Source organism: Bactrocera latifrons, unplaced genomic scaffold (assembly GCF_001853355.1).
Source record: "Bactrocera latifrons isolate USDA-ARS-PBARC rearing strain unplaced genomic scaffold, ASM185335v1 scaffold_52, whole genome shotgun sequence".
NCBI classification, from domain to species: domain Eukaryota; kingdom Metazoa; phylum Arthropoda; class Insecta; order Diptera; family Tephritidae; genus Bactrocera; species Bactrocera latifrons.
In genome coordinates this window covers 1,010,635-1,072,359 of record NW_017537179.1, presented here as the reverse complement: position 1 = coordinate 1,072,359, position 61,725 = coordinate 1,010,635, and the positions used below count along the sequence as shown (strand labels likewise).

Here is a 61,725-nt window from a genome sequence, read left to right as displayed (position 1 = left end):
TTATCACTTATCAATGTATTACATGTGCGCGCATTGATCTACATGTTCATATCCATTCATTTATACTTACATATATGTACATATATTTGTATGCATTGCCAAACAAATAATGCACAAGCATACAAACATACATATGCGTACACATGTGAATATGTCACCACCAAAAAATTTAAGCGTTGTTCTACAAAAAAAACACTTGCCTAAATAGCAGAAACATCAAAAGTCGATATGGCAGCCGAATTGGAGAAGCACAAATGTAGTAAATTTTACAACAAAAACAATTTCATTCATAAACGCAGGCGCATATTCCACAAGCGACCTCGCTTCATTCATAAAAACAGACGCCGTAACATCTCCCCGAGCATGCCTTTGCCAACAAGCGTCTTTTCGGGACGATGGCAAAGGCTAAAAATCATAAATTAAACATCTTTCTGGTGTTTGTTCTAAGTGAGAAAAGTTGCAACATAGCTGTTGTCGATTTACAATATTTGTCAATTCTGAAATATTTTTCCATGGCTCGCAAAAATCAGCGTCGATATGTACGCAAGCTCATACATTTACGCTACTTTGTAGGCGAAGCTGTTACTGCGGCAAGGGAAGCGGTAACAACAGGCGATCGTTTATTAGTTTCTTTCGGCACAGCTCGGAATTTCTACCAACAACACAACGTTGTGATGACTCTTTGACAATACGAGAGCTTCGGCCATTGGTTGACCGTGACAAAGGAGATGCGAAAGATGCGTGCGRCACTTGTTATTATGAATGTATGTACATATGTATGTRGCTCGCATTTGCTTTCGTAAACATACAGACAAATGTGCCAAAGAAATAATATATGTATAAATACGTATGCCATAGAAATTCTATTGCTACAAACATGGAAATGATAATGAAATAATGCGAATATGCATATTTTAGTATTAAATATTTAGCTCATTGCAACCACTAAAAAAGGAAGATAAAAACTACAAATGTGAAACAAACAAAATTTTATTCTTAAAATGGAGTACAGATAAATCTTTATTTAAAAATTTTGTCAGAAAATAAATTCTAATTCTAATAAATAGGGCAATAACCACCTTTGGGTCACAGTCTTCACAACACAAGAAGGGCCTAATATCTTTTAATTTAGAAAAAAGAATTTCTCCTACACCTATTTTATAACAATTTCTGTCAAATTCCTCGACAAAGTTTATTTCTAAATTATTAATAAATGCAACAAACTCTTCAGGCGGCTTCACTAAGTTGCATTTTTCGATCTGGTTTTGGTGTATGAAGATGAATTCATCCGAAGGAATTTCCTCTCCTAAATAAGGTAATGGCAGAAGACATGTGTGCATTTTCAAAATTTTCAAATAAAGGTAGCCGCAAAAATAATTAAAAGCATTTTCCTTTAAAAAGTTAATTTCTAAAGTACTATCTAAAGTAATGGATCTAACAATGGAGTGTTCGGGTCGTGGTAAACCCTGGAAATTCTGCCAAGAAAGGTCACTTAAAATGGAAACATTGCACACATTAAGAAGAACATTATTGCTATGTTCTGAAACAACTGTGGCTTCGGGTTCTAAAGGCAGCTCACAGTTACCTTTTGTTACGATATTTACGTAACGTAAACCCCACGACTTCCTAAATAAACTAGAGAACATGAAAGGCGGAACTCTATTACCTCCCCTACTTCTGATCTGACCAAAAAAATGCTCTAAGCTGTCCTGACATAGTCGTCTTGTCTTTAGGTAAGGAAATCCTGAGTGTGGCAGCAATCGCCACAATCGTCTTAAACTATTAATATTAATAACACACCCCATGATAAAATTAAAATTATGTGTTGTGTTGTTCCCTAACTCATCTACGACCCGAATTGTTTTTAGAACTTTTTCTGCCTCATCTAAAAACTGGTTTTGCTCTGGGAAACTTATAAAAACTTTTTTAGTGGGTACAATAGCCTCAGTGAAACTACTATTAAAGATATCGAATAATTTATTGAAAAAGAAACGAAATCCGCGGTATTAATAAAGCTCATACTATTTGAGCTTAAGGCTCCCGAGATGTAAAGAGAAAGCATACCTGAAGCGGCTGTATTACTTAACACTTGAGACGCGAATTTAACTTTCATTTTTTGAAAGGTATTGGGGTAAATATGAGCATCGGTTAATTTATGCGCACACCGATAACTCGACTTAGAGTCCYGTTTATAAAAATGGACTATATCTGACCAACATACGCGACTATTTTTAAAATAAACTTTATTTTTCATATTTTGTAAGCAGTTTCGACTACATTTTAATAAGTGGGGGCTATCGTAAAAAAAACATGTTTCCTTACCATTAACGTTGAAAAAAGGCCATGACATTGAAACACCTAACAAATTAGCTAAATTTTGAAAATTGGTACCCTGGTCACAAACAAAATGGCAAGGAACTAGCCCTATATTTTGAAGTTGGGTTATGGCTTCAAGAATATATTTCATATTTCATATCATAAATATTCAATGATAAATTGTTACTTTAAAATAATTTATTTAATTAATTAACGGCAATGGCAATAAATTGACAGCTACGCTTTGAACACGTAGAGCGCGACAGACTGCAAGCGACATTTGTCAAATATTAAAATACACACGTTCTTAAGGAGACAGTTATTAAGGCAGCTGCACGACTACATAACTGTGTCCTTAAGAACGTGTGTATTTTAATATTTGACAGATGTCGCTTGCAGTCTGTCGAGCTCTACTTGTTCAGCACATCACACTTAAAAACACACAGAAATTCAATTTCATTATCAAAATTTACTATTTCCATTGCACAATCGAAACACTTATTTCAACAAAATTTTCCACAAATTCACAAACACTTTTTGCACTATTTAATGTTTTTCACTCACCGTTCGAGGTCCGTTCCACTGTTTGGAAAACTAAAGGTTCTTCCTCCCTCGTTGCAGCCAACAATACATTTTCGCCAACTGCTGGTTGTTTTCGGCATTTTATCTGTAAAATAAAATAAAAAAGTATTAAATAAATGCAAATTTATTTAATAAAAGTTAAAATATACACACATCTTTTAACTTACGTGCTGTTTCGCTTTCGCTATTCTTCGAACTAATTTCCGTTACAAATGGAGAGAAAAAAATTAAAAATGTCTCCATTCGAATAATAATTCGGCGGGATATCAATCTTACCATCGCTCGTTTCCAATTGCTAAACGTCAAAACCTCCTGAACTCGATCAACTGTCATCTCTTTATCTCTGGTTTTACCGAAACAAAATAATAAATTTAGATGTAAAATATTTAATATCAAAATTCTATTATTCAACATTCGGATTAATTTCATCTGAACATTGTCACCCGAAATACTTACAAACATTGACGCCAATTTGTTAAGCTATTTTCTATTTTCAAACAGAATTTATTAATTTGACGCCGTTAACAACTTGCGGCGGACAACTCTTAACAGCTGTCAACACTCCAAATTTGACATTTCTACAAATGCCGCTTTTCTGTGGCTAAAATCGCAGCGTATTATGTTGATTTTGTGAAATTTGGTATTTGTTATTAGTTTTGTTAATATAAGTTGTAAGAAACAAACAATTAATTAGCCAAAAGTATTTTGCAAGCGAGCAAAATGATGTACGAAGATGATGGTAAGAGTTTGAGCTTTAATAATATCATAATATTTGTTAGCCACCTGGGTGCTCCGATCGTCATTGTTAAAACGAGTTTCGCTTATTTTTCGTAAATCGCAGAAATGTACGAAGAAGAAAATGCGGAGGAAATCTCCCACGAGTTGTGGCAGGAAGCTTGCTGGATTGTAATTAACGCCTATTTCGATGAAAAAGGTTTGGTCCGACAGCAATTGGACAGTTTTGATGAATTTATACAAATGTCTGTGCAACGTATTGTAGAAGACTCGCCGGCCATTGACTTGCAAGCTGAAGCCCAACACACATCTGGTGAAATTGAAACACCCGTGAGTTTATGATCAACTTTTGTTTAATAAACAAAATCAATTAATTTCAAATATTTATATTTTACAAATAGCCTCGCTTTCTACTCAAATTTGAGCAAATTTACCTATCTAAACCAACACATTGGGAAAAAGATGGTTCTCCAAGTCCTATGATGCCAAACGAAGCACGCTTACGCAATCTTACATATTCTGCTCCACTCTATGTGGACATAACGAAAACAAAAATTGTAGAAGGTGCTGATCCAGTAGAAACGCAGCACCAGAAGACATTTATTGGAAAGATCCCCATTATGTTGCGTTCCACCTACTGTCTCCTTTCTCAGCTGACCGATCGTGATTTAACAGAATTGAATGAATGCCCTCTCGATCCAGGCGGTTATTTCATTATTAATGGTTCAGAGAAAGTATTGATCGCCCAAGAAAAAATGGCAACAAATACTGTATACGTATTCAGCATGAAAGACGGCAAATATGCTTTCAAATCGGAAATCCGTTCATGTCTTGAACATAGCTCCAGACCGACTTCCACTTTGTGGGTAAACATGATGGCTCGTGGCTCACAGAATATCAAAAAATCTGCAATTGGCCAACGCATAATCGCTATCTTACCATATATTAAACAGGAAATTCCAATTATGATAGTTTTTCGAGCTTTGGGTTTTGTAGCCGATCGCGATATTTTGGAGCACATCATCTATGATTTTGATGATCCTGAAATGATGGAAATGGTAAAACCATCACTTGACGAAGCGTTCGTTGTACAAGAACAAAATGTAGCCCTAAATTTTATTGGTGCTCGTGGCGCACGACCGGGTGTAACAAAAGACAAACGTATAAAATACGCAAAAGAAATTTTACAAAAGGAAATGTTGCCTCATGTAGGCGTATCCGATTTTTGTGAAACAAAGAAAGCATACTTTTTGGGTTACATGGTACATCGTTTGCTGCTTGCGTCGCTCGGTCGTCGTGAGTTAGACGATCGTGATCACTACGGTAAGAAAAATATATATAATAGCATAATGCAACCTGCTAATTACAACGCATTTTTATTGTACAGGCAACAAACGTTTGGATCTTGCCGGACCCCTATTGGCCTTCCTTTTCCGTGGGCTATTCAAAAACCTTATGAAAGAAGTCCGCATGTATACACAAAAATTCATCGATCGTGGAAAGGATTTCAACTTAGAATTAGCCATCAAAACGAATATAATCACTGACGGACTGCGTTACTCTCTGGCCACTGGTAACTGGGGTGACCAAAAGAAGGCACATCAGGCCCGCGCTGGCGTGTCTCAGGTGTTGAATCGTCTAACTTTTGCATCTACATTATCACATTTACGACGTGTCAACTCACCCATTGGTCGTGATGGTAAATTGGCCAAACCACGTCAATTGCACAATACACTCTGGGGCATGTTGTGCCCCGCCGAGACACCAGAGGGAGCTGCTGTCGGTCTGGTAAAGAATTTGGCTCTTATGGCGTACATTTCCGTTGGTTCACAGCCTTCACCAATTTTGGAGTTCTTGGAAGAATGGTCTATGGAAAATCTTGAAGAAATCGCCCCCTCTGCCATCGCAGATGCAACCAAAATTTTCGTCAATGGCTGTTGGGTCGGCATACATCGTGATCCCGAGCAGTTGATGGCAACATTGCGTAAATTGCGTCGTCAGATGGATATCATTGTCTCGGAAGTGTCTATGATCCGCGATATTCGCGATCGTGAAATAAGAATTTACACAGACGCCGGTCGTATTTGTCGTCCGCTATTGATTGTCGAGAATGGCTCACTGCTGTTGAAGAAAACTCATGTGGACATGTTAAAGGAGCGTGATTATAATAACTATAGTTGGCAAGTTCTGGTCGCATCGGGTGTAGTGGAATACATTGACACTTTGGAAGAGGAGACTGTGATGATTGCGATGTCGCCATATGATTTGAAACAAGATAAGGACTATGCATATTGTACAACATACACACACTGCGAAATCCACCCGGCGATGATTTTAGGCGTATGCGCCTCCATTATTCCATTCCCCGATCACAATCAGAGTCCGCGTAACACATATCAAAGCGCTATGGGTACTATATCTTCGAAATATGTTTTAAGCAATGTCTAACAAAAAAATTTTTTTTATAGGTAAACAGGCAATGGGGGTCTACATTACCAATTTTCACGTACGGATGGACACACTGGCTCACGTACTCTACTATCCCATGAAACCGTTGGTCACTACACGATCTATGGAGTATCTGCGCTTCAGAGAGCTACCAGCTGGCATTAATTCAATTGTTGCCATTTTATGTTACACCGGATACAATCAGGAGGATTCTGTCATTTTGAACGCTTCGGCAGTGGAGCGTGGCTTTTTCCGTTCAGTTTTCTACCGCTCATATAAGGATTCTGAGAACAAGCGTATTGGCGACCAAGAAGAGAACTTCGAGAAGCCCAATCGCCAGACTTGTCAAGGCATGCGCAATGCTCACTACGACAAACTGGACGATGACGGCATTATTGCGCCTGGTATTCGTGTATCAGGTGATGATGTGGTTATTGGAAAAACAATTACTCTGCCTGAAAACGACGATGAGGTATAATATTAGTTTCCTTGCGATCTACAAAAAAATGTATTTATGCCTTTTTATAGCTCGATAGCACTACAAAGCGTTTCAGCAAGCGAGATGCTTCGACTTTCCTACGTAACTCCGAAACGGGTATTGTTGATCAAGTCATGTTGACTCTGAATAGCGAGGGTTATAAGTTCTGCAAAATTCGTGTGCGTTCAGTGCGTATACCGCAAATTGGCGATAAGTTTGCCTCACGTCACGGACAGAAGGGTACTTGTGGTATTCAGTATCGCCAAGAGGACATGGCATTTACATGTGAAGGGCTTGCTCCGGACATTATTATCAATCCTCACGCCATTCCATCTCGTATGACAATTGGTCATTTAATCGAGTGTTTGCAAGGTAAAAATTATGCGATGCTCTTTAAATTCTCTTTTACAATAAAATTTTGTTGATTTGTAGGAAAGTTGGGCTCCAACAAAGGTGAAATTGGTGATGCTACGCCCTTCAACGATGCGGTCAACGTACAAAAAATATCCACGTTCTTACAAGAGTATGGCTATCACTTGCGTGGTAATGAGGTGATGTATAACGGTCATACCGGTCGCAAAATCAATGCCCAAGTATTCTTGGGACCTACCTATTATCAACGTCTCAAGCACATGGTGGATGACAAAATTCACTCTCGGGCACGTGGTCCCGTACAGATTTTAGTGCGTCAACCTATGGAGGGTAGGGCACGTGATGGTGGTCTACGTTTCGGTGAGATGGAACGTGATTGTCAGATATCTCATGGAGCTGCACAATTTCTGCGCGAACGTCTTTTTGAAGTTTCCGATCCATATCGTATACATGTGTGCAATTTCTGTGGCCTCATTGCCATTGCTAATTTGCGTAATAACACTTTTGAGTGCAAGGGTTGCAAAAACAAAACTCAAATATCACAAGTTCGTTTACCGTATGCCGCAAAGTTGCTGTTCCAGGAGCTAATGTCGATGAACATTGCTCCCCGACTGATGGTTGTTCAGTAAACATGAAAATTAACCTAACAGCGCTGACATTTTATATTTCTATTCGAAAACATTGTAGTAGTATAATTAACAAATAAAATAAAAGTAAAAAAGTTTAAAACTGTAAACAGCATTCCTTGCGTTCTAGTATTCTTTGTATGCAGATCCTAGGAGTTCGGCTTGCAATGCATATTAAATCTAATTATAACCTAAACCAAGCTGATAGGATGCAGCAGATTTAACAACAAAGAAAAAAAATTTTAACATTTAAAGGACCTATTACGGTTTTTAAACCAACTGCACTTTGGTTTAAGTTTTGAAACTCGATATTATGGTTTTCAACTTCAAAACTTTTTTTTTTTTTTTTTGTATTACGGTTTTCAACTCTGTGCTATTGGGATTGACTAGAGTATAAAAACTTTCAACTGCTGTTGTTGTAGTTAAACATTGAATTTACTTAGGGAAAACATCAACAGAAAGTGGGAAATGGATAAAAACAACTATTTTATTTATAATTTCAAACTATTTTAATTAATTATTAAGTACAAATCCATAGAAAGGTGGAAAATTTGTCGAGCTCTTGGAGAAAAATCCCGCAACTGGACAAATAAACTACAATTTGGAAACCTTAAAATAAAATAAGGCACCGTGGGAAATGTTTCGAACATAAAGAGTATTTACTACTCCTAGAAACATACTTTTTGAGTGAAATGTAATTTTTAAAGTCCTTTGCGGGAGAGGTGTCAGATGGCAGGGTTAGCTTGGCAGACAAAGCGGTGGTTAGAGTCATTCGGGGACTCGTTGCATGCTGGACATATATTTGGTATATTGTAGTCGATTCTTCATAATTTGGTAATATGTTACAATATACAGAACGAAGCTGCACCAGATGGTGGTTTGACTCGAAGTACGCCATTCACTGAGAGGGAGTCAGTGAAGGTGTTTATGGCTCCACTTGGAATGGCGGTCAGTGCATGTCAACAATATGGCGATCAGTGTTTTGTGTCATAGTCGTAGTTAAGGGAAGATGTTTTGATGTTCTTTGGAGACGGTTCCGCTTCAAGTAAGCGACTGCAGAGACGGTTTCTACGATAACACCCTAGCAGAAACTGATGGGAGCATACGTGTCTCACTGTGCCGTTGTTCGATCGGAAACGTTAAGAGATGTCCCTTTATAGTCCAGAGCTCATATATGAAGCGTCTTCGTCTGCGTTTCAATGCATCCAGGCGACTATATTTGAACGGCGTGGTTAAGGACGGCCTCGATTGCCTTTTATGTTGCCAACAACGTTTCGTTGTCTTTTCCCCATATGCTGTCGGCTAGTGACTTGAGGATTTTGTTGAGGCTCTGTACATTGTCAATAATTGTGGTCGTTTGAGGAGTGAAGAAACACAGGCTGCCTAGTGTCACGCCTAAAATCTAACGGTTATTGACAGTCGAAACTTTAATATCATCCACTCCATTGATTGTACTCCTTCATCCGATTTTTGAATATGGTCGCTTTGAATTTTGGGGGGATACTTATGAGCACATTCTTCTGCCCGACGTCATTATCGCGTAACCATCAGCATACGAGGGAATAGAAATTCCCTCTAGTGCTTGAAATATAAATTGCTTGATGTCCTCAAGTAGCATTGTGGAGTTGACTGTACCAAAGGTCGGGTAACACATCGTTTGCCTTTGTCTACCGAAGGGTGTCGTGTAAATTGCCAGCAAAATTCTTCGGGTCTGAAGAGGTCATTGAATTGAATTGCAACTCTGGGATGTTGTTGTTGTTGTAGTGGCAGAATTCTGCCGAGTTGACAGTCCTTCGCTGGATAAAAATCCGGGTACGTTCTGGTTACGTAGGCCCGACTGTCGTGGGAACGGAATCACAAGGATGGCCGTGGCGGAATTTGTCGCCACATCTGCTTTCGGGGGGGTTCCGAGACTATTCCAGCCGAGATGAAGCTAGCGATAGCCGCTGCGATTACCTTGGGTAATTGACGTTCGCCAACGATTACGTCCATAGGATTGCGAATGGGTTGAAGGTGCTGTCGGTAAGTGCCAGCACGAGTCAAGAGGTTACGGAGAAACCCTACTGCAAAAAGTTACTCCAGTGATAGAACAATCTAAAACTCATCGATTCAAATGGAGATAATTCGCCGAAAAAATCAGCCCTTAGCCGGATAAAAATCGGGTCAATTCCGGTAACGTAGAACCGGCTGACGTGGGATTTAAAGTGGATTATAGTGATCGTCTGTTTTATTCATTTTTATGTTTAAATAGGAATTTAATGTTATGTTATAATTTTTTGATGACGGTTGAATATTTTCTGGAACGGAAGCGGGCGAACCAATGTTGTGCTACACGAATTGATACTGCATCGTCTCCGTAAACTTCACAAATTTTTGTACAAAAATTTCTTTTAATAAAGCGAATTTCTTCATTAATTTCACATTTCATTTTCATTTTTGAATAGCAGCAACTTTCCCGAATTTAATTTATTTTTTATTTTTTTAAATGAAGGTTAATCTCTCCTTGCCAACACTATATGGTATAACACAATATTATTGGTATCACTGGATACGACTGCAACGTCATCTATTGACAAAATACGAAACGACTTTTTCAACTATCCAATAGAAGCATATTATAGGATAAATTCGCATGATCATGTGAGCAGCTGTTTACAAAGTGAGATGTTCCTCCCAGGAAGAAAAAAAATCGTGTGGGATTGTGCCGGGGCACACGGCCGTTGGTTTTAACGTGAAACGTCTATTAACCCTGACAGACGAGCAAAATTAATGCGCCTTAAGCAACGCTAATACGCATTGAAATTTTATGGCAACAGACGGCAGACTTGTGCATTTAGACAGCTGATAGCGAAATTTGTTTACTTATTAAACAAAAAGTGAATAAAAATGAATAAGATAAATTATTAATATAAATTTTGGTATTTTTGGAAAATCAATATAAATTTAACGAAAAAATTCGTTTATTATTAACTACGTTAAAAGATAATGGAGTGAAATTAATAGCAATAATTGATTGTAATGCGGAAAAAGTGTCCGAAAAAGTTAAGAATATTGGAAAAATGGATAGCAAAATGTGCGTTGTTTAAGATACATACTTGCACATAATTTAATTAGCAATATAAAGCTGCTTACCTCTGATGCTATAAACGCAAAGGAGGCGGCAGACTTCAAGCGACATCTGTCAAAAACTAGCAAAAAATTTTAGCAAATGTGGTAAATTCAGCTAAATGCACGAAATTCTTGTGCATTGCAAATGCACATATAAATATAAATTAAGTTCGGAGAGAGTTCAGTATTATTTTTGTTAAGTTTGCTGAATATGACAGGAGTGATTGATAAAGACGTAGCTTAACAGCTTCAGTCGACGCCTTATAATGTATATATACGGCACTGAGGATAAACAGCGTATGATCTTCGACTTTAACGTCCACCAGGCATATGTCACCAACATTCAAGACTGAATTTCAGCATGGTTTGTACGCATTTACGATGATTTTGCTACAGTTCGTGGAGCTTTGTGGGTTACTGTAGATTGCAGAACCTCGCATCGACAATTCAGAGCGTTGGGATTTTATTAGCATCTATCGATTTGCTACAGGTACTGCATAAGCTAAATTCCGTCACATTTTCATCGAGTAATTTTGTTTGAAGGAAAGAAATATTGCGATGTTTCACTTTCTTTTAGTCTCTTTCGAACCCAAGGCGATTACAAACGCTGCAAGATAAACCAAACGAATTGGCTGCAAATACCGTTTTGTAGCGTTTGTCCACTGAAAGCCAATAATTTTGCATACTTCACTTCTACTGATATTGACACCTCTCAGTTCCGTGGCAGATCCAATAGAAACATCGATCGAATGTTCATTCGTTACATCCATAAGTATAGGTATTCCAGTGGTAGAGGTAATCGCGAGGTCGGAGGCAGCAGCTTTGCGACGTTCCCGAAACCGTCTCCCTCGCTCGGTGCCGGACATTGGGGTACCTATGCGTGGCCCATAGCCCCCTCTTTGTAACGTTATTTATATTTCTTGCTGGCTCTTGTATGAGCTGAGGCCGACAGCAAAAGTTTATATATTAATTATCACTTTCTGGTTATTTTAAATATAAATACTGTCCAAATTACACTTATTTTTGTATAAATCAATCGGTTTAAATAAACTTGACAAAAACACGAAAGAATCACCGTGCTATAAAGTCGGAGTTAGGAGCATGGTACAAGGGTTACGAGTTACACTGAATAGAAACAAGTGAGAGCGCCGGTTTCGCACAGTTAACGCAGTATGCCGCCCCCTCCGACCCGCTGGACCCCGACACGAACACAATGTCATAACAGCGAGCTGACTATATAAGCCAAATATTCACACCACATTTTTGTTTCTAAGACTAATAGTTTTTTAATTATTAAGGTACGATGATATAGACCTTTTCGTTACGGTCCACTTTTTAAACGTAAAAATGTTTCGGCGCGATTTTAAAGACGTTTTACGTCAAAATGTCAATTAGTTAAGAGCGAATTGTTCCGAACAAGAACACAAGCAAGGCACCTTCGCACCAGTGATTGGTCCCCTTCACAATTCCTTGTCACCCTATCGACAACAAACTACGAAAACTTACAAAAGTCTTGTTGTGTGAACGCATATTAAACTCATTTTCACTTAACATACCCAATACAGTTTAATGTCTGACATGGTTTGAACATGTCTTTTGGCATTTATCACAAAAGAAAACAGTCGTCAGCTGCAGCAAGTGAATTGCATTCTAAATTTTCTGCAAACTTTCTTGTCTTTCATAATTAAAGCGGCTTAAAGGGTGAAATGGACCTTCGAATAATCTTTTTGTTCATCTCACAAGTGATTAGCATCAACATTTTGCTTGGTAAGTTTTAAATGCATAATTAATTTTTTGCGGTGATATTTCAGTATCTAAATTGTTGCTTATACAAAAGGTCCATTATAAAGCCTACACTTTTATTTATCTGCTTGTAAAAAGTAGTGATAAAATTTATAGTCTTTACATCTATTAGAATTTTATAAATAGACGTACAGATTGTCAACAATGAGTCACTTTACATTGCATTTGTTTTCTTATCGATATTGTTACACGCTATAACTAGTGGCAGGCCAAAGTCAACGCATAAAAGATGGAATGTACACATCTATAAGTGGAGCCAGCTGCTTCAGGCGCCTCAATGGAACCCATCAAACGGGCTGCTCTTGTGAGTTTAAATTCTAATTTTTATAAAAGCATGCAAAGACATTGAGAGTCCGTCATTAAATACTTTGTCTCTACTTTGCAACAGCAAGCCAATTTGGTTCTGTAGGAGCACTTCATCTTATACAAGTTGTGGAAGACTTTGAATTTTTACTACGAAACCCACCTGCGCCTCCATATGCGCCCATGATACCACCGCATCTCTTCACTCGGCAAAATATGCTGCGCTTAAAAAAAGAAGCACGACAAAATATAAGCGTAGTATTGCTCATCAATGACAACGAAAAAATGACACAGTTTTCACATGAACTCACTTGTCCGAATCAATATAGCGGTTTATTGCTCCTAAACAGCAAAGAAACGGCAACTTGCGATACACAAAATGCTGAGAATGCTTGGAATCCTTGGGGAACTGGACTGTTACAAGAAGATTTTCCATTTCCAATTTATTATATAGCAGACGAGGAAGAAGTCTACAAGCTTAAATCGTGCTTTGAAAAGTTTAATAACTTTGATTACAATGGGCATACCACGCGTAGTCTTTGCGCTGTTGAAGTAACAACGTTTATGTCGGCGGCGGTCAATTCTGAAGTTTGCATTCGTCGTTCGAACTTCATTAACAACTTAGCACGAACTAGATACTGTGATCCTCTGGAAGGAAGCAATGTTTACGCCACAATGTACCCTCGTAATTTATCACGTTCCATAGCAGAAGAGACTTTAGAAATTCGTTCAGACCCGAACGAAAAATTTATTCTAATATCTTGTAGAATGGATACGTCGTCCATGTTTGATGGGTTAGGTGAGCAACCTCTTTTTTTCTGTATTTTGGGTTTATATATTTTTTTATCAATATTTTTCATTAATTCGCTTTCAAGGTTTGGGCGCTATGGATTCACTGACGGGCTATGTGACATTGATGAGCATTGCCAACACACTTAAGCAATATCTTCCTAAGAATTATTCGGAATTAACAAGAAAACTGAACATACTTTTTGTTGTATTTAATGGCGAATCGTATGATTATATCGGCTCACAACGGTTTGTATACGATCTAGAAAACTTGGATTTCCCCTTGCCATCAACACTAACAGCTCCAATTTCTTTTGAAAATATCGAGTTAATGATCGATATTGGTGTATTGGATGAAATCTCGACAATAAATGTACACACCGTAAATACATCTGCAAAGGCTGAATCTTTTGCAGCTGCATTAAATGCGCAAAGTCAAACCTTTGATATTAAGTTTGAATTAAAAGTGGGAACTAATATACCACCCACGTCAGCGCAATCTTTCCTGCGCAAAAATCTGTCATTTCCTGCCTTGATCTTAAACTCAAAGCCGCAGAACAGATACTATCACTCAATATATGACAACGCGGCAAACCTTAATTTCACTTACGGTAACCACACCGAACAAAATTACGCGAAACTCATGTCCACAGAAGAGGCACTGCAATATTTCTCAGCTGATTCAGTTCAAATGAAAATACGTAATGTGTCAACGAGTGTAGCCTTGGCCTTGTCAGAAATGCTTTTTAGCAAAGGACCACTCGAGAAAGTTTATGCAAGTCCTGTATTAGTAGATGAGCTGCTGCATTGCTTTCTACAGTCTGCTGATTGTAGACTATTTAGAGATGCATCACCAGTCAATAGCCTGCCAGGACTACCATTTCCACCATCACGGTATGTGTGAATTTAAATTTAAAACTAAATTGCAAGAATTAAACATAAAATATTTACAGCTATATCAGCGTTGCCGGTAGCCCACAGGACTCATCTGGTTGGACGTACCGCGTTTTAGGATTATTATTGTCAACCGAAGTAGCGGATTCAGGGGAAGAGAAGTGTGGACCTTTGCCATTGCAGTGGATTACTGGGCAAAAGGGTGCCGGCGAATGTCGCCTGACAACGCAGAATTATACTCACGCTCTAAGTCCGGCGTTTTTAATAGATGGTACGTTCACGAAATCAATTGAGAACTGCCATATTTAAGAAATTAATTTTATTTGATCGTGTTGGGCTCATCAAAATATCCGTATTTCTTAATAGATTACGACTGGAAATCAGGCCAATACTCAACGTGGACTGAATCAACCTGGGGCGGTCTCAAAGCACGTATGTTCCTACGTCCGTCCAGAGTACACGAGATCGTCACACTCTCCATTGGAATTGTTGTGTTGATCATATCATTTTGCTTAGTCTACATTATTAGCAGCCGCTCAGAAGTACTTTTCGAAGGCGCAACGACAAGTTCCGATGCGTAAGTAGTTCTACAAAGCATCTTGGGAATACTGGCTTATTTGGCATGTTTATAGTATTTCACAACTCATCAGTTAATAACCAAGTTTGTATCCTGAATTTGTACATAGAGTAGTTCCGATTTGTCTACTCGTTGCTATACTTCAGACTCCTCACACTCGAATGCTGATGCGAAAAAATTATACATTCCTCTATCTTAGTTATTATGTTTCATAATCAGGGTTGCAAATAATCAAAAAAATTTAACTGACATTTTAATTATTTGATTTTTTTATTTTATAGTCTCAAATACGGGATTAAAAATAAGAAATAAATAAAAAACGGATTAAAAGTTTAATTTTAATTCTTAATTTCAAAGACGGGATTGAAAAAAATTAATCCCAATCATATAATTGAAAAAAAAAAAAATGTTTTAGAACTGACTTTTTGCTTTCTTGGTGTTATACCATTTCGAAATAGAGTTCGCACAGTCATCGTCTTTAATACTCTAGAACACTGATTTGTAAACTTATTCATTCAAACTATTTCTAATTCTGATTAAAAACTAAATTTTCCATTTTTACTATTAAAACAAAAAATAATTAAATTTTTAACCCAAAGTCGGAATTACAAATTGAAAATTTAATTTTTAATACCAATCTAAAAATAAATGTTTTCATAAATTTTTAATGCGGATGATGTCTAAGCTAATATTTGTTCTAAAACGTTGGAATAAAAAATTCGCAACCCTGATCATAATATTATATGCGTATTTATGCTGAATTGTTTGCATGCATGTTTGGAGGATTTCAAAACGGTCGAAATGTACCGCAAAAGGCATGCCTACTAAACAATCATCATCTCAGCTGGAATGCATTGTGTGTATTCATTTGTATGAAATGCGCTATTCACCATGTTCTATTGTTAACAGATTTGTAATATTTGTTGCCTTTTTCTAGGTTAACGGCTCCGACTGCTTGTTAATAACCAAAGCTTATGCAAAAGCAATACGTTGTAAACATAAATGACAAGACCGTCTCTCTAATTGAAATTATTTATATATATGTGCTTAATTGGAAATGTCGAAACACATACATTCGGTTAAACAGCTAATTAATGTATCGTCCGCTCATAACCATCACGTGCATTATCATCACCATCACCAATCCTCTTCACTAATGTCCCGTCTATTATGATTAACCGCTAGAGCATTCATCATCAGCATACACTAGAGCACTCGTTAATTGGTAACCTAATATGTACAACTCGACACAAGCTGATGCATACTGAAACGCACACTACTGTTGCCGTACATACTACACTCAAAGACTGCTGCCAAGTTGTTACATTTTTACCAAAATAGAAACCATGATATCATAAAATATAGTTAAATTAACGTAAAGATTTAAAATCATAAATTTAAATTATAAGCTATGCTGTGTTTAGACATATGTATGTACGTAAAATCAGGGGTTCAAAAACATATTTTAGTAAATACAAAGTCTTTATGCGTTGTAAAATTGTTTAATGTAAATGAATTCCCTTACCTATTCACTATTTGAATGCACTTTTTTTTTATCAGTTATGTGAACTTGGTGTATGTCCCATTAGCGTATAATCATTTCTTTTGTTTTGTGAACTAATTTTTATTGACACAATAACAAACTAACCCATATGTTTATGTATACGATAATATGGTATTCCAATTCTTAACTAATTAAATTTGTATTACCAAATATGTTTCCAGATTTGCGTATACTACATTATAGTTAGGATAATGTCTGCCCAAGCTAATAGTTTGTTACAAATATTGAAAGCAATTGTGTGAGTTTTTGTTTCAAGTAATGTAAGCTACCCTATTTTGATAACTGTAAATCATATCTTTCACTTTTCATTTTCCCTAACGGATTTATATATTTGATATTCTATGTATAATTTTAAGTAAATTGTCTCTATATATTAAGACGAATTAAATAATTTATTAATATATTAATATGTATAAGCGCTTATAACTTTAATGCAGAGCAAATTAAATAAAACAATAATGCACATATACTATATATGTGCAAATATATAAGAAAAGGCCTCAACAGGCCACTCCTCACATACCTTATTTATCATTCATAATAAAAACAGACTAAGAAACAATAACAATGTAACATTTTTTACAGTTCGAAAATGTGTTTTGTCTCGGAAATGCGTAGCTGCATGCATACAATGTGTTTCTAGTATGAACAATAATATTATACACTGCTAATTTATGAGAATACGAAATAAAGCCAAAATAATTTTTATGAACTGAACATCCTTTTATATCTTTCAATGATAACATAATATATACAATATTATTTATACTTAAAAAACCGTTTTATTTTTTGGTAAATTGTATCATTAAGAAGTAAAATTCATGAAACGGTCTTTTTATCTACTATAATCATAATATTTTCCATTTTATATCATGAGCAGAGTTATTTACGTTTGGCACGGTGTAGTTTTTTGTTATTCTCGACACTGGCACAGTGGGCGCCCATAGCCAGGGGCGTAGAGAAACAACCGATGTGCGGAGATGATTTTAGGGGGTTTTTGGAGAAGAAATATGCAAAACATTGTTCCTCTAAGAACACTAAAGGATTGTGCCCGATTGTATTAAGTTTGATAATACTTTAACCGAAATTTTTTCTTGCGGATTGAGTTGATATTGAATTTATTGCTGAAATTCAAAACTTTACAGTTAAGCTGGAAAGGCTAAAAGATTGTGTGACAAGGTATACTGAATCAACTAAAATGCTTCCAGTTTATTTCATTGTGTCTTTTTTAAATAGCCAAAATGTAGTTACAATTGTTTATATATTTATATTCTCAATCCTAAAGAAAAACATAAGTGTATATAATTAGTTTTTCAATAAGGACTTTTTCAAAACAAGAATTTAGCAGACAAGCAGGCCTTTCGTTTTGAGATTAACAATTGATTCGGCAATAACCTTAGCAGAGGACTTTAAATAGCCACCACTGAGCAACATTACGATTGGAATGCGTTCCTCAMGACAAGTAGCAAAAACGAATTGATCTCGTTCCATAACACCCTGTATTTGATGATGTAAACAACGGAATTGAAGATTTATAATTAAAGTAACCTTACTAAATCGTACAAACATACCTCTGGTGTTATACATAAATGGCCCAGAGGATCGCCCAAAAGTATATCCGTACCAGCATTGTATACCAATAAGTCTGGACGAAACTCACTCAAAGCATATTTTAGAGATCTGTGTAAAATAATTTTGAAAATTTCATTTGAGTGTTAATAGTTAATACTAGAAATTTCAATATAACAAACTAAACAATAAAAGAAAGTAACTGAAACACAATCTTTTGTTTTTAGTTCTTGTGCAAACTTTACCTTTTCAATTTTTTCATGTAAGTTCCATCCGCTGTGCGTGGTTTGAGTTCCACCGCACAACTTATGGCCAGTTTGGCTTCATGATCACGTGGATATATGGAAGCGTTGTACATATCCAAAATGAATACTTTTTCATTCTCGTAAAAATCACGTTCGTGTCCATTTCCCTGATGCGCATCCAAGTCCACAATCATTGCTGTCTCAATATTTGGCTCCTCTTCTAAAGTTTTTGTGATAAGCAAAGTAATATCTGCATAGGGGCAGAAGCCACCACCTCTGTAGGCACAACAATGATGAAATCCTCCGCCCAAATTAATAGCCCATCCATAACGTATTGCCAGACTACCGGCCAATATAGACCCAGCAGTTTGAAAACGCATGGGGCGCAAGTAGCCACGCTGTACAAACGTGTTAGGTACAAAAAGTAGCAAAGGAATTTCCGATATCTTTGCTGCATTCACACTCCACTTTAATGAAGTGATACGATAGAGTTTAACAAAAATATTTTCTAAAGGAAATATTGTACCTTCAAGCTGCGTAAATATTTGCGTGTATGGACCTTTTGAAGCTCAGTCTTTGTTATTTCACTGGGCTCATAAAATCGTCCGGGACAAAATATTTCATTTTGAAGTAAGAACTGCAATAGCGGAAATTTTATTGATTTCTTTAAATACAATAAAATAAGCATTTACTTTCAATACGTGTGATCCTTTAGCCGCATCGAAAGGATGCAATTTTTCCATACCGCAAAATCGCACTTCATAACTTTTTGAGTACACAATTGGTGTTTTAAGAGAATCGTCTTCCTGTTCCCCATTTGATTTCCGTTTTGCAACAGCTTGATCTGATTGTTCGTCAATATCCTCGCGCATTACCCAAACCACCTCCTTTTGTTGCTCATGATGCACTTTCTCTGTAAATCGTTTCATTCTATGTTCTTTGCATAGTTTTATGTAAATAATAAAGAACTTTAATTACACATCTAAAATCATCTGATTTATTCAATGTCGTTGAATTATCGTGAATTCCTAATACACGAATTTGATGGTTAAATGACGGAAGTTGAGAAAATGACAAATGTCAAACATATAACATACGCGTCTTTTGCAACTGAACACACCCTACGTAACCGTACAGCAGGTTCGAAATGAAATATCCGCTTCGTTAATTTTTATTTTGGGCAAATTAGAAAATCGTGATTTAATTTGTGAGAAACGTTAATAAAGATCAATTGAATTACAATAAAAACATTGAGATTAATAGATTTTGAATTTATATGAGGACAATTTGAAAATCAAAAAGAATAATGAATGTCGGTTGTGTTACGCGAAATGTGAAGGCCATACAATTTGGAGTGCTTTCCCCGGATGAAATCAAACGATTATCGGTAACGGAAGGTGGTATCACACGTGCAGTTATTGTAGAAGATGGGAAACCAGCATTAGGTGGTTTAATGGACCCTCGCCAAGGAGTTTTGGATCGAGAGTCACGCTGCCTTACATGTGCTGGTAATATCGTGGACTGTCCCGGCCATTTTGGACACATTGAATTAAGCTTACCAGTATTTCACATTGGTTTCTTTCTAAAAACAATTAAAATATTACGTTGTGTGTGCTTTTCTTGTTCCAAACTATTGGTGTCACCGACAAATGCAAAAGTATTTATAAAACGAAACATTTCAATATCATTGCGCATTTAAATAAAAGCTTGCTACTTTTTAGGTTAAGGAAATGCTGAATCGCACCAAAGCACGTCCACGCATGCGCTTAAGCCTTATGCGAGAATTGTGCAAGTCCAAGACAATATGCGAAGGTGGCGAAAATATTGACATTCCTATGACCTGCAACAACGAACGAAACATCTCAGATCATGGCGGTTGCGGGCAGCATCAGCCGCGCATTACTCGACACAAGTTGGAGCTATTTGCCACTTGGCAACGTTTAACCGAACATCGACAAGAACGCCAAATCATATTGACTGCGGAGCGAGTATTAGAAATTTTCCGAAATATCTCCGATGAAGATTGCATTTATTTAGGTATGGATCCGAAACACTGTCGGCCTGATTGGTTGCTCATCTCAGTACTGCCAGTACCACCACTTTCTGTGCGACCTTCCGTTCTGATGTATGGAAGTACACGCTCGCACGATGACCTTACACATAAATTGGCGGACATTATCAAAGCAAACAATGAGCTAAAGAAATGCATTGAAACAGGCGCCGCAGACCATCTAATTAGAGAGTGTTCGTCGCTGTTGCAATTTCATGTAGTTACAGTAATCGACAATGAAATGCCTGGCCTACCACGAGCTCTACAAAAGTCAGGCCGTCCTTTGAAGAGCATCAAAGCACGTCTAAAGGGTAAGGAAGGACGTATACGAGGCAACCTAATGGGAAAGCGTGTAGACTTTTCAGCACGTACCGTAATTACGCCGGATCCGAATTTAAATATCGATCAAGTGGGTGTACCGAGATCTGTTGCACAGAATCTGACTTATCCCGAAGTAGTGACACCATTCAATATTGAGGTAAACACTAACTTAATTGGAATATTTCTTTAATATATCACACATATAAAAAAAAAAATATTATACCTATATATACTTATATATAATATAAAATTTAAAACCAGCTTATGCAAACCCTTGTTCAACGCGGCAATACGCAATTCCCAGGCGCTAAGTATATAATACGTAGTAATGGCGATCGCATCGATTTGCGTTTCCATCCAAAACCCAGTGATTTACATTTAGAGTTTGGCTACAAAATCGAGCGCCATTTACGCGATAACGATTTGGTGATCTTTAACCGCCAACCAACGCTGCACAAAATGTCGATGATGGGTCACCGCGTCAAAGTACTGCCTTGGTCCACATTCCGGATGAACCTCTCTTGTACCTCGCCCTATAACGCCGATTTCGATGGCGATGAAATGAATTTACATGTTCCTCAGAGCATGGAGACACGCGCCGAAATTGAAAATCTTCATCTGACACCACGACAAATTGTCACACCGCAAACAAATAAGCCGGTTATGGGGATTGTGCAGGATTGCTTGACAGGCGTATGCAAGATGACCAAACGCGATGTCTTCATAACTCACGAACAACTGATGAATTTATTGATGCACATGCCGTGTTGGGATGGTGTGATGCCGAAGCCATGTATTTTGAAACCGACACTTTTGTGGTCGGGCAAGCAGCTTTTTTCCTTAATCATACCGGGAAATTTGAATATGATACGCACTCATTCAACGCATCCTGATGAAGAAGACGATAGTCAATACCGTTGGATTTCTCCGGGTGATACCAAAGTACGTACAAATGTAAAACAATTTCGGGAATTAGAAAGGTAGGCCAATTTTTGAATGTGTATATTTTTTGACACATGACGATTTTTCGATTTAATTATTTTCGTCAGGAAAATCTTACAAAATTTCCTCTTTCTTAATTGTAAAAATATCTCACATCTTATCTTATGAGTTCTAGTGGGACATGTTATGTTATAATTGCTAAAATTTGAGGTTCAGCAAACTTTTAGTGTAAAACCACGTTCAAGACCCACTTCATCGGAAGCCTTTGATTATATTATTAGTAAATTATCTTGGTCAGATAATTTCAAACCAATATTAGAAATGTTATTAGGAATAAGGAAAAAAGTATAGTATACATGTCTTACAATTTAAAGAATTTATACATATTTTTCGAGTTTCATGCGATCTCCGAAGACACTAAACATAATAAGTTCTTCCACTGCTGAAGTGATTCTGGCCTTCTCCTTTGATAAAACCTGAAAAATTAAAAATTAACAAAATAGAGGCGATTTAAAAACAAAGTTGAATTTAACCAAAAAAAATTTGGCCTGTCAAATTTCGATTTTTGATCAGATAGGAAAAATGTTAGGCCATTGTAGGAAAACGATATGCAAAAATGCGGAAGAAATCTGATAATGATAATATAGATAAACTGATGGAGCTAATGGAACTATTTGAACATGGAAGGCTGTAACTCCAAAGCTATTTGAGATATCGGTTTAAAAATGTTTAAAAGTGTGAGCTAATGAAATACGAAACAGAAGTTTTTTTATTGCATTTCAAATTTGGTGTGTCCCTTAAGGCCAGTCAAGAATTGTTGGAATAAGAAAGTAATCCGATTCAATTCGCTTTATTGCCGAAGCGTTCGGATCGGTACTCTCAGCACAAAAAGCTTAAGCTCATTTTCCCAAATGTTACATCTTCCAAATCATACGATGATAGAGACCATCACACAGTGTCTACTTGACATCTAAATTGTTAACTTTTGAAATAGACCAATCTTGTATTCAAACAAATTTACTGCTAATTTTTCCAACTCTACAATTTTGAAATATTGATGTAGTGCTGAAAAACTTAAGTTGTGTGAATCCAAATCCCGTTTATTTTGCTTCAAGTTTCATGAGTTAGTCCATTACCCGCTATTTGTGTGAATCAACTTCTTTTACTCCCATATTAGATCCGTTTTCCTTACTGCCAATGTTAGGTCGAGTTTGAGGGCTCTTCACGTAAGTAACCCCTTGAAGTCTGATATGATGGCAATGTTTAAGAGGAGTAATATCATATAGATAGCAAAACTTGGTGGCTTAATTAACGAGCTTAATTAACATAAATCATCACAGGTAATTGTCGAATACAGTGAACTAATTATGGGTATCTTATGTAAACGCACACTGGGTGCCACCGCTGGATCCCTCTTGCACATTGCTTACATCGAGCTCGGGCATCAAATCGCTGGAGAATTCTATGCAAATATACAAAAGGTTGTCAACGCTTGGCTTTTACTCGAAGGTCACAGTATTGGAATTGGCGACACCATTGCCGATCCGGCCACTTACAAAGAGATACAAAACGCCATTGCCAAAGCTAAGAATGATGTAATGTTGGTTATACAGAAGGCACATCATATGCAGTTGGAGCCTACACCGGGCAACACGCTGCGCCAAACATTCGAAAATCAAGTTAATCGCATTTTGAATGATGCACGCGATAAGACGGGTGGCTCCGCAAAGAAATCGCTTACGGAATATAACAACTTGAAGGTAGTCAGAGCAACTGTAATTGTGAAATATTTTATGCACACTCAGGTATTTTCAGGCCATGGTAATCGCAGGTTCCAAGGGTTCTAATATTAACATATCACAGGTGATTGCCTGCGTTGGCCAGCAGAACGTCGAAGGTAAACGTATACCTTACGGTTTTCGTAAACGTACAATGCCACACTTTATCAAAGACGATTATGGGCCAGAGGCGCGCGGCTTCATCGAGAATTCATATCTAGCGGGCCTAACACCAAGTGAGTTCTACTTCCATGCAATGGGCGGACGTGAAGGTCTTATCGATACAGCCGTGAAAACTGCAGAAACGGGTTACATACAGCGGCGTTTAATCAAAGCCATGGAATCGGTGATGGTTCAGTACGATGGCACAGTACGCAATGCTGAGGGTCAAATTATACAGCTACGTTACGGCGAAGACGGCCTCTGTGGTGAGTCGGTGGAATTTCAAACGCTGCCCACCATACAGCTTTCGAACAAAGCATTCGAAAAGCAATTCAAATTCGACGTCACTCAGACACGGAATTTGCGAAAATATTTCAACGAAGAGACCGTTCGTGAAATCACCGAATCTACGGAGATTATTGCACATCTGGAGGTTGAGTGGGAGCAATTGTGTCAGGACCGCGAAGCCTTACGTCAAATTTTCCCAACCGGTGATTCAAAGGTGGTATTGCCATGCAACTTGCAGCGTATGATTTGGAATGTGCAAAAAATATTCCATGTAGACCAACGTTCTACAACTGCTCTCAATCCATTGGACGTTATTAAAGGTACAATTATGACTAAAAAAAAAAGTTTTTAAAAATAATTCATGACTTTCCGCTCTTCCAGGCGTACGTGAGTTGCTTAACCAATGCGTCATTGTGGCAGGGTCCGATCACATTTCGCAGCAGGCCAACGACAATGCCACTTTTCTCTTTCAGTGCTTGGTACGATCTACTCTCTGCTCCAAAGTGGTAGCCGAAAGCCATCACTTAACGCCCGAATCTTTTGAAATGTTGCTTGGCGAAATTGCTACTCGTTTTCAGCTCTCACAAATTTGTCCTGGCGAAATGGTAGGCGCACTGTCTGCCCAGTCGTTGGGCGAACCAGCGACACAAATGACGCTGAATACTTTTCACTTCGCCGGTGTTTCGGCAAAAAATGTTACTTTGGGTGTGCCACGTTTGAAGGAGATCATCAACGTATCTAAACGTCCACGCTCACCTTCGTTGACTGTCTTCTTAACCGGTAAACCAGCACGTGATGTGGAGAAAGCCAAAGATGTTCTGTGCCGTTTGGAGCATACTACGCTCAAGAAAGTTACGGCTAATACCGCTATATACTATGATCCAGATCCAATGCGCACTGTCGTGCGGGAAGATCAAGAGTTTGTTAATATTTACTATGAAATTCCTGATTTTGATCCAAGTAAGTTCTGTGCATACGACTTGGCCTTTTTTTCATTATAAAATTGAGTATAGTATCTTATTGAAAGGTGGTACACGTCTTCCTTAGTAAAAACAAAAAGTGGAGATGAAATCGAAAACCACTTATACCACTGCCACGCCCACAAAACGTCATTAATAAAAAATTCATAAATGGCTTAAAAAAAGCTCTAAAAAGCACTAAATTAATACATAAAGCTGTAATTTGTGCAGGGGATTGCAGTAGCAAGTGGTACCTATAGACTAAAAATTAAAAAATAAAACGGGCGGGGCCCGGTTATCTTATAAATTTAATGTACGTGTTTCCTACACCGCTAAAGCTATCATAGCAAATTCGTTAGGGACTAACCCTTTAAGAATCTCTATTGAAGGTCGAAGTTCCAATCAAAGCCCTTCCTTACTTGTTAAAATAAAGTTTTGCGAAAACCTAAAGAAATGTCCCAGGCTTTGAGCATAAAATGTTCTGTTACACCCGAGTTAAGTCCTTACTTATTCTTGTTTAAATTTTACAATTACATCTTATAGCCCTAACTGACGAGCAAAATTAATGCGCCTTAATCAACGCTAATACGCATTGAATTTTATAGTGACAGATGGCAGACTTGTGCATTTAGACAGCTGATAGTGAAATTTGTTTATTTATTAAAAAAAAGTGAAATAAAAATGAATAAGATAAATTATTAATAGAAATTTTGGTATTTTTGGAAAATCAATATAAATTTAACGAAAAAATTCGTTTAATATTAACTGCGTTAAAAGAAAATGGAGTGAAATTAATAGCAACAATTGATTGTAATGCGGTAAAAGTGTGCGAAAAAGTTAAGAATATTGGAAAAATGGATAGCAAACTGTGCGCTGTTTATTTTCTGAAATCTAAAAATATTAAAATTTGTTTTTGTTAAGATACTTGCACATAATTTAATTAGCAATATAAAAACTGCTAACCTCTGATGCTGTAAACGCAAAGGAGGCGGCAGACTTCAAGCTACATCTGTCAAAAATTAGCAAAAATCAGCCATTTTTGAGCAGTGTTGCCTTCTCAAATTTGATAAATTCAGCTAAATGCACAAAATTCTTATACATTGCTAACTTGCATTAACATGGGTGAAATGCGCAAATAAATGTAAATTAAGCCCGCTAATGCATATTAGCGCTGTCGTCTGTCAGGGCTATTATACTTAACATAAATCGCTCAGTAAATTAAAATGTTCGAACCCTTCTTACAGGTGAAATTTCACCATGGCTCTTACGCATAGAACTCGATCGAAAGCACATGACCGAAAAGAAACTCACCATGGAGCACATTGCCGAGCGCATCGCTGCGGCCTTCGGCGACGACTTGAAGTGCATTTTCAATGATGACAATGCACCACGTTTAATAATGCGCATACGTATTATGAACACTAACTCGGAGAACAAATTTCAAGCTGACGACTTGGTCGAGGAGGAGGCATCGCTCACTCGCTTAGACGATAACATGTTTTTGCGGTGCATTGAGAGCAACATGTTGTCCGACATGACACTGCAGGGTATCGAATCCATCTCGAAAGTGTATATGCACCTACCGCAAGTGACAAATAAGAAGCGTATCTATATCACGGAGACGGGTGAATTTAAATCTGTGGCTGAGTGGCTGCTGGAGACCGATGGCACCGCGTTAATGCGCGTGCTCAGCGAGCGGAACGTCGACCAAACGCGAACCTTTAGCAATGATATATGTGAAATGTTTACGGTGTTGGGCATTGAAGCGGTGCGCAAATCGATTGAAAAGGAGATGAACAATGTTTTGCAGTTCTACGGTTGGTAACAATCTAATTCTGAAAATTTATTTGTTGTTTAAACATTAATAATCCTCCAGGTTTGTACGTTAACTATCGCCATTTAGCGTTGCTCTGTGACATTATGACGGCCAAGGGTCATCTGATGGCCATCTCACGCCATGGCATCAACCGTCAACAAACCAGCCCTTTGATGCGTTGCTCTTTCGAGGAGACGGTGGATGTGCTATTAGATGCTGCAGTACATGGTGAACGTGATGCTATGCGTGGAGTGTCGGAAAATATTATAATGGGTCAAATGCCGCACATCGGCACCGGTTGCTTTGATATGATACTTGATGCATCTAAATGCAAACTTGCTATGGAAGTAGATTCGATAAACAACAAGAACGCCCTTTTTTATGGTTCATTGTTTACGCCGAATATTTTAGCAGGAAGTGGACGCAGTGGCATGCTTGAGTACTCTCCAGGCCTAGGTGGTCTAACTCCACAATCTGCACGTTCTGCCTGTTTCTCGCCTTTGTCGAATATGAGTTCGCCTACAATGACCGCAGATGAGTTTTGTAGCTCACCCTATTCTTCGCCATCAACTGCATCGATGAAATCATACTATGGTGACGGGTCATACTATTCACCCATTTCTCCAATATATGACCAAAAAGCATTTAAAAGTTCAAATGTATCCAGTAACTGCAGCCATTTGTCATGCAGCAATGATTTATTAACCACTATAATGCAGTCTCCTAAGTACTCACCTAGTTCACCAGAATTTTCACCACATTATCAACGCCATCTACAAGTTCATTCACCACAATCACCTTCAAACAGCAACAGCAACAGCACATTTTATTCACCAGACAGTTCAACAATGTCTTATAACAGCGTCACCGGTTCGTCGCGTTATTCACCGACCTCACCCGGTTACTCACCGCAAACTAATAACTATTCGCCCACTTCACCGTCCTATTCACCCACCATAATGAGTTCAAACCGGTGCTGCAACAGTTTTTCACCAAGCTCACCCACTAGTAATAACGATTCGTTATATTCACCTTCTTCTCCACTGAACACACCCGACTCTCTAACCGATAAAATGTCTACAGCAACTGATAGTTGTTCTAAACGTACAGAACCCAAAAAATATCGATCTACTCCGTATTTCTATGCGGAAAGTAATGGCACCCCTTCCAGTAGTGCAACTTACTCACCCACAAGTCCGATCTACGCTCATTACTCACCATCAAGCCCGCATTGTGCTATGCAAACACCACATTATTCGCCTTCCACTCTTAGCTATAACCCTTCGAGTCCCAGCTATACACAAATCAGTCCATCGTTTACTATTAACTCCCCTCAATACTCGCCGCTAAGTCCGAAAATCAACTATTCCCCCACAATCTCTTCGCCGCAATTACATTTCATTTTACCACGTTCGCCACAACAACAATACTCTGCTTCTATAGAAAGTCCACGCTATCCTAGTAGCTTCTCGATCACCTACTCACCAACGTCACCGAAGCACTCGCCGAACTCCAATCGTTACTCACCCAGTAGTCTGCAATACTCAAGTAGTCCAGCCAGTCCCAATTATTCCACCGCTCCTCACTCAAATATGGTTTACTCTCCGCATAGCCCTAGTTTTTACTCATCTTCGCCTTCGAGTCCCGTTTATAGCTCCAGCGAGTCTCCAATGTCACCTTTGAGCCCCAACAGTCCGGCTAGCCCACAGTACTCCCCAACTACAAACTGAAATTGAAACAACAACGTTATTACATAACACACATATTATATTAATTGCATAGTATAGTATATATTTATTCTTTGTGTTAAAATTCGCTATTTTTCATAATAACTTGTTTGCAATGACGTGCAAATGAAATCCGTAATTTATCAATTCCTCGTTGAAAAATATTTATTTACCTCTTCTATACTTCTATAGTATTATTTAGTAATTAAAACTGAAATCGAATTGAATTAAATTTTGAATTGATAAAATTAATGAATTATGAATTTAATTAATTGTGTTTCATAATACAAACACTAGTCAGAAAAAGTTTGCGTACAAAAAAATAAAAAAATTATAAAAATGTACTTTTTATGAAAATGGCAGTTTCTAGTAACTAGTTGGATACTCTTTGCGTTGTAGGACCTCTCTTAGTAGTTTTGGCATTGAATTTACGAGATTTGATGTCTCCTCCGATGTGATTTTGCTCCATTCCTCAAGGATACAATTTTTTAGCATCTCCTTCTAAGAAATGTGGTGTTGGCGGATTCGACGCTCTAATAAATCCCATATGTGTTCAATGGGGATGAGATCTGGTGATTGAGGGGGTTCCAAACTATTTTTCGTCCTTTTATTCCAAATATACAAAACTTGCTTAATTTTACAATTATTTCTCTTTCACCGCGGCTGGTTGGTTTTCTTTGTCTGTCCATTGTACAAAATTTTCTTTTATTGTTTAAAATTTCAGGAAAATAGTTTATTTGATTTGAACAAGTCTGATGTAACTATTTTTAGTGCGACTTTTCCCAGAAAAAACTATTATGACACCCCTTGTTTTATTTTGTACGCAAACTTTTTCTGTGACGATGTTGCCAACTTTTTAATAATTGTTTAAAAAAAAAAAGCTTGCCACATTTTATGATGGTTTCAAATTTCGAAAATTTCTTCTATGAGTTTCTAATTTTATAATGCAACCATAAAAATTATAGTTTGTTTGTGTTAAAATTCATAATGAGCCATACAAATATGCTGGAAATTTTGTACGCAAACTTTTTCTGACTTGTGTATGTAATTCTATCTTTTCGTTATTTACTAAATACGTATATGTATGTCTTGCAATAATCCTACAATTTGAATAAAAATCAGACAACCACACACAAAACTAATTTTAATTTTGAAAGAATTTCGTCCAACTTTGCCCCTTGAAAACAAATTAAGCTTTTAAACTAAATATGCATTATTTTTTTCAATACAAATATGGGTGTCATATCTTGATATCATCGGCCTCAACACCCGCGCCGTTAGTTCTGCTTTCTCCAGACTGGACAAGGAAGCAACACAAATGGGTCTGGCAGTGAACGAGGGCAAGACGAAATATCTCCTGTCATCAAACAAACAGGCGTCGCACTCGCGACTTGGCACTCACGTCGCTGTAGGCAGTCATAGCTTTGAAGTTGTAGATAATTTCGTCTATCTTGGAATCAGCGTAAACACCACCAACAATGTCAGAATGGAAATCCAACGTAGGATAACTCTTGCCAACAGGTGCTATTTCGGACTGAGTAGGCAATTGAGAAGCAAAGTCTTCTCTGCACAAACAAAAACCAAACTCTATAAGTCACTCATAATTCTCATCCTGCTATATGGTTCAAAGGCTTGGACGATGTACTGATGAGTTGACGTCGCGAGTTTTCGAGAGAAAAGTTCTGCGAAAGATTTATGGTCCTTTGCGCGTTGGCCACGGCGAATATCGCATTCGATGGAATGATGAGCTGTACGAGATATACGATGACATTGACATAGTTCAGCGAATTAAAAGACAGCGGCTACGCTGGCTAGGTCATGTTGTCCGGATGGACGAAAATACTCCAGCTCTGAAAGTATTCGACGCTGTACCCGCCGGGGGAGCAGAGGAAGAGGAAGACCTCCACTCCGTTGGAAGGACCAAGTGGAGAAGGACCTGGCTTCACTTGGAATATCTAATTGGCGCCACGTAGCGAAAAAAAGAAACGACTGGCGCGTGGTTGTTAACTCGGCTATAATTGGGTAAGCGGTGAGTACGCCAATCAAGAAGAAGAAGAATATGTGCCGCCAATGCGTCGCCTACTTCAAATAACGTTGTGGCACATACAGTTACCTACAAAATATTAGCACTACAACATACGCATTTACAATGACATACAAAATACAAGCATAAGCGCTCCGACACGGCAAATCACACGTCCTCGTGTGTTTACTTTAAACCATAATATCCTAACACGTCAGTTGCTATTATTATTATTATTATTTTTCTTTTTATTTGTTTACAAACATTTTATTAACATTTCTTCGCATAAAATTTGAGGCTTTAAAACAAAATCAAGCAATAGACAAAAATAAACAAATTGGTTTCTTGACAACATTTCATAAATTCTTTTTTTTTTTTCAATACATTTTCTCCTTAACCATACTTAACAATTCATATTAAAGCAATTATCTTTATCAACTGGTATATTTCCTTTTACACCCATTTACAGACCCCCGCCATAACAATTCCATCTGTTATGGTGTGGTCATTATAACCCCTCTTGGGATTTCAAGACACCTACCGTGCCATCCATCCTAAAGTCGTCTAAATTTTCATTAACTTCTGTACTATTTGTTTATTTGGCATTGCTCCCAAAAATTCATGCGCATACTTATTATGACTTACTTATTAATGATTTTAAAACATACCTATCTCCATTTAATAATTCGATTATTTCAAAGGGACCTTTAAATTTTGGATCAAGTTTTGTTTGGTGACGCTCTTCGTTTTTTATCAACAAATGGTCTCCTATGTTATATTTTATTCTTATCGAACCTAATTTTATCATATCGAGCATTATCTTCCATATTTTCTTTTGCTTGTTTTCTTAAAGATTCCCTATCAATTATATTATCTTCTTCTTCAGTTATTGGCAATAGACCAAAAGGTCTAGCTTCTCTATCGATTAACATTTCTAATTGACTGATCTTAGTAACTCGACTGGCCGTACAATTCATTGCCAACAGTACTTCAGTTAAGACATCTTGCCACGACCTCCGACTAGTTTCAACGGCGGTCAACATACTCTTAAGGGTGCTCATGATACGTTCTACCATCTCCGTTTGTTCTACACGAAACCACGCACTAGCAAAATTACGGCCCTGATCCGCTGTAATTCTAGTAGGTACACCAAACAAACAAATGACGGATTTAACAGCTTTAATAGAACTTTCGGTGCCAATGTTAAATGTGTGATGAAAATAAACAAATTTTGTAAATGCGTCCACCAAAACAATTACGTACTCCTTTAAGTCATTTTTTCCATTCATCTTTCCCGTTATGTCCATATGCACTGTGTGCCACGGAATGTCTACCTTTGGAATCGGATGTAATTCTGCCTACATTTTTCCCACTGGTGGTTTAGCTAATTTACAAGTTATACAACTTTCGACAAACCTACGAACATACTTTGACATATTTTCAAACCAATAAAACCCATAGTCTTGTCCAACGTTAATCACTGCCCATCTAAATACCTAAATATTTGATTTGACCGATTCTTTGAATTTTTCTATATAAAACTCCTTTTCTCAATTCATAGGTTTTATCTAAATTTTCTGGCAACTTATTATTTTTTAGCTTAGCTAATAACTTGGCTACCTCGGAACGGCTAACTCTTAGTGAATTGCAATCAGTAAATACTACAAATTTACTACTCTGTAAATAATGCCGAAAATGCTTAATGGCATTGACGACTGCCAAAGTCTCAAGTTCGTACGAGTGATATCTCAATTCAGCAGGTGACGTACATTTACTAAAATATTCGACAACATCGGGCTTTTTGTCTATTCTATAATATTGCCCCATAGCCAATTGAGCTGGCATCTGTATGAAGTTCTATCGAATGTTGAGGGTCGAATATGGTTAGCTCCGGCTCCTGAGTTAATACAGATATTTTTTTCAAGCGAATTCTTTCATGCTCTAACTGCCAAACAAAATCAGAGTTTTTCTTTGAGATAAGTGAGTACAATGGCTTTAAAGTCTTTGAAAATTTTGGTACAAACTGCCGAAAATAAGAAACTAACCCTATATATTGTTTGAGTTGCGTTACAGATTTTGGAGGTGGTAAATCTGTCAACGCTTGAATTTTGCGTGGATTAGGACGAATTTGTCCATTGCTTACTTCAAATCCTAGATATTTTATACTAGTTTTGAGGAACGAACATTTTGCTACATTGAACGATAACCCAGCCTTGCTCAAGGTTTCTAACACAATCTGCAAACGGTCTAAAGCTTCATCCTTAGTTTCGGCCACAATTAAAACATCATCGATATAAACGATAGCGTAAGTGTATGCAAGATTACCTAATGCTGTAATTATAGCGCGCTAAAATACAGACGGAGCATTTTTTAAACCAAATGGCATAGTCAAAAATTCATATTGACCTTCAGGCGTGACAAAAGCGGTACGCTCAATTGAATCTGGATGTACCCGTATTTGATAGAACCCGCTAGCCATATCAAGACATGAGAAATAGCAAGCCCCACGTAACCTAGCAATCTGGACAGAAATTAGATGGGAACTTGTCTACGTCCTCATTCAAAGCACGGTAATCCACACAAAGTAATGATCGACTTTCTTTTTAACAAGCATCATCGGACTAGCAAAAGGTGAACAGCTGGGACGAATAACATTAAATTTCAGGAGCTCATCAATTTTATAACGTACGTGCTCTTTCTCCTCTTCACTAAGTCTATATGGTCAGCGCTGTACTGTCTTTTGTGGATCTATTAATCTTATTTCCAAATGGATTTTCAACTTCTTCCGCTCTGGGCCAGCTGCATCGTCTTCCGTATTACGCTTCTGAAAATCGTGAGCCTGCAGTTGTTGTTGTAGCTCGTTGCGGCTTTTTACGTTGGTGGTATATATCCATCGCAACAAACTGTTATCGATTTGCGCCATGTGAGCCAACGCTACCGACACTGCGATTTCCTCCAAATCTTTATTTTTCCACTTGGACAGGTGTGACGTAACAATTCGGCTACCATATTCTGCAAACCCTTCTCTATATTTAGGATGACCATTTATAACGTTCAATAAAATTACTGTTGTTGTCTCGACTCCCACGAAGCGTTGAATAAATAACTCTTTAAATTGAGTCCAGGTTATGCCTGCGAAGTATATTTGTGATAACCATTGAGATGCGCTGCCGTCTAGCGCCTTACTTAACGCTATCACAAGTGCGCCGCCTTCTAGAGTATTTTCCTCAAAAATAAGGTCCACCGTTGTACACCATGCGGAGGCATTCGCTCCAGGGAAATCGGATTGAATTTTGGCAAAGCAACGTGGACAGGCCTTGCGTCTGTTACCGGTCTTGGTATCTGCATGGACTTGATTATGTCCATTAGATTCCGGTTCTGCACTTCCAGCGCTGCGAGGATTTGGCACGATTCTTGGCTTGCCGATCCCACTTCTGATGTAGAAGATTTACTTGTAGAAGTCTCCATATCACTTCACTTCACACTATTACGGATACTTTATTCAATAACATCACTTGTTATTTTTATTTTTACGAGCACAGCGAGTTCTGCTCCCATCAAGATCACCTCTTGAAATGACTCTGCGAGGACATAGCGCCTAATTGTATACGCACCCTTTCATTGCTCTAAAAGTAGCTAACGGTTTCTGAGTCTCTTCACTCTGTTCGCAGAATACGATCAGACCTCACTCAGTAACAGTTTCTATAGTCCTGTTACAATGCGTCGCCTACTTCAAATAACATTATGGCACATACAGTTACCTACAAAATATTGCACTACAACATACGCATTTACAGTGACATACAAAATACAAGCATAAGCGCTCCGACATATACTATATACAACTCATACACTGACCGGCATATTCGGAATAAGTCGTTAGAAGAACTAAAATCCGGGATTGTTAAATGCAAAATATCATAACATCATTTATCACAAGTTTTCAAGAGAGGAAAAATGCGGTAATAAACAAGAAAATCTTCTAAATGAAAAAATGAAATTTGGCTGCAATTTGGTTATATGTATAGGATGGCAGAAACTGTAAATTTTGATATATGGGGTAGGGCATCATTATCAGAAAATCAATTAAATTTTTTTTTGAGACGATATGTAGTGGGAGTTGGATTAGTAGCAACCCCAATTTTATACTCTTGAAACCTTTTGCTACAGAGTATTATAGTTTTGTTGACATAACGGTTGTACGTACCACCTAAAACTTAACGGGATAGATATAGTGTTATATATATATAGTATAAATGGTCAGGATGAGGAGGAATCCGGTTGACTGTATGTCTGACCATCCGTCCTCCCGTGCAAGCTGTAACTTGAGTAAAAAATAAAATATCTCTATGAAACTTAGTACAAACAAGTTCGAGTTCGTAGATGGGCGTAATCGGATCACTGCCACTCCCACAAATCGCCATTAATCGAAAACGTATAAAGCATAACTAAGCACTAAATTAAGATATAAATCTGTAATTTGGTACAGAGGATCGCAGTACCAAGGAGCACTTGTAAATGAAAAAAAGTGGACGTGGTCCCGCCCTGTTTTTGGTGAAAACCCACATCTCTGTATCCGAATGACCGATTTTGACAAAATTTAGTACGTGGCATTCTTCTTACCTTCTTATGTCACAGAGTGAAAATGGGCTAAACCACGCCTACTTCTCATACAGCACAATTTAAATTTCCATCTGACTCTTTCCTTTCCAGTATACAAATGAAGAAGTAATTAATATAACGGGAAAAATCTTGCACGAATAATTTCTTGTGACCAAAAATTGTTCAAATCCAATCAAAACTATTCATGCCCCTAGGTAGCAGATATTTAGAACCCGGTACCTATAGTTGACATTTGATCCAAAATGTCGGTCACTGTGTGAGATGAAAATTAAGGGATAATTATTCGCTTATAATGGTAATTCAAATATGGGTTGAATCGGACCAATATTTCCCTTAGCCCCCTTATACCTAATAAAAAGATTTTCGAATTACCGGATGACTTTGTACCGCATATATGTATGTACGTATTAACAAATATGTGAGTTATCTCAACGAACATGAGAAAGAGTATTTTACTCTTTTTACCAAAAATTGATCAAATAGAGCAAAAAATTTACCCTATGTATATTATTAATAATTAATGGATTTTCGAACATCCGGTTGACTTTAATATATACTATATGATTGATTTTTAGTATGTGGTATTGAGAAAAATAGATAAAATCGGCATGCTACTACCCACATCTCCCATATATGTACATATGTATTATATTTATATGTATATAATGATTTTCGTTTTTCTAAGAAACCGTGGCATCTGGAATTTACCATATACACGCGCCTTTTGAAGGCGTAGCGCCATCTACGTGTCAGGTCAGGGGCTTTCAATTGACCTGTTAGTTCTGACCTCGTTCCCTCTCTATCTCTCTACGATATTATAACAATTAAATTATAATAACAATCGTACATCGACTGTTTATTGAATAGAGCATGTAAATTCCACGTACTTTGAGTTTACCAAAAGTCAATAATTAGACGCTTGAGTGATCTACAATATGTAATTAAAATGATAAAATGGTTCTGAATTTACACGTGGAGGCTTTTGGACCTATTTCAACTCCACAGCATTTCCAATATTTCAATGTTACAAAAGTAAACATTGAGTTGAGAAAGAGCGAACGGCTGTTCGCACTTCAGCTGAAGAGTGAACAGCTGCCAGCTTACGAGGTTATTTACTTGCCAAATCGCAATTTGAGCTCTGAGTTGACCAAACAACAATCACCTATTGATTTTTCCCAAAGTAAAAGGGCATCGTGCAAGCACAAAGGTATACTCACAAATATATCAGTTGTCAGTCGTAGTTCATTTCCATTGCTTCACGAAGCAAAACCAAACATTTGTGCCAAATGCTCGTAACACTTCACCAAGTAAAACTTCGGAATTTTCTCAACCAAATAAATAATTACTTTTGCTGCAAAACATGGAGTAAAATGTCAAAATAGTAAACAAATATTTTAAAATTTTAAATGTAAAATTGTCATAAATCGATGTGTGAATAAGACGAGAGAAAAGTATATTAGCAAAAAACTATGTGAATGTGTTTAGAGATTAAAACTTGTGAGCTCAAAAGCTATAAAAAGTGATTAAGAGATATGAAAATAAGCAGAATCGGGCATAGAAGTGCTTAAGAATTGTTCACACTCTTATACATATTATAAACAAGTAATTATCAAAAATCGGTGTTACGGAAATATTTTATTGCAGAGGAAACCCCTATGCGCTTTCTCAAGTCAATCGCTTGCAAAATGTAATTGCCACCATACAGAATCCACTACGATGAGTTTAATGTTAGTTTGCGCTGACGAAATTAACACACAATTCAAACATAAATAGGATATGAAATAAGTAAGACACAACACCTCTTGGTCCTTGACTGTTGTTACTGCATTTACACCCTTGTGTTTGAGAAGCTAGTTTGGTAACCAATCGGAAGTAGACGAATATGTAACATATTGCTTTATCTCCATTTAAATCATACCTGGCAACGCCTATGTTATGACATTTGCCATTGATAAATCACATGAAATGCGGTTTAAAAAAATCTTTATATTATAGTAAAATTGTTAGTGCCGACAACTACTTTTCTATTTAGTTCATTGTCTGTTGACAAATATTCAAAACCGGCAATTTCTTCTCATTGCTTAAAATATGTATATAATGGACTATGTATAAGTGAAAACATTTACTACCATCAACATGCTTGGGCTCACTATCTACTACTATATATCGGACGTTAAGGTCGTATAAGAATATATAATATTTTCCGTTGAGCTTTTTCAACCATCAATTTTCTGTTAATTCTGGTGAGTTCGAAATTCTCTGATTTCTCTCATTTAAACAACCCAACATTACTATTCGTTTATTACATTCATCTAGGACATGTTCTCAGTTTCCTTATATGTTATCCATATACTGGTTTAAATTTGCTGGACTTATGTTAATCCCCCTGTAATGGTTTGTTTCATGGGTCTTTCAAGACACATTTATTACTTAAATTTTTTTTAAAATAACACAATTTTTTAATATATTTAACATCTGTACGATCTCTCCCAACTTTCAACATGAACGATACAAATTATTATTGAAATGGGAACATGGGAAGGTCCTACACAGGTCAAATACTAAAAATTGCATTGTTTTAGCATATTTTAATAGGAAAGTAATCCAATTTAAAATATGTGCGATTGCCACGTTCAACATAGTGGAAATGGTTGAAAGCTTAGTATATTGTTTTTCCTATGCAAATGATATTTTTATTGTCTTAACAGCTTAAAAAAATTCAAGTGCACTGATGACGATAACTCCTCCTTGTTCAGTTAATAATACGGATTAAACTGAAAATTCTCTGATTAAAGAAATTGCATTTTCTGATTAATTATTACTTAATTTCCTTACATATTGTTTTCATGGAATAACATATGTATGTATGTATAACCATTTACATACCTATGTATATACATACATATGTACAATATAATATCCATATGCATACATACATATAAGCTATATTATAGCATTTTACGTCTACTAATTAATAACTAATTAACCTAATTGGAGCAGCAAACTAGCCAGGATTTATGCAGTTTGCAACTAGACATCACTGTCTAAAATTCAAATAAGCAAAAAAGCACCAGATGAATCATTTTATTAGATCAATGGTTCTGTGCTATAAAATGAGTAGTCATTTATACGTATATGTGTATACACTATTTTTATACCCTAAACAGAGTATATTAAGTTTGTCACGTAGTTTGTAACACCCAGAAAAAACCGTCGGAGACCCTATAAATTATATATTATATATTGTATATTATGATCAGTATATTGAGCTGAAAATTGAAATTTTGCAAACGTCATTTTATCTTCAAGAAGCTGCTCAGTTGTCGCAACTGCCGATATCGGAACATTGTATCATATATATCTGCCATACAAACTGAACGATCGGAATCAAGTTCTTGTATGGAAAGCTTTCACATTTGACAATGTATCTTCACAAAAGTTGGCGCAGATTAGTCGGTTAACTATAGCATATAGGTGTCATACAAACTGAACGATCGGAATCAAGGGCTTGTATGGAAAACTTTTGCATTTGAAGTGGTATCTTTACGAAGTTTGACATGGACTACTGCTTAAGGTGATAATATAATCTCCGAATTGTTCAGATTGGATTACTATAGCGTATAGGTAAAATTAATAAAATAGTTAATACAAAAAAATGCAGCTGTGAAGGGTATATTAGCTTCGGTGCAGAAGAAGTTAACGTTTTTTTTTTGTTAAAACTACTAATATAACCAGTTTTCGGATTTCTAAGCCAGATAATAATTTTTATCTTTGTTTAAAAAATGCAGATTTGCGGCTTTGCGTTGATTTGATGCAGGGCTTATGCAGTATTACTATCATAAAGCGGGTTTATCAGCAGAGAAAATACATACATATGTACATATAAACATAATTTGTTAGTCAATGAACGCGTGAGTTACGCCTCGATGAACCCAGAAACACTAACGAGGTACGACACGGCAAATAAGCCAAAATCGAGGCGACAAGTAAACAAAATGCTGCTTGTTATTCGCTTAAATAATTCTCTTCAAACAATCAGAGTACCATCAAGGAAGGCAGCACCTGCATGCATATGCATGTAAGTACGTGTGCATGTTTGTTGAAACTGTGTATGTTTCCAATCAATGGCTATGATAATCAATAGCCCCAGCATGGGGAAATTAATTTTGACAGTTTTGGCGCCAACTCAATTCACTTCCACACACACAGCTCTTCATTATTAACAAATTCAAACTGGCAACCTTGCACAAATCTACTTTATGTACCTTTACAGCTTCACTGTCGCTCCATGTGAGATGTAAATTCCACATTTTATGACATTTGACTACCGGCATCTTGCTGCTGCTGCCACAGATTGGTTTAGAAGTACTGGGCGAATTCTCATATTTGTTTTCTTCGTCTGTTTACATGCTTTATAGTGTGCAAAATTAATTACGTATTACATTTATAACCAAATACGATTCTTATGTTGTGTATCATTTTTTTCTTCACCAGACACTACCAGCTTACCAACATTTCTGTTTCATTGTCAGCATCGTAATATCTTTTTGATCGCTACATTCGCTCATTGGACAACAGTGAGAATGAACACAAATATATAGTATCTTTGTATGTAGATGTACGAGCACATATGCACTGTAAATATATGCGTGTATTTATAAATGAATAGAATGTGTCACTTGTTGGCCAATGCGTATATAAGTGAATGTGTAAATACGAGTACATCAGTTGATACTCGGCATGAAAGTGGTTAAGACACAGCAACAAATTGCATAATAAAGTATAAACCTATTTTAAGGCATTTATTGCGAAGCGAAGTTATTTGTAAAAGTAAGGTATGTACGTCTAAGCCAATTACTGTGACTCATTCGCTATTATTAACGGTATTAAGTGATTATCTATTAATAACATTGCATATTTTAAGGCGAACAACATAAGAAAAGTGATAACTGACTTCTTAGCTATTTGAGAAAGCTCTCAATGACTAATATAGTTAAATGAGAAACAGTGTGTGCAGATAAGACACATTTGCTAGGTATAGCATTCACAAAAATTAAATTTCGCCACTCTCCATACATCAATACAGCAGCCATACATTAGTGAAATCTTCATTCGATATAAACAAGCATTTGGTATATTTGTATGGCGAAGTCCTAGCAATGTCTGTTGGCAGGGTTCAATAATAATATACATATTTATGTACCAGTATTGTTTCTCCAAAGTGATTCTACTTGTCTGCCTCTCTCCACCCCCAAATTCGATTTTTTTCTGTCTAATTTGATATTATATAAACAAATTTTTACATATGAATGTTCTCACGTTCTGATATACCAGTTACCAAATTTCGAAAGAAAGTTAATAGTGCTGGGGATATTATTTTACTCTAATAGTTAAGTTATTTGAGCACACACAAGTGCTCACACAAAAGATATACAGTAGAAAAGTAAAATGTGTTTAATAAGATAAGCATAAAGAAATGCCCATTTGATGTGATATTACAGAACCCTTTTACAAAATTTTTTATTGTAAAATCAAAATGGTAAACAGATTTTTGGATATCTTAACACTCATTACTCAAACTGTTTCATGATAAACATTATTATTTTCGTATATTTTTTTTCGTCTGAAAAAGCGAAGGACGTAAAGTCGCCAATAATCCTGAATAAAGTAAAGATATAAAAGTTACATATACATGTATTTTGAGTGAAGTGAAGGTGAGTGAATACTCGTAAAAATAAATTTTACGGACTCCAAAGAATTAAATTTTGAATCTCATCTCATCATATATGATTGTTGTCAAGAATACGCGAATTGGGCTAGAGTGATCAAAGTTCATATATGCCTGTTTTCTCTTATATAAATTACTAGAACAAACAGCTGGTCTCGTCCTTCCAACAGAATAATTATTAAAAGACCGTGTTATTAAGTGAACATTTTTATACCTTGGCTATATGTATTAAGTTTGCAAGGAGTTTGTAACAACCAGAAGGTATCATCACGAGATCATTGAGTTAATGTAGCCACGTCCGGACTTCAAGTCGTCCCTCATTTTTTGAGTTATCCATCTAAAATTTTGCACTCCTCCTATTCTCTCCAAGAAACTCATTTCTTGGAACCACCAACATCGGAACGGTGAATTTTTAATTTATGTTTTTTCTGTAAGTTGGTAGTACTGTTAGTGACATCTATGCTAAATTCAAATATTCATTAGTATTTGAGATATGCGTCGTTTTGTGAGGCTCTAAAAGTGAATTCTTCGATTTTTTCTATGTCTGTCCACATTTTCAACTAATATCGTACCACAACCACCTCATTCGACCTTCGTGTAACTTCTGACTATTCATCAAATTCATATGACTACTTCGAGGATACCGTTTTGACTCTATTGAGGATATAAAAGCTGAATCGAAGAAGGTTCTGATGGCCATCACGACGGAGAATTTTTCCAAGTGCTATGATGGATGGAAAATTCGTTGGCTTAATAGCCCAAACAACCAAAAACGTAGGTCCGTGGCCTTTGTCACCTGATACGACCTATCTTATGGGCGCGCAATGTAGGTGAACAGCGAAAAACGTTACTCCCTTCTCTCTTTGCCATAGGATGCCGTAGGAATCCACGGCATTTGGATTTTTGCTGTAGAAACGTTTCAGCTGTTTGCTCTCTCATAACGCTGGGTTGCCAATCTCGATATATGTATATGTAGGAATTATAAAAGTTGTCTTCAAGATGTTTGAAATTTTCTTAAAATAATTCAAAATCAGAGTCGAATGCTATTATTTATAAATATATAAACTAATTTTAATAATTTATTTTCAGTGTTGATATTTTATATTATGAACAATTGTAATTGAAAATAATTTCAACAGTCTTCAATTCTGCTGATTATCAATAATAACGCACAAGCATCGTCAAATAGTTGTTTGATGTCGATTATTTTTGAACACTGAATATGCACTAGGAAATTCATCAACAACGAAGATTTTGTAATAAACCAATTGAAGCTGTCAATGGTAATGATGTCAGTTTCAGCATAGTTGCTCGATGAGTGTTAACCGGGCTCAAAGGCAAAGCAACTACTTCTAAAAGAATTCCTAAACTCAACCTTTCTGAAGACTATGGATCCAGTGAATGTCCAAAAGAACTCGTTACAGACAAAAATGTCGTAAAATCACAAAATAGTCGAGATAACAGTATCTGCAAAGTATCAAAGGCATAACTTGATCTTATAGTTCATAAATATTTGTGTATATGTAAGTTCTGTCAAGTTGGCTACCATGCGAGGTCTCAAACGACCGACCAATTATTACAAACGAAAGCAAAATTGCATAAATTCCGCCCTAAATTGCTTCTGTATTCGATATGTTCTTCTATTCCGACCCCAACGTTTTTTTCCTTTCTTCAAACCTCAAGATAATAAGAAATTTAATATAACATTCAAATATTTTTTTACCACAATATTTTCATAATCATAAAGAAATATAAATATACAGAAATTCTTTTCCGATGAATATATGTACATATGTAAGTATGCAAAACCAGCGTAGACAATAAGCCGCAAGGGCAATGGAGGAGCTAACTTACATTCCTATCCATAGCAAGCCCCAATACCAATAGCACGAAATAAAACTTATTTAAATAAATAACCAATTGTGGGTTATTATGAATAAATTATTAGCAAGCATTCGAGCGCCAAACGCCAAACGCTAAATTGCGCAGACCGGCAATTCGAATAACAAAGAAAAATACTATTAAAATAAATAATGGAAAAATGCTATAAACAAGCTGGACAAAAGTGTAAGATCTAATAACGTATATAGTTATAATTATACAAAACCACGCATATGAAATAATAAGCGTGGAAACAGTAAACAATACACACATACAGAAGAATGGGGTGCAGCCAGTAGCGAAACTCTTGTCTGCTTTGATCTGTTAAGTGGTTGTCTATCGTATGGTATGTACTATGAGCGTCAAAATAAAGTATACAGCACACTTTAAATATTACTCCTCTCGTTCTTCAATATACGTATACACATCTTAGTTTTACTACCCGTTAGTACCATCCGTTAGTACCACCATCCAAGAGAGACAGGTCGAATCGCAAGTGGAAGGAGACGTATCTACGGATTTAAAAAAAAGGGGAAGTAGCAATATCATTTGATGATTTGATTCTTACGTTTAGAAGAGTATTTGTGCATTAAATCAAATCGAGCCTGGATGCTATATACAAAGGATCGATTTCATCAAAAATTGGTTCAAAGTTTCCTCTGGCGGAAACCCGGTTTTCGATGATCCACTTAAAAAGTCTACGATCTCATATTGGTAGACCGACCGAATGAAAAAACTATCGTACACACAAAGGCCTCTTCCAGAAAAGGTAATGCAACTTCAAGTGCATTCATATATAGAGAAACTATCAACGACATCTAGAATAAAAATTAGTTCCAACAATGAGATGATCATGCAATGTTTGAAGTATTTGCAAAATATAAAACGTTATTTGGAGATGGAAGAACTAGAAGTACCACAATAACCAGACCTGAATCCTATCAAAATTTTCACTCGACAGGCAATTATTGAAAAGGTTAAACCCACATTGTTCTTTGGAATAGATTTTACTGCAAGAAGGGCAAAAAATATGTGCTTACATAATAAAATGAGTGATATCGAAATACCAGTGAAATAGGAACAGTTAATCAAACGTAGAATCAACGAATAAAATATTGAGCAATAGACAATTATTTATTTATTATACCCTGAATAAGGTATATGAAGTTTCTTCTTAAACTTGCTTGTAATAACCAGATATAATTGAACAGCAGGACGTACTGAGACGTTTTAGCCATGTTCATCTATCTGTCCGTCGATTTATATGCATACATATGTTTACGCGAACTAGTGAGTCCGTTTTTAAAATATCGATGATGTTTTGCAGACGGCTTTTCTTTTCGAAGGAGCTGCTCATTTGCCGGAATCGCAGATATCGGATCCCTATAGCGTATAGGTTTCCCTTTGTGGAAAATTTTTTATTAGACAAGATATATTCACGAAATTTAACTCGGATTATTTTTTAAAGAAACGATACAATCTTCGAATAACCTGTTAGATCGGATCATAGTATACATATAACTGCCACACGAACTAATCGAGCAGTCAACTCTATTTCAAATGTGCACAATTTTTTATTGCTTTCAAATTGTTGTTTTTTCTATCCATATTCAAAAAACCAATAATTCTTATCTTTTAGAGGGCTTAGGCTTGCTTTACGTTCAGTAATATTTTCTCAAAACTGCTTTTTAAAGTATTGCAACAAAGCAGAGATGTATACAAATAGAGGTGTACACTTCATTTTGACGCTTACAGTTTGTCCATATTTACGTATAAACGCTAACAACGGATAGCTAAATCAAAACAGACAAATAACAATAAAGTATAGAGAAAAAAAAGAACAAATACAACAATAATCTGAAGTTCTCGCATTATCAGCAGCAACTGACGTGACCACCGTTTGTATCAAAACGCGCCAAAACTGCAATACACAAAACAACACACAAAGTAGAATCGCTGATCTTTTAAATTGCGAGATCTATAAACACACGTGCATACACTTACATTCAATAAAAAGACTACAAAGCTTTATAGTATAGGTATGTGTGTATATATGTATGAGTGCAAAAAGAGAACTGGTAGCTAAATAGCTCGAAAACAGTGTAGCCAAGTATTCAGAACCAGTCGTAGTCTACGTTGAGTCGGTCCACAGTCAGTTTTCCACCGTCTAACACAGAGCAAAACAATGCAGAACACTTGGACCGCGTAAGTTTCGAACATCTGAACATCGCTGCTGATCCACAATTCACGCTGGAGTGAAATTTTTTGCATTCTCACTCAAAGCTACATACATACATATGTACTAAAAGCAGTGTTTCTGAAGGAGGTGAACTTAGCCTACATTTTTGTGACATTTGGCCGCGTATTACCTCCCGCTGGTGTCCAATATGCATAGTTTGAAAAAGAATGAGAAGTGAATACATTTGATGTTGAGGTATAATTCCTTAATTCTGATTAGTTCTTGTCGTCGGAGGTCTGTCTTTGCGAGCATTTTTCATGAGTGAAAAAAATTTGTTACGGCGCGTGTTTGTGGTGGAGGCAAACGATGGTGGAGACAGCAGTATGAGTTAATAATGTTTCACAACTAATGACACTATAATTAGCGTGTAATCAGATAACATAAAAGCTGATTGCAGCGATTACTCGCAAGTGACAAGAATGAAAAATGTGAGCGAAAGTTTCGGTTAATACAAGTACGTAATGTATGCTAAATTTAATACCATAGGTCCAACAAAGTGTTGAAGCCTAAAAGTAAAAGAAAACTGAAAGGAAGTGCAAAATTATTTCATTTAATAAAAACAAAAACTAATATCACAAAGTCAAAGACCGATAAATATTACTGTCTACTTTAAATGAAGTAACTAATAATTTTGTCGGCCTCTGTCTTTTCTAGCTGTAGAAAGTGCACCCAACCACTACACAGCAATTAGATGTTAGCTTCCGAGTAATATCAAAAAATCTTTTCTTTTTTTTTAATTCAATAAACAAGAGGCAAAATCCTCTAATCAGCTGACAAAGTCGCATTCGCAAAGTACATGTGTACATACTATATACATATGTATACAGTTGCGTGCAACTAATTAACAACGATATTATATCAAACAATAGTAGGTTTCTTTTCTCTCTCTCTCTTTCTTTTAAACTGTGAAACTTTGCCTTACAAGAAACTAATATTTCACCAATTCACATCTCGAAAACCAGTGCTATTTAAACTTGACTTTTTAATAATTTAAAGACTAAATGTGCCGTGCAACTAATTAGCAACGCATTAGGTACTTTTTAAAGGCACAATTAGTTTCGAACTTCCAGCAGACTTTATTGAGAGTGTGGGTTTTCTTATACTTTATACTTGTTATATATGTCCACAAATTGATACATTTGCCCATCAATATTGAATAAAGGTAAGATACCAAGCAACGAAATTGCACCCTAAAGCATTATATTGTTTAGGAATGTATCTAGGAACCCACTCTTTTCATTATGGGGGCCTTACATAACTTTTCTATCTAAACAGTCTCCGGTCATCCTTGTATCATCAGAAAACAGTTCCTTTTTATTCGGTATTTTAAATGATATCCAAACGATTTTTTGTATATCAATAAACATTGGCTTTTTCCTCGAAATCCTTCCAACTAGTCCTGCTTCTCGCAATCGACTTTTACCAGTAACAACGAATCTTGCATTCTTATTTTCATTCCTTTCGTGATTCGCAAATAGTCAATTCGTCTTGTCTTGTTGTCGTTCTACGCGCTCTCCTTCTGTGTAGAACTCGATTTGTAGTCTTATTTTGTTATAATCATGGATAATGTGAATCAAAACTCCTCTCATTGCTTCATGAGAGAGCACATCATCTCGTAGCATATTTCATTTCTAATATATAACATATATAATTGATTTTTTATTTTCAATATTTTGTATAATTGAAAGATAATTTTGAAAATCATTTCCTATTAAAACAGATATGTACATAAATAAGAGCATAATATGGGGAATGTCGCTTTTTATTCAAATTTTAATTATGTATGCTTTCCTGTGGAAAGTAACGTAATGAAAACAATCCATGAAATGCATTAAAAAATCACTATTTATTTCTATCCATAGTAGCACCATGTCAAAAGTTACAAAAACTGTGCATTTTAACGGCGCTATCCCGATTCAGAGAGTTTCATATCATGTTATCCATGCCTATGCTGAAGAGCATTAAATTTCATTCTTTTCGAAATTATGAGCGACCTTTCGGCTTCGCCGTATGACTTGCCATTCTCTTGTGAGATGACTAAACAGTTTTCGAGAGATATACTTTAATGTGAAAGAAACTATTAAAGACATCTTTTGTTCCGTCGGTATTTTAGGCAAATATTCGCAAAATATTTTCGGCATGTCGTTGTTAATTAGTTGCACGCAACTGTACTCGTATATATAATATGTATGTCAGTAAAAGCGCGGAAATAAAAAACAATCTTATTGGACGAACGCCAAATGAAAGCCGGCAAGCGGCACGTATTGACCAAAATTTCGTCGAAAAGGAAATGAAGACGTTCGAACAGTTAAAATAATGAGGATGCTTCCGACAGTGATCAAGGTCATAAGCTCTAAATATTACAGCAATTGGTAAAATTTCTTCGTCAAAGATCCGATTCTTCTAGTTCAAATTAAAGTTTTTAAACAGTTCATTATATTTTGGTTCATTTGATACCATGCTTAGATTTTAGTATAAATATGAATGTGATAAAAATAGCACACACATCTTACATTTGCGAGAATACAGTTTTTCTAATTGCAAAGGCTTCCGACGGGCATTTGGGGTAGGCTCTTACGTTATTCAGATATAAAAAAGTAAGGAAAAACTACGTTCGAATGGAATCGAATATTATATGCTCTCATAATGTTAAAGCATAACAAAGCCAATTAAAGAAATGGGAATAATTATAATATAAATACGATGGGTATGAATGGATCTTTTTTCGATTTTTCCCAATTTTTACACCAAATATGAAAGGATAAAGTATAAAGTCAATCAGACCAGGTACTTGGGGGTGCCAAGTTATGGGCTATTTACCCGTACCCGAAACCAACTAATATGAGCATTTTTTGATGAGAATATCATAGTATATGTTAAAGACCCTATTCTCCTCGGAGTTTATTTCGATATACAAATTGGTTCTTCATTTATCTCTTATTAGAACGTATATATAGCTATTGAGAATCAAACGGAATAATATAGAAAGTATATGTGATTGTAGTTCGATTTTGGTATATTTGCAAACTGTTTCATAATAAACAAAACATAAATTGCGATTGCACCGAAGCTAAAATACCCTTTACAAAGAAATTAAATATTTTCATTTAATAACATGAATTTGATTGTTCAGTTTGTATGGCAGCTATACGAGGTGGGCTCAAAAAGTATTGCGAATTTTGGTTTTTCCAATCTTCGAAGCACTTTAAAAAATATTTTTTTTTATCTTCTTCAGCTTCTCCTTTGATGCCGTCTTTATCTCGTCAAGAGAAGCGTAACGTCGTCCTTTCATGGACCTCTTCAGTTTAGAAACAAGAAAAGCCACAGGGCGCCAGATCTGGGGAATACGGTGGCTGCGGCATCATTAGTGTGTTGTTTTTGGCCAAAAAGTCGCGCACAAGCAACGATGTGTGTGCAGGAGCGTTATCGTGGTGCAAACGCCAATTTTCGTCACATCTTCTCGGCCTTCTGAGAACATTTTGTACCATCGRTAAACGTTGCTTCGGTCCAAGGTAGCTTCTCCGTATGCCACAGTCAACATTCGGAATGCATCCGCGCACTTAGTTTCGTTTTTCACACAAAATTTTATACAGGTTCTTTGATCCATTTTTTTGAATAGGTAAAAATCGAAGACGATCCAAAACACATGCAAGCAAGGCAGCTGTCAATAATTAAATAAACATTCAAAATGGCCGAGCTTGTCGGCATAAGTGAGAGACATGAGTACCAACATAACCCAACGTAACCCGCGAAAATTCAAAATTTGCGATAATTTTTGAACACACCTCGTACGCTATAGTTGTGAGATGATATCAGCGATTCCAACAAATGAAAACTTAATATACGGATTCAGGGTATAAAACATAATGAATATCTTAAAACGGAAAAGTAGTTTAAAATGCGATTAACGGTAGACATCTCAAACAACTGTTAGCTATTATAGTCTGTGCAACATGTTGTGAGAAAAAAAAAATTTAATGATATTAGAATGAGGTAATAGCAAATACATTTAAAATAATATAAACACTGATGTATAAATGGAATTAAAAAAAGTTGTTTACATACAATAATTATTATATAATATGCATATTTAATAAGATGATTTTTCTCATCTTTTGCATTAACAGTTTCAAGTCAGTGTGCCCGGCGGCAAAGGCAAAACAACTAAATATGAAGACGAACCAACTGGTGATCATACGACATGGTGAGAGTGAGTGGAATAAGCTAAATCTCTTTTGCGGCTGGCACGATGCCGACTTGAGTGAACAAGGTAACTAAAATACAGCAAAGCAAATACACATACATGTACATGGATTTTAACTTATGAGCTTTAACTTTTTCATTCTCATTACATTGCAATTAATTAAATATTTATTTTAGAAGTGTATTTATGTACTTCATATCTGTTTTTGTTGTTTGCTCATATTTGCAAAGTGAATAAAGTCTGTTTGATGGTTTTTTGGAAAAGAATACATTCATAGGCAATCAGCTTTTTCTCTTCTTTTTACATACTCTGTTGGAAGCTTTTCCGTGCGATGCAAAAATTTGTAAATTACACTTGTGAAAACATAGTTGACCTTGAGAGAAGCAAGGCTTTTCTAACTGCACCCCTACCACTTGTAATTAATGCCCTTATGCTATGTTTATAATAACAACAAAGCTGATTTTTAAATGTTTTTTTATCTGGAAATGCAGCCCAAATAATTTTGTCGATTTGGTTGGGCAGTGTTTCTGTGTTTCTGCAAAAATAATTTTTCCCGCCTGTGAATATTCTTACGTTTCTCTCGCTCTTCTAACTGGCTATTTTTCAGCTTGCTGTGCCAAGCACATTTTGTTGCCTTGTCTTCCCAGCTCTCCGTGAACTAAAGTTTTTTGATTTCGTGCAATATTTACTATACGAGCCCTTGTCGATGTTATGTCTATGTGTAAAAAATATACTATAAACGTAAATAATACACTTCAGAGAGCTCCGTGGATCCGCTCCTGTAAGTTCGTTAGTAACCTTAAATAGTCGACGACAGTGTATCTTAGAGGCAATTGATTCCAACATTCATTCAGGTAACTCCCCCAACCTTGGTTATATGCAGAGACGACGGTTATTGGCACAGAAACATCCATTTTGTACCAGAAATAATATGGTTATTCGAAACTAGAGCCGAGAAGGTAAATATGCTTCGTTATTGGTAGGATGTAGGCCATAATTGTTGATACTCCTAGGATAATAAGATGTATATAATTACCTAGTATAACTACTACGATTTGAAAAATTTCGTTTCGAATAGAACGCTTTTAAAACCTTTCATACTGTACACATAGAGAAAAGATAACAGTTGTATTATTCCTACTACTATTTTTTTTTTTTTGAATATATCTTACACACCAAAGGTTCAACACTACTGCAGATTGAAACTGATTTTTTTACAACGACCAATAACTGAATAACGTTTTAGGGCACTAAAGTGTACTTTAAGCCAAATAATGGATTTTCCAACCGGCTTAACTCTTTAAATCATATACCATTTACCATGTTATATAAATTGTACGAGTGTAGTGTTATTTCAAAACTAAAGATTTGACATTCTCTTCTACACTGCGGTAGGTGCCAAGGATGCAATTAACACATCTGCTGTAGCACTGCGTGAAAGCAACTTAAAATTTGACATTGCATACTCGTCGGCGTTAATACGCGCGCGACAATCTCTTAGTATCATATTAAAAGAATTGAATCTCTGTGATTTGGAAGTCGTTAGTGATTGGCATTTGAACGAGCGACACTATGGCAATCTGACAGGTTACAACAAACGCGACATGGCCGACAAATATGGAGAGGAGCAAGTAAGTTCAAGAATGAAAAGTAGAAACCAATCTTTCTAAATATTTCTCGAATCTTAATGTTTTTAACAATATGCGATGAAAATAGTATCAAATAAAACCCAAGTCGGTTATTGCGTTTCCTTTTTCCCCACATTGGTCTTAAAACAATAGGTGGCGACTTTGTACGAGTGTACTTTGTAACTGAACTAAAATCTTTTAGTTTTAACACCGACCATAAAATTTCAATAGTTTAGGCCGTAATTAGTGGAAAAAAAATTAACTTTGGTTAAATACCAACCACAAATAAAAGGAATCCCATACGAGCACTTGCCTTGATCGGTCGGTTTGTATTACAGCTACATACATATATGGTAATACATGCGATAGTGATCCGTGCCACTTCTTCAATCCGATTAATGGCTAACATAGGAGGCCCCAGGCAAGAAAAGAGAAAGCTCCTTATGTCGACGACAACCAGCGTCCTATTATACGGAGCGAAAATCTGGGCAGACGCGCTTGTAAAGGAAAACCGGCGTAAGGCAGTGGCCAGGGTGTACCGCACCGCAGCCCTCAGAGTCGTATCAGCCCACAGAACAGTATCAGGCGACGCAATATTAGTTATAAGCGGCAGTGCTCCAATCGACCTTCTAGCATATGAAAGGAAAAAGCTGTGGGAGCTAAAGAAATCACCCGGCAATAACAAGAGCGCAATACAACAAATAAGGCAAGATACGATAACATCATGGCAACAAAGATGGGAGAATGAAAGTCGCGGCAAATGGATGGCTGATAAAAGATACAGCTTCATGGACAAGCCGTAAATTCGTAGAAGTAGACTTTTACGCAACCCAGCTGCTTTCCGGCCACGGATACTTCAAAAAGTACCTCTACAGAATGGGAAAAGTCGAAGAGCCGTCATGCCTATACAACGACGCGACAGAAGACGACGCTAAACACACATTCTCCGAATGTGAGCGCTGGCAAAGGAAACGCACCGCCGTAGAAGACATTGTCGGCCCAATAAACGCTGACAATTTAATCAGCGTCATGTTGGAGAGCGAAGCAAACAGGGGGATTGTCCAGAAATACGCAGCATTCTTGCTACGCATCAAAAAGCGAGACCTGGACGCAGGTGTGCAGATGTAAATCTCTCAATGAGAAAAATGGAACGCCACCCTGAAGTAATGCAAGCGAGGTCCCAGGGTGGGCGACGGTTCAAAAAAAAAACATCCGCGCCGTTAGTTTTGCCACGTCACTGTTGATTATCTTGAAACCAGTATTAATACCAACAACATTGTCAGCCTCGAAATTCATCACTGAATAACCCTTGCCAACAGGTGCTTGGTCGCACTGAGTAGGCAATTGAGAAGTATACTCCTCTCTCAATGAACAAAGACCAAACTCCACAAGAGAAGGACCTGACCGCACTTAGTACGTCGAATTGGAGCCAAATTGAGAAAAGAAGAAACGACAGGTGCGCTGCTGTTAACTCGACTATAACCGCGTGGTGCGGTGTCTCCGCCATTAAAAAAATAAGAAGGTCCATTCTCAGCATTTGTTCGGATATTTTAGTATTACTTTGGATAATAAGACCATGCCAAATTTCTTGTACATATTTTGCCAATACAAATTTTCGTGACAAGAACTTGATTCTGATCGTTCCATTTGCATAAAAGCTGTATGCTATAATGATCCGATCTGGAGCTTTTTCGGACTGAAGAAACTGCCGATTTTGAATCAGCTCTACGGAACCAAGTGCTTTTATAGAAAACTTTTACCTTTACGAAATTTGGACGGGTTGTTGTCCTAGATAAACGGTGCAATCGTCAAAGAAATTTTTGAGATCACTATACCATATAGCTGCCATACAAACTGATCGGCCAAAATCAAGTTCCTCTAAGAAAGGGTATTTTAGATTCAGTGCATCCAACGTTAACGTTTTTCTTGTATTTATTTAATTAACTCTATATTTTTACGAATGAATTTCAAGAATTAATAATGCGAACTAATTGCTTATAGGTGCAATCGTGGCGGCGTAAATACGATGTCCTTCCACCACCTATCACAGCAGACAATCCATACTATCATTCCATACGCAACAATCCGAGCTTCAAAGATATACCATCGGCGGAATTCCCAGACACTGAGTCACTGAAGGTTCTAATGCAACGCGTCATACCGTACTTTGAGAATGTCATATTTAAGCAGGTGCTTAGAGGCAGGCGAGTTCTCATCATAGCACATGGCACAGTGGCGCGTGCCCTGATCAAACACATCGATAGTAAGTGCGACCATTATTATAATTATTTTATAAAGACAACCCTCAATGTTTTATAAATGAATATGCATATGTATGTGTTTTTGACTTATCAGATACGGATGTTTATGTATAATTGCAGAAGTGTCGGATGAGAATATTTCTACTGTGAATGTACCGAATAGCATACCCTGCGTATTTGAATTTAATATGGAAACAGGGGAAAAAGTCGGAAAAACTACATTTTTAGCAGATGAAAACTTCTTGAACGAACAGATACAAAAAACCGCTTCTATTGGGGAGTCAAACAAATGAAAATGTACTTATTTGTTCAAAGCTAAAAACTTCTTGAACTCAAATAAATGTAATAATAATTATGGAAAAACTGCGAAAAGAGACTATTTAAGTTAATGTGTAAATTATTTGTAATGTAATCGTAACCGTGTATAATTTTACTTTTATTGTATACTATGTAAATTTAAGTGATTTGTGAACGCACAATAAATATTATCTTATCTTTTATACAAAATATAAAAAAGAGTACTTTAATTATTTGATTTTAAGCTACGACAATACGGATTATACCTATCTCCCACTCGTCCCCTTTTCTGGCAAGGAATCCATGAACCAAGTTTAATTTCCATATATTCATTTTTACTCAAGTTACAGCATACGCAGACAGGCGTTAGGAATTCAAATCGTCCCATCATCCTGATCATTTAGATAGTATATATAACTCTATATATATCTCGATTAGCTTTATGGGATACAAACAATTGTTAAGTGAACAAAACTATTATACTCTGTAGCAACATGTTGTAAGAGTATAAAAATTTTGCGCAATAATTCAACATTGACGAACTCGAAAATGGATTACAATCAAATTTGGTATTTACCATTGATTTGACCATTAACTCATGTTAGACGTAATTTTTTTGCCAGATTTTAGTTCGCGTCAGCAAGAATTATTATAAAAACATCTTCATATAAGATGTATTATATTTATGTGATATAATAATATAATTTGTAAGAAAACTTGACCATTTAGTTTCATTAAATCACACATTCTGACCAACCTGAACGGTTGAAAGTCAGGTGAAAGCTTTATATATATATATATATATATAACGGATATATGGAAGTTGAGAGTAGTGTAGACCCGATTTTATTTCTTTTTGACAATACATTATTTTAGCATGCCAAATACTAATAAAATGTTCTTTGGGTTTCATGAAGGAATATGGAATGAAGTTAACTGGATGTTCGAAATTTGTTGTACTCGTAATGGTTTTATTGAGCCAAGCCAAGTTTTCACCCAATTTTATAATATTGGCCGATATATTCGCTATAAAGTCACCCGGAAGTTCGAAAATCTTCATAATAGGTATATGGTGGCTAAAGAAAGTATTGAGGAAATATAATCTGAATTTCATTTATACATCTCAAATATTGACCGCTATTTGCGGTAAAAGGTCAACTATAAGTACTTGGGTCCATGTCTTAGGTTTTTATTGGACGATGTTTGGTCATAAAGTGCCCGGTATGAGTGCTTAACCCCCTTAAAGGGTTTAACCTGATCGAAGTTGGTTCTTTTAGCTTGAATGATTTTGGAGATATGTATATTAAACCTATTGGAGGCAGGGTCCAATTTTTTCGTTTTAGTACACAGGTGCCACTTAATACTGCGATCCCTGTGCCAAATTATAGTTATATACCTCATTTTAGTGCCTAGATGTAGAATTTTATAAGTTTTCGTTTAATGGCGTTTTGTGGGTGTTGCTGTGGCCCGATTACTACAATCTATGAACTAGTCCTAATTTTTTCTTCATGTGTACCAAGTTTCATCAAGATATCTTAATTTTACTTCAAGTTACAGCTTGCACGGAAAGTCGACGGTCATACTGATGGACCCAACCAAATTTGAAATCGTGTCTTCATCTTGATTATTTAAAATAAAAACATAAAAACAACCCATCAAAGGAGTAATCCACTCTATGTACTAGCTACTGAGTTCGCTACTCATCAAAGAGAGACTTGTAAGCAGTTCATGCTCTCTCTCGTTTTTCGCCAAAAAGGGACGGAGCAAAGGCATACTTTTTGTAGGGTGACTTTTCATTGGCATATGTATACATTTTCTGGTCATACACCTGAATTCGCAAGAAAAGAGAAAGAGAGACATTCATTCATAAACTTTTTTGTAAATACAATAAACAGTAAAGTAAACAATTCGAACGAGCGAAATAACGAAAGCAAACATAGCAACGCTAAATGTCACACACAAAACGAATTGCCAAGGAGAAGCAGAGGTGTCATGACAACAAAGTCAACAATTTTACACACATAAGCATATTAGGCCGTGCAGGCAAGAGTGGATATGTATCTCACAGATACTAAATAAAAAAGCCGAAATGCTTTTTCGCATTCGTTTTCTCATTGAGATGTTTAATTTAGTTTGTCTAGGAAAGCCGAATTGAATAGGTGTAGCGTTTGGCGGCGCGATGGTGCTCCCATTTATGAAAAAAATTAAATAACTAAATGATAAACCAAAAGTCGAGGAAACGTCATTTACAGTGCGATGCTAAAAAGTCACGATACAAAACACTAATTGAAAACTAAACAGTAAACTTCATAGCATTAGCTTTACATGCTATGCACAAATATTTGTACATAATCGCGGTGTTATATTAATGCATGGTAGTTCGGATAAAAGTTCCACAATCGCCAATTGACACAATTGGTCGAATTCGTCAGGATCTAACCTTCTGATTTTCGCTGAATTCGTTTTGTGTGTGATGCATAAAAAATAATTTAATTTTGATATAAAACTGAATATTAGAAAAAAATCAAATAAATTATTGCAGTGCAAAACGGTGAATTGGTTTTGGCGTAGAAAGAAAAGGAAATTTCACAAATTCGCAATGAATTTATGGAAAGGAGAACTGAAGTAAAGCGCAGTCAGTGGAAAGAATGTGCGTATATGAAAGGTGCATATACGATATGTACGGGTATATGCATATAAATAGATAGTTACATATGCGTGTACGTAAGTGTAAGCATGTGCACAAATATATAGCATGTGAACGCGAGCCAAAAGCTTAGGCATTCCATGCATAACTACAAGCTAATAAGCAAACAACAAAAATTAAAAAATAAAAAACAAAATATTAAATGTGGTGTGTTGGGTGTAGATCTCTGACAGATGGGCACTCGGTCGGTGGATCTTCTGTCACATGTGCTTAGGAGAGTGATACGCGTTTGAAATCATAATACAAAGCGGAGATGAACATCTTAAGTCGTTATCTAATTCCGCAACTAATTGAACATATTCACGACCAAAGCAGCAACAACGGCAACTACAATCACAACGAAAACTGAAAAACATACACACACACATATGGGTTCGCTGATGCGAACAACAGTCTTTAGAGGCATTGTTGTCCCAATGAGACCAGATGACACAAATAGCATTCAAACTTCCATAAATATGCAATTAGAGTTTGAACGTCGAACAAATAAAAATGGCTTTTCATATACATAAAAACCAAAAGAGAATACCAAGGTGTGCCAATTTAATCTAGCGGGTTTCAACGTTTAATGGACAGAAACATATTACAGCTGCATTACTATTTAAGGTGAAAATCGCAAGTACGCAACGGCTGAAAGGAAATTCAGGAAAATCGATTTCTCATTGTTTGATATACGAACAACAAAAGCACAGAGGGGTCAACAACTAAAAGAAAGCAGTCACACATGTGGGGTTGTGCTCACGAAAATTGCCTAGAACTAAAATATCGGCGAAAACAAAATCGAGACATGATTACAACAGAAAATGCAGGTAACTAATTTAAAATTATGCGACATTCTGGGATTGAATTGTTTACAAAGCGCTGTGCTTATTTCCCACTCACCGAGAACAGCTGTTTCTTTGCAGAGCTCACCTGAGCTGTAACTGTTTCTCATGTTATCTTGTCGCTAGCTTGTCTTTACTTGCCGTCACGAATGGTGTTGAATTCCGTCACCAAATCTTGCCGGGCCATTATTTATATCTTCATTTTATTGTTATATCAGTTACTATATGATAATTTATATCAATGCATAAAATTGGGTTGCTTTTCAATTTGGTTTTTGTGGCGGCTACAAAAGTATTTACATATAGTCGAATAATTCTAGTTTTTACTTTGTGCTCCCTTTGGTTCTGTTACAAATTTAGACTGTTATAAAAAGGAAACTATTTTCAAGCATTTCAATAAATTATAACTCATACACTGACCGACATATTTGTCATAAGATTTGTTAGTATAGACTCTAATAAAACCATTAAATCAATCAATTGAAAAGTGCCTTGTCCATTGGATGTTTAGGTAGCCCTAACCTTCAAAAGACGCGTATGTATATACATTTTCGGATAATTAGTTTGTGAATTATATCAATTTGAGTGAATCAACTTCTGTTAATATGAAAAAGAAGATAAAAAGAAATTTCGTGTGTTAATGAAATATTGATTTTTGAAGGAAAGAAATACAGTTGAACAAAAACTTGGCTTGATGAGATGGAGATGGAGATGTTCAAGCGGTATAAACCCGAGTTTTTACATCGATATGTGACAGTGGATAAAATATGGCTCTATCATTTCACTTCGAAATCCAATCTAAAGTCATTCGAGTTTACTGGACGCGATGAACTGCCTCCAAAGCATGGAAAAACGCAACATTCGACTGGAATAGTTATGCGTCGATATTTTGGGATATGCATGGAATAATTTTTATGGACTACCTTAAAAAAGGAACGACCATCAACAGTGACTATTACAATCGCCGAATCTGAAAAAGAATTTTCTATAGTAGGACTTTTCTGTTGGTCTGCTAAGAAATACATATATGGGAATTGGAGTAATTCGTCAACTAAGTGCACTTATTTTTGGCAATAATCTACATTGAGATATAGCCTGATGTATGTATGTATGCCGTATAAAATCAACTGGAAATGCGAAAATCTTTATATAAAATAAAGAGGCATACGGATTCTATACGAATTTCTATAATATGACTTTGGATAAAAAAAAATCCGCAAAAGAAACTGGGGTCCACATTTTTGTTATTGAGCTTTAATAGCTTAAATAGTTTTCGCCGACTTGAAGGCACAACTGAAAGGCAGGTGAAATTTAAAATTGTGATATATGGGAAGTTAGTCCCGAGATATGAATTTTCACCTTAATATGAGTGGTGCCATCTTGTTTTGGCCCCGTCTCCTATAAAGTCTTCACACTCCATCTCGGGTGTAAGCTTTTATGTCTTTGATTTATTTGTTAGAAATTTATAGCACTTTTAGTTTTTTTTTTAACAAAACTGTTGTTTCGAAAATGGGCGGAGTTATAATCCGAATTCAGAATATTTACATGTCGGCAGGGGTGCTTTGTCCTGAGTGAATTTTGTTATTATAACTTTGGCAGTTTAGGAGTTATGTACAGCAGACTTATTAAAAGGCGACGCCACGCCAACTTTTCAAAATTTGTTTAAACTATTCTATTTCATCTAATGAGTTAATAAACAACATAATTAGGTTTGACTATGTAATTCCTAACCTGATACCAATTTACAGTCCGCGGAATGCTTGCTGTTGAGAAAATTTTCCAATGCAGCCGAAAACAGAGTAGATAGCCGGCAAAGTTTTACCAGTTAGGCTGTTCACGATAAGGTGGTTATCGGGTTATGTGGTTATGTGATTAAGTAAACAGCAACAAAATGCGGTATGACAAAATAACCAACTTTGACCAACCTAGACCCTTGTTTACAGATTATGTGGTTGTTTGCTTATTTCCAGTGTTAGAAAGTCGTTGGAGTTTTACTAAATGCCAGCACAAAAAATAAATAAAACTAAGCGAATGGCATTTCCATTTATATTTTCTAATTGGAAATTCTGCTATTAACAGCTGTTTTTTGTTTACAATTGCATTGTGACACTATTCGGGGCGCAAGATGTCTGCAAATTTTATGCAAAGAATCTTTTGAACTCTTAAAATTCTGATTATTTAATAAGCACATACCTTCAATAAAGTCCATTTCCTGAATAGCAGAACTTATTTTAAATTCAATTATGTTGCTTTTTAAACTTTGGTTAGGCATTTTATAAGTAGAAATTTCATTGAACTTAAAATGTAAACAATGAACAGCTGTTTGTGTAAAAATAAGCATATAACCGTACAATATGGGATGGATGTTCACGGATCATAGAGGTTATTTTTAATCTAATAACCACATTAGCCGATAACCACCTTACCGTGAACAGCCTAAGTATTTCACATGGAACTATGATCGTCGACTAAATAAAAAAAAATAGATTGGACGCCGAGATCAAAGTTATAACAAAGATTTCTCAGTCCACGAAGAACTGTGCTCATTAAAGCAGAGTGTTCCAATAACTTGTTTTCGGGGTAACATGGGTTTACGGGTTTTATTTTATTGTTTTAACTCTACAACCCCACTAAAATATTGTACTAAATTTTATAGTTCATCTGAGTAATACTTTCGGAGATACAGCCCTGAGAAAAAGGGCTAGCTAGGCTAAGTACGCCGTCTTTAAACGCGTTTTTCTCAAAACTGTGTGTTTGAAGTCGGTTGACGACTTTTTTCGAGAACTACTCAACCGATTTTACACATGTATTTGAGATACAATTATTGAAGACTTGGACGAAGGATTTTTTCGACTATTTGAAAAAAAAGCGAAATTTTCACTGACATTTTTGGGCGCATTTTTCCAAAAATTTCAAAACTGCTTTGTTAATAGTTTATGTTTTCAACAATAAAGCTTTTAATAAAATATTTAATTTTTTATACGAGAAAAAAATTGTGAAACAGGCAACTTTTTAAACGAGTAAACACATGTGGTCACTTAAACAAGATTGATTTGATTACAATAAAGTAAATCTCTTATACATACATATATATCAAACTTCTGGGTCTTTTAGAAATTCCTATATTTAGTGACTACTGACTGGATATATGAAGATACATATGTAAATATAATACTATACACTTACTAAAGGTGAAAAAATAGTTTTCTAATGCTTATACCATTGTACTAGTATATATACTTTTTCAAAAAATTATAGTACGTTTTTAATATACAGATATTAATATGCAGTCTTCACACCTGTAAAATAAATTGGAATACCGCAGATGAAGTTACATACTATACATAACGTCTTCCTAATTCCATGTGTATTCATAAATCTTGAAATGTTCCGGAACTTTAATACAGAAATACAAACCTGCACATTTTTGGAGAAAAAGATATATAGTATATAGTATGTATGTATGTTAACATATTCGCTTGTATATGAACATGCACTTTGAATAAATGTTCTTTTGGATTGTGTGCGGAAAGCTTTACGGAAGCTAATTAGCAGGCTTTGCCGCACAAAACAAATGGAGAATGTAGGTAAGCATCTTTGTATCTGACAGATATGTGTATGTATCTACATATCATATAGAAATATGAAGCAGCTTAGCTGGAGGGAAATTGTCTTATGTAACGAAACATATGCCTACTTAGAATCATTTTTATAGTTTTTAGTACACTAAGTATCTACATTAAAGCAACTGAACTAAGTAAAATAGGTATGTGCATTAAATTTGCGCAAAGAAAAGATTTATACTTTTATATACTACACTGACTGATAATTTTCGGTAAGGAGCCTGAGAGTGAGGATCACGTCATGTTTGTTCGTATATTCGCAAAAGAAATGTGCAAAACTATAACAATAATTTTATTGTTAATAATTAATGTAATATATTAATCATAAAAACAAGAGCACATTAAATGTTTTTTGGAATAAATTCATAATCTGGACATTTTCAAACATCAGAATTTGCTAATGCCTGAGGCAGACATGTAGTAACAATACCATATATGGTGCAAATATCATATGTGTGTCACCAAATACTAGCAATATACCATATGAGCAATGTAGTATTTTGCTGGTAACAATACTATGATGTTTCATTGTGGTATTTGTATAAACACAGCTATAACATATCCAAGCCAACAAAAAAAATTGGTTTTGTAGAGCTGTGTTGTTATTTTTATTTATCTGCAACACATTCCTGAAGAGTGCATGTTTAACTCGACTGACAAAAATGTTATTTTCAGAAACTTTTTTTATTTTTATTGAAAAATTCCAACTTTCAAATCCCTATGTTTAATCGTCTAATTGAGATAATCAAACTTTATCGTAGAAATTTTTAAAGCTTGAAAAGTAAAATTTCTGAAACTAAAATTAGTTGTTGAAATTTTAGTTTTAATGAAAAAACGAAAACTCTTATGTTAAATGTATGGCAATCTAAAAAAAATACCGACCCCTTAGAGTTAAGCTACAGCTTGGCTTCAGGGAGAATTTTTTGTTTGTCAATCACTGGCATGTGAGGGGGTAAGAGTAGAAAAAAAATTCCAAAAAAAATGTTTAATCACCTCAGTATATACATACATATCCGTATAATATAAATGATAAGAATGACGTAACGAGATATCTGCATACGATGTACCTAGGTCTTTCGGAGGCTAATTGTGATACCGACGCGATTCATATCCTATCACTCTGTTGTCTTCCGTCTGAACCACCCCGTGTTTATGATGATCTCCATCAATATGAAAAATTATATTCGTGTAACCTCTGAAACAGACCTTTCATTTGCATAGAACATTCCTACTAC

At 36.2% G+C, this 61,725-nt stretch overlaps 6 protein-coding genes across 24 annotated transcripts in view; 5 read left to right on the top strand and 1 right to left on the bottom strand.

Annotated features, from left to right (window-relative positions):
* Positions 1 to 3,482: 3,482 nt before the first annotated feature.
* Positions 3,483 to 7,672, top strand: LOC108974036 (DNA-directed RNA polymerase II subunit RPB2). The gene is made up of 7 exons (XM_018941608.1): positions 3,483 to 3,637; positions 3,740 to 3,963; positions 4,035 to 4,956; positions 5,021 to 6,043; positions 6,102 to 6,553; positions 6,610 to 6,931; positions 6,992 to 7,672. The coding sequence occupies exons 1-7, from the start codon at positions 3,619 to 3,621 to the stop codon at positions 7,558 to 7,560; spliced, it is 3,531 nt and encodes a 1,176-aa protein (XP_018797153.1). The 5' UTR covers positions 3,483 to 3,618; the 3' UTR covers positions 7,561 to 7,672.
* A 4,591-nt stretch (positions 7,673 to 12,263) lies between these two features.
* LOC108974060 (nicastrin) lies at positions 12,264 to 16,891 on the top strand. 3 transcript variants are annotated; one of them, XM_018941673.1, is made up of 7 exons: positions 12,264 to 12,432; positions 12,671 to 12,772; positions 12,857 to 13,570; positions 13,647 to 14,454; positions 14,514 to 14,725; positions 14,821 to 15,031; positions 16,757 to 16,891. In XM_018941673.1, exons 1-7 carry the CDS (start codon positions 12,372 to 12,374, stop codon positions 16,776 to 16,778), a joined length of 2,130 nt encoding a protein of 709 aa, XP_018797218.1. In that variant the 5' UTR covers positions 12,264 to 12,371; the 3' UTR covers positions 16,779 to 16,891. The 3 variants fall into 3 exon arrangements, with proteins under 3 accessions (XP_018797218.1, XP_018797217.1, XP_018797219.1); XM_018941672.1 differs by lacking the exon at positions 16,757 to 16,891 and adding an exon at positions 15,969 to 16,013; XM_018941674.1 differs by lacking the exon at positions 16,757 to 16,891 and adding an exon at positions 15,087 to 15,272.
* Positions 16,892 to 17,432: 541 nt separating this feature from the next.
* LOC108974035 (histone deacetylase 11) lies at positions 17,433 to 20,025 on the bottom strand. The gene is made up of 6 exons (XM_018941607.1): positions 19,969 to 20,025; positions 19,102 to 19,346; positions 18,936 to 19,046; positions 18,410 to 18,876; positions 18,167 to 18,275; positions 17,433 to 18,092 (listed from the first exon to the last, which is right to left on the bottom strand). Exons 2-6 carry the CDS (start codon positions 19,336 to 19,338, stop codon positions 17,937 to 17,939), a joined length of 1,080 nt encoding a protein of 359 aa, XP_018797152.1. The 5' UTR covers positions 19,339 to 19,346; positions 19,969 to 20,025; the 3' UTR covers positions 17,433 to 17,936.
* LOC108974034 (DNA-directed RNA polymerase II subunit RPB1-like) lies at positions 19,654 to 28,468 on the top strand. The gene is made up of 8 exons (XM_018941606.1): positions 19,654 to 20,066; positions 20,131 to 20,937; positions 21,042 to 21,722; positions 23,063 to 23,482; positions 23,538 to 24,270; positions 24,332 to 24,910; positions 26,154 to 26,726; positions 26,786 to 28,468. Exons 1-8 carry the CDS (start codon positions 19,716 to 19,718, stop codon positions 28,453 to 28,455), a joined length of 5,814 nt encoding a protein of 1,937 aa, XP_018797151.1. The 5' UTR covers positions 19,654 to 19,715; the 3' UTR covers positions 28,456 to 28,468.
* A 7,861-nt stretch (positions 28,469 to 36,329) lies between these two features.
* LOC108974057 (2,3-bisphosphoglycerate-dependent phosphoglycerate mutase) lies at positions 36,330 to 53,402 on the top strand. 12 transcript variants are annotated; one of them, XM_018941656.1, is made up of 5 exons: positions 36,330 to 36,479; positions 49,074 to 49,216; positions 50,546 to 50,781; positions 52,780 to 53,041; positions 53,160 to 53,402. In XM_018941656.1, the coding sequence occupies exons 1-5, from the start codon at positions 36,385 to 36,387 to the stop codon at positions 53,330 to 53,332; spliced, it is 909 nt and encodes a 302-aa protein (XP_018797201.1). In that variant the 5' UTR covers positions 36,330 to 36,384; the 3' UTR covers positions 53,333 to 53,402. The 12 variants fall into 12 exon arrangements, with proteins under 12 accessions (XP_018797201.1, XP_018797212.1, XP_018797202.1 ...); XM_018941667.1 differs by lacking the exon at positions 36,330 to 36,479 and adding an exon at positions 36,489 to 36,700; XM_018941657.1 differs by lacking the exon at positions 36,330 to 36,479 and adding an exon at positions 36,489 to 36,785.
* Positions 53,403 to 55,391: 1,989 nt separating this feature from the next.
* LOC108974041 (alpha-1,6-mannosyl-glycoprotein 2-beta-N-acetylglucosaminyltransferase) overlaps positions 55,392 to 61,725 on the top strand; it is a 24,790-nt gene continuing 18,456 nt past the window's right edge. For 3 of the 6 annotated variants that reach the window (XM_018941624.1, XM_018941630.1, XM_018941631.1), the window contains exon 1: positions 55,392 to 56,852. The gene's annotated coding sequence lies outside the window, so the exon portion shown is untranslated. Of the gene's footprint in view, positions 56,853 to 60,432; positions 60,455 to 61,725 lie in introns of those variants that run through there. The other 3 variants (XM_018941632.1, XM_018941633.1, XM_018941628.1) reach the window with 3 other exon arrangements.

What these genes read in the sequence shown, in the direction of transcription:
- LOC108974060 (XM_018941672.1), top strand. Translation starts at nt 12,372, where the DNA reads ATGGACCTTCGAATAATCTTTTTGTTCATCTCACAAGTGATTAGCATC. An exon ending in GTCCATGTTTGATGGGTTAG is followed by an intron (nt 13,571 to 13,646) that starts GTGAGCAACCTC and finishes TTCGCTTTCAAG; the next exon opens with GTTTGGGCGCTATGGATTCA. An exon ending in CTACCATTTCCACCATCACG is followed by an intron (nt 14,455 to 14,513) that starts GTATGTGTGAAT and finishes AAATATTTACAG; the next exon opens with CTATATCAGCGTTGCCGGTA.
- LOC108974036 (XM_018941608.1), top strand. An exon ending in CTGGTGAAATTGAAACACCC is followed by an intron (nt 3,964 to 4,034) that starts GTGAGTTTATGA and finishes TTTTACAAATAG; the next exon opens with CCTCGCTTTCTACTCAAATT. An exon ending in TGCCTGAAAACGACGATGAG is followed by an intron (nt 6,554 to 6,609) that starts GTATAATATTAG and finishes GCCTTTTTATAG; the next exon opens with CTCGATAGCACTACAAAGCG.
- LOC108974034 (XM_018941606.1), top strand. Translation starts at nt 19,716, where the DNA reads ATGAATGTCGGTTGTGTTACGCGAAATGTGAAGGCCATACAATTTGGA. An exon ending in TGTCACCGACAAATGCAAAA is followed by an intron (nt 20,067 to 20,130) that starts GTATTTATAAAA and finishes GCTACTTTTTAG; the next exon opens with GTTAAGGAAATGCTGAATCG. An exon ending in TGACACCATTCAATATTGAG is followed by an intron (nt 20,938 to 21,041) that starts GTAAACACTAAC and finishes ATTTAAAACCAG; the next exon opens with CTTATGCAAACCCTTGTTCA.
- LOC108974057 (XM_018941656.1), top strand. Translation starts at nt 36,385, where the DNA reads ATGCTCGTAACACTTCACCAAGTAAAACTTCGGAATTTTCTCAACCAA. An exon ending in TGGAGTAAAATGTCAAAATA is followed by an intron (nt 36,480 to 49,073) that starts GTAAACAAATAT and finishes TTGCATTAACAG; the next exon opens with TTTCAAGTCAGTGTGCCCGG. An exon ending in CCTGATCAAACACATCGATA is followed by an intron (nt 53,042 to 53,159) that starts GTAAGTGCGACC and finishes GTATAATTGCAG; the next exon opens with AAGTGTCGGATGAGAATATT.